Raw genomic sequence first — 72,089 nt, 5'->3', positions numbered from 1 at the left:
GAGTAACTTAAATATGAGACAAAAAATTGAAGGCAATAGTAATGAAGACAAGAGTGAAAGTAGCAGCCATAGGTGTGGTTGAACTCTGTGGTGGAAGAGCAGTAAACACCTGGTCCAGTGACTTTAACCTGAAGGAGCAATGACCTGATAACGTGCAACTAAAGAAAAAATTCCCAATGTGATCCAAGGTTATTTTGGTTGGTCCTTGATTAAAGGTTTGGATATTTTTGTCATTGACATTACACTCTTCATAGTTAGCTTTGTTAAGTATAACCACACTGTGGCTTCCAGATTCATAGTTGAATACTGCAAAAACATGGTACCAACATTACAAATAATTAAATAATTGTAACATTATTGAAATGTAAATGTGTGATTAATTACCTAGATTGTCATTTAATTTGAATGTGAAATTTGCAGCCCATTTTGAATAGAAAGAAGTACCACCAGGAGGAAAACTAGTCCAACCTATGACATCTCCTCCTACTGTGTAATCTTCAGCTTCTATGGTTTGTAGTGACATTGCAACCACAATGATTACAATGATAATTGTTACGTTTGTTATTTGAGGCATGTTTTTATTGGTCTTTGTGTATCAAATGCCCCTATGCGTATTAGAAGAGAAAGGCTATTTGGAAGTGCATTTAGTATCTTTTGTGTTGATTGTTGCATACATAAAAGGTGGTGTGTAACGTAGGAAAGGTTCATCTTTTCCTACTATGGAAAAGTTAGATTCAATAATTAGATTAAGTGAAGAACATATTCTCTCAATACTAGATTTTTCTTCACACTATCTTCCAACAATTTAAAAATTCTGAAAATTAATTTTCAGAAAGTAAAAAAATCGAAAAAAATTCAGATAATTTTTTTTTTTAAATTCTGTAATTCATTTATTGAATGTTAGAATTTTTTTTTTTGAAAAAAAAATTATTTCAATAAAATTAAAATTTTGGAAACTAAGATAAGTTTTTATTTTTCTAAAAAGAATATATTTTTTTAATTTCATAATAAAATAAGATATTCTGAAATTAAAGTTTTTTATTTTGCTAAGAAAATAAAATTCTGAACAATTTTTTTTTCTTCATTTTTTCCAAAAAAAAAATTCTAACATTCAATAAATGAATTACAGAATTTTAAAAAAAAAAATTATCTAATTTTTTTTATATTTTTTTAATTTCTGAAAATTAATTTTCAGAATTTTTAAATTGTTGGAAGATAGTGTGAAGAAAAATCTAGTGTTGAGAGAACATGTTAAAAATATATTCTTCACTTAATCTAATCATTAAATCCAACTTTTCCATAGTGATAAAGGATTAACCTTTCCCATATGAAATGCCACCGTAAAAGGTAGGCTAACCCACACTAAGCATTGTTAAGGCAGGCAAGCAACCTTTGAAAGTTGGGTAGTCGGTTATCAGTTCTAATCTCATCACTTGGTGATGGTTGACTGATAATATTTCTAGTGCCTGCAGCGAATGTCAACGAATGGAAATGGTCCCAATAATATAACATGTCTTTAAAATAAAATACACGGTTCGTTTGATACCTTGAAGTGTACTACTTTCAAAATATTAGATTCAATTATCATTGGTGTCAATTTTGGTGAGCTAGTCTGACTTGTGTAAAAAAATTACACTTGTGTCCACTGAATATATACTCATCCCATTTTTCTTTATTTTTTTTATTTTCCCCTAATTGCTCTGCTTGTAAATTATACTCCCTCCGTTTTAAAATGAGTGTCGTTTTAGCCAATTGCACACAGATTAAGGAATTGAATAAAATAGTCAAATGTCATAGCAATTTTACTAAAATAACCTTACTTTATAAGAAAAAGACAACCTTAAAGTTGCATTGAAAATTGTGCGAGTGAGAAAAGTTAGAGTATTTATTGAGGGTAAAGTTGGAAGAAAAAAAATTAAAGTTGTATTGAAAATGTAAAGTGACATTCATTTTAAAACAAATTTTTTTTTTTTGAAATTTTTTTGTTTTTGTTTGGCCTATTAAGGGGTAAATCAAAACAAAAATATTTTACAGGGGTGAATCAAAATAAAAATTTTACAAGGGGGAAAACAAAGAATGACCTATATTACAGGGGATAAAGACCTATAAACCCTAATTAATATTGCCTCTTAGTACATCTTACACTATAGGTCTATAGCAAACGGTGATATTCCTATCCTATAGTTTTTGAGTAAATTATGAATATAAAGACAAACATTTTTCATTATTAATAACATTAATGAGACGTTTATATACCAAAATTACATAGCAATTGAGATGTTAAGTTCTTTCAAATGAAGACGATACTTGTAAAATTTAGGTGCTATACTAATCCATTTCAATATTTTTGTGCATTAGAAAAATAAGATCAACAGAAGTCGGCTCTGGTTTTTTTAGTGAGAGAAACTTCAACTTCTCTTTAAGTTTTCCTTCTCTTTCGCTCATCGAGAAGGGGTGGTTTTAGGTCATTCTTTGACTTAAAATCACAACTCTGCATCTTTTTTCCCCTTTCGTTCGATCTAAATAAGTGATTTTCACAAATATCAAGCGTTTTCTTTTGTGTTTTTTTTTTTTTTGTGATTTCGTCGTCTAAGTAAGACCTTGTGTTGTTCGTCGTCTTGTGCGGCGTTGTTTGATTTGGCATATTGTTTTAGGTCACAAATATCAGTCAATCACAGATTCAATCAATGATTTGGACGTCAACGTTGCAGATCCAGAAGCAAGAGTATTCTGGTGATTTAGATTATATCATATTATTTGTAGGCATTTTGCCGTTGTATGCTATTAACTTGGGTGCTGTGAGTTTGTTCGCAGATTCATTCTTTACGTTTTTAGCGATCTTGATTCTGATGTATTCTATCGATTTGAATGAATGAATATAATTTTGTTTTTGTCAAAAAAATATTTTTGTGCATTATTATTTATTTTTTTTTTTTTGGTACATGCATTATTTTTTTTTCTATACCCTATAATTTTGTGTTTGTAAGTTATAACAAGCTCAAAGTCAAAATAGTTTAAATACTTTTTATTAACCCTCTTATTCTCAAGAGAAAACGGCTCTGGTAATTTAAAGTTTAGTCAAAAAATAAATAAAGTCTAGCAAAAAATTGTTTATCCAAAAATCAAACTTATATTTTCTTGAACAAAACTTATATTGTGCACTTCAACATGTTAGCATTATTGTGTGAAGGAAAACATGTTAGGATTATATTTCACATCACAACAATAACATGAATAAATATACTCATGTGATAGAAATATTTATTTGCAGCTTTGGTTCGATTGGTTAAGGTCATATCCCACACATGTTTGAGTTTAGGTCCAACTTTCGATATAATAACCTATTTAATGGATAATTTTTAAGTATTTTTTGCAGACAATCTTTAAACTTTGAGGTTTGTCCTGAACCTCTAAAATCAAATTTACCTAAACTTTTTTTAAAAAAAATATTTATCCATAGTTTATTTTTTTGAGCAAATGAGTATATTTTCCCATAGATTATAGTTGCATCAATTTAATTATGACACCACATGGAATCAGAAAGGATAATGATACTTAACTCTTGAGTTCAATCATGAAAGAATACACCTATTAATTTTGATTCGATTATTTTAAAGTGCTATCTTTGAAGAGAGACACTTTAGAATAGACAGTTTTTTTTTTGAAGGATAGAATAGACACTTTTTATAAAGTGCTTTCTATAATTCAATTATTATGGAAATCTCTCACAAAATTGGTTGAACAAAAAACCAAAACCAAAAGTACGTAGATTACCCTTTTCTATTTTTTTTTTTGCTGTAATTATGATCTTCAAGTACTATTAAAGCAAACATGAAGAAAAATGTGCTAATAAGCACAATAATTCTCCAGTATCAATAATAAGCCAGTTCTCATACAAGGGCAAAGCAAGCAGTGGGGAGTAAAACAAGAGATCAGTTTAATGCAATCTTTAACTTGGGTCTTCTATTGAGTGAAAAAAAATAAAAATGTATACTTGAGAGATTTTTTTACAAGATTTATATATACTAAAATGACCGAATGGTAGTATTAAATGGTATGATAAACCTTGGGTTCAAACCCCGACCACCAAACTATATTTTTGGCGCTTTCTTTCTTCTTAAAATTCAAGCATGTAAAGCTTATTCATTCTTCATAATTTAAAAACTCAGAGCTCTTGCTGTACTTTTGGAAGAATGCTGAATCTATATTGACAGATTCTATTGTTATTTTTTGGATAGGTGGTAGAAGATTACACATAAAAAAAAGACAAACTAGCAATAAGTTGCTTGCTAACCCTTTCTAGATGACAAGAGACTTATGCGGTGCTTTAGGTATGTATATATGAATAGGTTGTGCGTGTGTCTGAGTTTTAACCAAATTAAGGTGTCACCACTCACCGTGCATTGGGTTCAAACTTCAAAATGAAGAAGGAAATACGTAACCAAACGTAGCCCAAGTTCATTGACATTCATTTGCAAATTTATACAATATAGTTTATCTTGAGCACAATAGTAATAACAAGTAATATTTGATTGTAAGACCATGTTTTTTTTGTCTATAGCTAGACATATATGGTTGAGCCGGGAGACATATTCACTCAAAATCCATCAAAAACTGTTTTCAAGAAGGCCTAAAGAGCAACCTTCCTTTTGTTTAGGGAAGAAAAGGTTAGCTCAACAAATAGCTATGCTGACTCTCATAATTCAGATCTATGTACAGATTGACGTCAAGAAAATTTGTAATCATTGCTTATTTGGACGTTTTGAGTCCCTAGGATGAAATTTTATCTCCCAGTTATTATTGTTTTTTTTTTTTTTTTTTTTTTTAAAAAACAAAACTCAGTTTAAAAAAGGAAGCCATATCCAATCTGACATTTTTCCGGGTTAATTTTGTGCTTCTATTTGTAAGTGCTTTGATCAACATAAACTAAATGATAGAGTATAATTGACGAACTTAAATATTAAGAGTTGAAAATTTAGAATGTATTAAAACTAAAATGTTTTATATATCTCATCGAAGTAAAGAAGGGGAAATGCTTTATGAGAAGAAATAATTATAATTACGGATTTTCTAAATATGGGAAAAATACATCAAAATTTCCAGATTTTGCTTTTATGAAATATGGCAATCAATGGCATAATTTTGATCTAGACTCTGAGAGCAAGTAAAACCAAGGGAAAAAACCCCTTCATTGCCAAGGAAACTAACTCTAGAAAATCATCAGTATCAGAGTTGATAAACACAGTATGATGGTGATGGCGTAGGACCGCGACAGACCTTGAGTATTGATATCCTGCCAAGTGAAATCAAATAGTAACCAGTAAACACCAGATAGGAATACATAACATGGTTTCAAATTCTTATTTTAGCAATTAAATTGACAAGTATTAATGCAAGTGGCAACTTAGCAATTTGAGTTGAATTGGATATGAGATAAAGGGTTCATCCATAATATAAACAGCAACAATCAAAGATTTTCCTTTAGAAGCGATATACACCAATTAATAAACATCTTCACAAACTACCAAGATAATCTAGAAAGGTATCTGCGCGTCTTATTTATGATATCCATAAATTTTTAAGGTCTAAACTTGATATCTCTAGAATGATCTTTTCACATGATAACACAAATTTCCTGGAGGTGAAGAACATGGGAAAAAAGCTTGTACATTCATAACTCTCGGAACCATGGATACACAGGCTTTGGTTCTGCAGATAGTCTATAACTAGAAAGGTGGAAAAGTTGTATCAAGAAGTTTAACAATTTCCCTTTCTTCTTATGAGTAATGGAAAAAAATGAATAAATCTAGAACGTCGGCAAATAACTTATCCATGCATTGGACCAAATTGAATTTATAAACAAAAAGATCTACTGAGTTCTCCATAGGTTTATGCAAAGAGTAATATTCATATTGGGTGGAAAGTGGAAACCTTACATGGTTGTATAATGGGGGTGATGCATGATCAGGACATTAATCATAGCAATTAGATACATTCAGTGCAAGCTACAAAGTCATGACAGTAAAACATAGCATAAAGTAGGTTTACAGTTACACTCGATATCCTGATATGAAAGAACCAGCAAAACAAATACATGATAATTACTATTCAAAAAAAAAATATAGGTAAGTTACCTTTTGTTAAGGCCAACTTGTGTGTCAAATTTCTTAATGTTTTAGTTGTTTCTTTTGCTACCATTCACTTTCATTTTAGCCTTCTTTAAATGCACTTTTGAGAAACACAAACTTGATTGAATTCCCTTAAACCATATGGTCCTATTACTTAGGAACTAGGATACATAGTTTCCAATAAGGTAGTCTCTTATTTATAAGTATAGTAAACTTTGATACAACTTATGCTAGAAAACCTGTAAATGAGCTTAAAGTTAAACAACATAGCATCAAATGAAATATTTTATACCTTGAGAGACAAATGAGATGAATATCCAGCATTAAGTCCATGAAACCCAACATTGTACGATATACTCCCATCAGCCTTGAACAATCCATAATTCCTCTCAGAGGTAGGACCAGGCTTTGAGTCCTCGTTGAAAATTGCAAAAATGTATGCCTTTAAAACATCTTTAGGTCTATGTGGGGTTCCTTTCTTCTTTGCAAGCCTCTTACGCAAGTTATAATTATACGTCCTTGCATTAGTTACATTTGCTCCAACTTCATTTTGATCTCCCGCAGAGGCCCACCCTGTCTCAGTAACTATGACTTCCATTTTATGAAATCCAGCATCCTCCAAAGCAGTATAAGCTGCATCAATCTGAGCATCAAGCATGTTATCGTAATGCAGTTTATATACCGGATCATCAATTCCCTTTGTTGGTTGAAAAAGAGCATAATTTATATCAATATTCTCCGGATCACCAATATAGACTAGGAAAGGGTAAGCATTCACACAGAAAGGAGATCCGATTTGTTGGAAGAACTCTAGTAGCGGCTTCATATACTGTTTAATATTATCGTTAAATTTACAAGAGGAGGGAGGGTAGGAAGTTTGAAAAACGGCAAACGAGTGTGCGGTAGAAATCTGAATTAACTTATCCAAATGAAGTTTCTTGGTAGCATTATAAATATTTTTCGCAGCATCCAAAAGAACTCCCCACAAAGCATTGTTACTCCCACCCAAAACTTCGTTTCCCACAGCAATTCCACGAATGCGCGTCTCGGGAAGAAATGCCTGCACATTTTGTTTCACCCAATTCAAAGCATGATCTGCACTCGAACTCATGTCCTGCAGTTGTCCATTGGTAACTCCAATCACAATATCAAGACCAGTCCCACTAAAAGCTTTGAGAACACTGTGATCAGCATCGTATATTCTAATGTTCCTTATTTTTGCAGCTCTGAGAAGAGTAACAACTTCATCAGGTGATGGGATGTTATCCGCAATTCTCCCATAATTTATACCATAGGTTCCGGTGAATGCTTGCAGCGACGCTGAAAGCCAAACAAGGAACAGTAGAGCTCAGTTAACAGTACTTATCTGACATTAAAGAAAATACATGCTAGCAAGTTCTCAACTTTCAAGATTAACATTATATATGGCCAAACAAGGAACATTAGAGCTCAACTAACATCACTTAGTTGACGCAATAAAATACATGCTAGCAACTTCTCAACTCTAAAGCCAAACATTGTATTTGGTCATCACAATCACAGGTACATGGAAAGCACAAGGACAAAAGATAACCTATACAAACCTCAAATGGAAAATTCATCAACTGTTGTCAATCATGGATCTCAGGAAATAGCGGTATGCTCAAATTTAATCAACAATAATTTGCATTAAATTGCATATCACAGAACAATAAAATTTTGTTCAGATTCGACTACGCTAGGGCACTATAGCCGCTATTTGACAACACTGAATCCATCCGCAATCAGAACCACCATTTAAGTGTATGTTTGATTCCACTTTTAGCAGAGCCAAAATTGATTCTTGAGTTGTAGAATCCATTTTGACATGTTTTGTTCCTCTGGAGTTGAATTGATTTTACCTCGAGAATTGATTCTAAACTAAAAATTATAGCTTCTAATTTTAGAATTGATTATTACAGTCAAATTTATTTTCCAACTTACTTTTACATGTATGCATCCAAACCTAAATCAATTTACTTGCATCTCAATTTTAGCTAAATCAATTCATTCAAAATCAATTTTTCTCTCATCACAGAACTAAACATACAGTTAATAGAACTGAAATAATAATAATAATAATAATATAATGAATTGAAGAAACAGTGGTCCCAGTCCCAGCCTCCCAGGTGAAATCAAGAGAGCATACTCATCAATTTCAATGTTGTCATAATGATAGCATAAAAGGAACGCAATATATAAAAAAATAATTAAAATAAAAATGTCAACTTAAAAGCAAAGTAAGCAAGAACTTACTCTAAACTAAACTCAATTAAACACAGATTCATGATCAAGCAAACACATAATCATAAATAAAGTGAAATAGATAGATAAGAATATAAAGAAAGTAGTACGAACCAAATTGAGTGAAGAAAAGGAAGAAGAGAAGAAAGAAACGGCGAATCATGATGATCGTGAAAGTGTTGAAGTGGGTTTCTGTGGTCCAAAGCAAAAAGGGTATGAAAATGGGAAATTGTTCTTAATGGAACATGAACATGCCATAAGATGAAGAAGAAGAAACGGTTTTGTTTTTTGTTCTGTAGCGCGTTGAATTGAACAGCTTTAAGCGTTTCAAATTCAATTATTTGTTTTGTTTTGTTTGGTTTTTCTCACAAAACACTATCACTCTCACTATGTTTCTGCGTTTTGTTTTGATGATGCAAAAGTAAAGTAGAGAGTGAAAAAGAGGAATTAAGAATGAGATTTGAGGGGTTTTTATTGAGACAAAACAACGCAACGCGGAAGAAAGAAAGAAAGAACAGTGACAGGGCTTTAACTCAACTAGTGTAGCTTTTTCTCTATTGGGTCAATTCATTCAATACTACCTTCCCACTTCGTGCGTTTCTGTTTTTTTTTTTTTTTTTTTTTTTTTTACTTATATATTAAGTCAAAAACAAGTTTTACTTTTATGTATTAAGTTATTTCATGAAGCATAAAATTATCTAAAATTGTGTGTGGACTGTGGAATATATTTATTCAATAACAATATCTTATTTGATGGTTCAATTCATAAAAATTATTGTATAATGGTTTTTTTTTTGTTGACAAATATTGTATAATTAGTTATTAAGTATAGAGATGAGAATAAAAATCCTACCGATGAGTGTTTACAGATACAAGCATAGAGTTTAACGGAAATTTGTTGATAAAATAAACACATATTACAATTACAATGTATTTAATGCATATGAAGGTAGTATATTTGTTCTCATGTGAATTCATAGGGTGTACCTCGAATAGGACGTGTATTTTTAATGTGAGTGTTGTATCATCTACAACTCGTTGTATGCTCATTATTCAAAAGGGGGTGTACATGGAAAATGTATTTTGATGTCAAAGTTAGGTTGTGTGTTGTTAGATAGCGACTGAGTAGAAATGATCAAGATCATATTTGGGGAAGACACATTTTTATAATGTGGCTCTAAAATGATATTGAGTTCATTTTCAACATGCGCAATTTGTTATGAAAATTGAATTGGAGATATGTGGTGGTTCCTATCTAATTTGAATGTGTTCATTGATGTTAGGAACAATATGGTGCATGTATGGTACATTCCATAAAGATAGGAAGCGTGGAGAACGTCGATACTTCTGGAAGTGGAGATGAGGTAGTTTCTTAGGATGATGTCTGTGGTAGTTTCTGCACTGCATCATTCTTTGTGTCGAGGTGGTCACCTCATGTTTTGTAGTTAAACCTTATTATTAGGCTTTTTTTTGGGTGTTATTGACTTGGGTTTCTTTGTTGGACAATCCATAATATAACTAGGTTGGGACTTTCAGACTCATATTGTTACCAAAGAAATTTGATGTTCACACTTTGTAAATGGCTGAAAAACACTCGTATAAGACTGAAATACCCTGGCGACAGTTAATTGCCGAGGTTCCTTTGGCAGTTAACTTCCAATGATCTGTTATAAGAACAAAACAGGCATGAGAATTTCCAAAACTCCATTGTTGCGGTTTTGGGTTCCATAGGTGCGATTTTTTACAAGGTTAAGTCATTCCAAGCCAATTTCAAACACAAAAACAAACAAGTTGTTAACTGTCGATGGAATCCTCAACACTTAGCTGCCGCCGGTTCCATCGACACTTAGCTACCGTCAATTCTTTCATTCTTCAACGGTTAACTGCAGTGTGAGCTTTTCAGTCATTTACATGTGTTTTTTTAGCCATTAATGATGTGTCAACAACATTTTTCATTACCAAAGCCCTCTAGACCCTCAACTATTTTAATGGGTTATGGGTTTAAAGTATCAAAGTAGAAAGTTTTAAAAATATTCTGATGTGGAAAAGTTTCTGTGAAAAAAATGATGTGAAATTTCTTGAGATGTCACCTCACATCGATGTGGTGTGGTAACTTGTATAACTATTGGTTATTACATCTAATAATATCTCATTTTATGTGATCCTTGATTTGATGCAATGTCATATTTTCCTTAATTTAGATTAGTTTAGTTAGGCTTATAATTCAATTTTGGGTAAATATTATATGTGGTCCTTTAAATTACATGTTTATAATAAGTTAGTCCTTTAAATTATTATTATTATTTTTTTTATAAATTAGTACTTTAAGTCAGAAAATATATGCATTGTTATCCTCTTTTGATAAAACTCAGATAAAAAAGTTTGTGTGTCCGAATTCACAGCTCTCAAAACTAAGGTTCATATGTGTATTATTCAGTCTTATTTGACACAAAACTGATCGATTACTTGCTCTATAATATCGTTGATGAAATATTTATCTGTAAAATCAAGCTTGAATTCAAAAACAAGAAGAAGAAAATGTACACAAGCAATCACGTTTGATGTTATAAACATTTTTGAACCTACAACTTCAATGTTAAATAATTTATAAGTACTTTTTAACGAAGTTTTTGGTTACAATGTTAATATTCTATGACTTAAAACCAATTTATAATAATAAAAAAAAAAAAAACTTAAAAGACCGATTTGTAACAAAAAACTTAAATACTAACTTTGCTATAAACATCCAACTTAAAGGACTGTCGAATATATTTGACCTTCAATTTTAGAAGTTTAATGTGTTTTTGAGAAGAAATGATGTTAGGTTATGCTGTAAATGTGCAGGTAGCACTTTAGATAAAAAAATATATCGATTAACGTTGTAGTAATAGATTTGGATGTTGCAGAGCGCACCCATACTAAACACATAATAATGCAAAATTGCAAGCCCACATGAGGAAGATGATGATATTCCCGTCAAATATTGTGAAGACCTTTCCTTGTCACTGAAAGGACCGTGATTGATGTGTATACGGGTGAGATCACGAACCCTAGTTATGTCTGTGTCTGATAAAAATGGCACATTATAAAACTTATACATATCCCATATTAGAGCAACCATTGAACTTCAACGACAAGAATAATTCTTAATATTGAAAAAATAACGGGAATTAAGATATGGATATTTGTATTAAATATGTTTGTAATTATTATTGTTTTTACAATTTTATCCTTTAGGAAAGAGGGTTGGCTTATGTTTTCAACATTTTATTTATTGCTGATTGAAGAAAAAGATGTATAATAAATAGAGGCATGTATGTAAAGAAATAATTAATGTAGTTGGAAATAGAAAAAAAGTGTTATAAAAAGGGACAAAAAAAATTCTCAAAAAGGTCTTATAATTAAGAACGAATGTAATAGTGAACAAGACTTGTTGTTGATCAAAGAACTTAGTTGTCCTCCAATAGTCTGAACATATCACGTTACATACAAAAACAACTTGATTTTTTTACAAATATTTTAAGGATTATGCTAACTTATATCTTTAGAGCATAGCTTAATAATATAAAAATGGAGTTAAAAAGAAAAATGTTGTTTTGAAAAGATAAGTTCTCGGGCTTTTAAAATAATAAATGAGAGAGAGGGAGGGAGGGAGGTAGGGAGGTAGGGAGAGAGAGAATGAGATATCGACTCAAATGTCCACTCTCTTATGTATTACTAATCATCTCTATTTTTGGGATTAGGTCTAATTTTTATAAATTTGATGTAGATACTTTTTTTTAGGGAATTTGATGTAAATTATATTTTACTGTATTTTTAGTTTAATTATGTTCTTAATTTTTTTTCGATATGGAATCTCAAAATGAACTTTTAATTTTCAATTTTTTATTTCCTAAAAAAAGACATCAATTTTTTATCTAATGGATATGAATTAAATCATGTGTAGATTCTAATTTCTAGACAAAGGGTTTCACATATAATGTGTTGTCATATGTCATTGAATTGATTGGCTATTTTGCTTAGCATCAGAAGGCATCAACTAATATATAATGAATTTTCAGTTGTTTGGCAGATATGGAAGCATACAATGAGGGACAATTGAAGATATAACTGAAATAGGAGAATATCATTAGATAATTAGTTAACGAAGCTTAATCCTAGCAATACCATCTCTCTATTCTTGTTTCATTACTTACACATATGTATGTTTGCGGTGCGGTTTGAATTGATTTTGAGTCAAAATGTCATCCGATCTAAAATAAGAATCACATGCGGTTCGGTTCGGTTTGGATGACTATTCTAAAAAATCTGAATCGATCCGATCCAAAATATGTATTCTTTTATTTACTTTTTTTTTCTTCAAAGAATATAATTTTTTTTATTAATATTAATATTACACAAACACGGTAAATAATATGTTTGATACAAAATATATTAAAAATTTAAAATTACAGTATGAAAATTATCGATTATTTTTTAAACATATGAAGGAATAATAACATAGATTAAATTAGTGCAACATAGAAGATTAAAAACCAACAAGCAACATAACAATTTAATATAATAATACTAAGAAAAGAATAAATAAGTATTAATATTTACTTTTGCAGTTTGATTCGGTTTGGTTCGATTTTGAAAAAATTATCCAAAATCTTATCCGTTCCTAGCAGTTTATCCAAACACATAAAAAAAATATTTGGTTTTTTGCGATTTTCGATTTTTTAAGATCGATTTCTGATTTTATTTTGGATCGGTTGGAATTTGAACACACCTACTTACACACACAATATATATATATATATATCAAAATACATGTTTAGACAAACTCAATTTATGCACTCAAAATTATTTTAAGGGTTAAATATATTTTTGGTCCCTATAAAATAGGGACCTTTCAAGTTTAATCCTTACTTAATTTTAATATATTTTTTAGTCCCTACAAAAAAGAATTACTTCTAATTTTAGTCCTTATTGCAACAAAGTTTGTTTAATTATCCTTAAACTCTTAAATTTTTAAACGATTTTTTTGAGACAAGTTTAGAACACTGTGAAAGGTTCATTTACTAAAATTTAGAATTTTTTAACATGAAACGAATTAAATATGAATTTTTTAAAATGGCAAAAGTTAAAGATAAAATTAACAAAATCTTGACGTATAAATCAAATTTTGCTACAATTTTTTGCATAGGAACTTTTATTAATGTTCTTAACATGTCTGTAAATAATTGTTCAAAAACTCAAGAGTTTAAACATAAATTAAACAAATTTGAATTGAGGAGGGACTAATACTGAGTGCAGAAATTTTTTTTAGGGACTAAAAGAACCATTAAAATTAAGTAAGGACTAAACTTGAAAGACCCTTATTTTATAGGGACAAAATACATATTTAAAATTTATTTTAATGAGTAAATAGTCAATTACCCCCTGAAATTGTAAGTTTCGTCAATTATCCCCTAAAATTAACAAAATGTCAATTACCCCCCTGAAATTGCACAACGTTAATCAATTTACCCCATTCGTCAATTTTTTTTGTTAGTAAACATGATGTTTTGCAAATACTCTCCTGAAGTTTTACACTTATGTGCAAAATGCCCCCCGAACTTGAAAATTTATATATTTTTTTCTTATCCTTAACTCAGAGATATTAAAGACAAGCAATTAACAGTTAACTTTAATACTTTACATGGCTCTTTCATTCTTAAAGGGGTATGTTATTTTATTTTGTTTATGTTATGCCATTTGGTTGTACAATTCTCCATAAATTATGACTTATTTAGATAGAGACACACCAATTCACAACAAAGTAAGCTAGAGACACTCATTCCTCATGAATAATTAATTATAACAATTTCTTAAGATAAGTTTGAATAAAATTATTATATCTTAAAAATTGAACTAAACATGCATTTTGCTAAAGTAATATGAAGTTATTAATTATGTGTTATTTTTAGAGAATATATTCTTATTTTAAGCTTAATTATTAAAGTTAACTGTTAATTGTTTGTCTTTAATATCTTTTGAATCAAGATAAAAAAAAAACATATAAATTTTTAAGTTTGGGGGGCATTTTGCACATAAGTGCAAAACTTCAGGGGGGGGGGGTATTTGCAAAACTTCATGTTCACTGACAGAAGAATTTGACGGAGGGGGTAAATTGATTAACGTTGTGCAATTTCAGGGGGGTAACTGACGTTTTGTTAATTTCAAGGGGGTAATTGACGAAACTTACAATTTCAAGGGGATAATTGACTATTTACTCTTATTTTAATTGTTGAACAACTCTGTTATTGCACGAGTCCCTATGAATACGGTACTTTGAATACTCGTTTTTGATGCCGCAAAAACCAACACATCATCCATATAAATACTTTTTAAATAATATGATAATATTCTGGTGATATTTTATACAAATTAAACTATTACTCCTTTAATAACAAGACCAAAAACATACACCATCCGATCACTGTTATAAGTAAAAAACAACATTTTAGATTCATTCATTTAATTATTTATTTGGTCTTTATTATAAACCATATACATCATTAAATGAATGAATCCAAAATGTTGATTTTTGCTTATAATAGTGATCGAAGGGTGTATATATTTGATCCAAATACAAGATCAAAAACATTTGACTTGACTTCATTGATATAATATTTGCTTAAATTTTATTTGACTTGACTCTTTTTAAATACAGTATTAAATTAAATATTGTATTGACTTGAACTTTTTTAAATATAGTATTGAATTAAATATAGTATTGACTTGATTTTTTTTAAATATAATATTTAATTATGAAGTTCAAAGTAAATCATTTATATTAATTATTTTATTAAATAGATTCGTATATTTGTATAATTAAGTAATAGCACGGACTATGGAAAAACATGAAAATGAATAATTAAATTCTATAAATCGAGGGACGACGTACACAACGCCATCAAACTATAGGAATTTCTTCCCCTAAAAACACTTTGTCCTCTCATCATCATCATTATCATCATCCTCCTCCTCCTCTCCTCTTCCTCCTCCTCCTCCTCCTTCTCCAAAATCAACCACCATGAATTCTGATAGGTTGATGAAATGGATGTATGGCTACAACACAACCAAATCATCAGCTGATACAAATGGTTTTGGTAGTCATGCTCCAGGCATCATAAAAGCGATGCAAATGCTTGACACTCAGTTTGAGAATCTACATGCATCATCACCATCATCTGATAGGAATGATGTCATCAACAACAACAAGATGGTGTTGAATACTTCTTCCGCTTTTGCTCATCTTGATCTCCTTGGAGGCTCGTCTTCACATTCACAACAACCACCATCTGAGACAAACAATATTGTTGCTACTAATGGTGATGAAATCCGGGCTTTTAATAATACCAACATGAAGAGGAAAAAAGAAGAAATTGTTGATGATGGTAGAACCCACAGTCTATCACACAATAAAAATGGACCATATACGTGTCCAAAGTGTAACAAAGTACTAGCAACATCACAAAAATTTGCTAGTCATGCATCAATACACTACAAGTCAGAAAGTGAAGAAGAGAAAAAAAAGAGATACATGTCTAGGATCCGAAAGAGACCAGATCTCCGATTCCAAAAGCTCAATGATGGAACAACTACTTTTGTTCCCATTGCTTCTGTTGACCAGTCACATGCTGTTTCTGTAAGTTATAATAATCATAATATGAGTGCGCCTGCTCCTCCTCTAAGTGGGGTCAAAGTTAAATTGGAGCCTGCTGATAACTAATTTATATTATGCTTGCTCAATTTATAATGTTTATTTGAGAGCTTAGCTCCCTGTTTGCTTCCCTTTTCTTGATGTTTTCTTGTTATTGTTAGCCTTTGTAAACAAAAAATTATTGTAATGATGATTTCTTTCATTATCTAGGTTATTTCTCTGTATTTTTTTTTCAGTACTCAGTTTTTAGACCATTATAATTATGTCTTTTAATTTGGTGTTTAATTTTATATTTAAATAGTGTTGTCTAGTAACTATTTTGTGTAAGTGCGAATGTCAAGTACTAAACCAATTTTTAAAAAGATATTTGTACACTCTATTTTGAAATCATCGTGAATCTCTTTTAAAATTAATAAATATTATATTATATTTTCATCGGAGTTTAAGGTGTTGTGAAAAACATATATTTCAAAGTGACCACCATTTCGATTTTCAATGAAATTAAATGGTGTCTCTGTAAAACATTTGAGTGGACGAGTGAAACCATTTTTTTTTGGGAATCCAACCAAACAATTGAGTTTCAGGAACCCAAAAAAATGTATTGGAAAAGAAAATTGAATTTAAAATAACTCATCTTTATAATATAAAGTTACGGTAAAGAAAATAATATTTTTTTCTTTTTAAAATGAATGTCACTTTAACAAAAAAAAAAAAAAAATTCAAAATGAATGTCATTTTCAATTTTCAATGCAATTAAAAGACGTCTCTACAATTGAGTTTTAGGAACCAAAAATGCATATTGGAAATAAATGAGGATTGAAATTAAGAGAGCTCATTCTTATAAATATAGAGAGACAGAAGATAATTATATTCTATCCATTTTAAAATAAGTTTCACATTAACAAAAATATGTTTCAAAACAAACATCATTTTTAATTTACAATGCACTTAAAAGATTGCGTACAACACATTAAGTTGATCAATGAAACCATATTTTTCTTGGGAATATATCCAGACAATCGAGTTTTAGGAACACAAAAGGCATATTCTTCTTGAGAATATATCCAAACAATTGAGTTTTATGAACCCAAAAGGTGACAAAATATTAGAGTAGGGTACTAATTTAGTTGTGAACCTCTATTTTTGATGTCATTTTGCTCTTACCTCATATAAAAAAAACCCAAAAGGTGTATTGGAAATGAAGATTGAAATTAAAATAATACATCCTTAAATATATAAAGCTGGATGATAAAATAATAATTTATCTATTTTAAAATGAGTTTCATTTTAACAAAAAACTATTTCAAAATGAACGTGATTTCAATTTTCAATGAAATTAAAAGACTTGTCTACCAAATATTTAAGTGGATGTGTGAAATCATATTCTTATTGGAAATATATCCAAACAATTGAGTTTTAAGAACCCAAAACATGCATTGGAAAAAAAAATATTGATATTAAAATAACTCATTCTTATAAGTATAAAGTTTCTGAGAAGAAAATAATACTTATTTCGTTTCAAAATAAATGTTACTTTAACAAAAAGTTATTTTTAAAATGAATGTCATTTTAAAATTTCCAATGCAATTAAAACACGACTCTAAAACACATTTGAAGATTGAAATTACAACTCATCTTTATATAAATATAGAGAGATAGAGAAGAAAATAATATTCTATATGTTTCAAATAAGTGTCACTTTAACATAAAAAATTGTTTCAAAATGAAAGCGATTTTCAATTTCCAATGCAATTAAAAGACATCTCTACACCTAGGGGTGGGAATGAGGCCGAGCCGGACTTTGATTAAATAGGCTAGGCCTAGTTGAAAAAAACTAAAGCCTAAGCATTGACCTTTTACCTATCAAAGACTTTATTTTAAGCCTAACCTGACCTTTTTAAAAGTCTGACCTGGCCTATTAGCTTGTCTAAAAGCCTAGTTTATGTTACAAATTTTTAACAGAGTTTGTTCATTAATTTTTTTTCTTTCAATTTATGCAACGTACTTAATATAGAGATAAACATTAATTAGGTACAAATTAAACTAATAATTTATGTGTACCGTGTGTTATCTTTTAATTTTTGGTGGTTGGTAATTGGTGTGAGTAACACTTATCTCGTTAGATGAAGTTCATCTGATGTATGAGGGAAATACCAAGAGTTGTGTTGTATCCAAAATACAAAATAAAATAAAAAACTGAAATAATAATAATTGTGGTATGATAATTTGAATATTAATTCTTTTTTGATATATATATATATAAATATAAATAATAAATATGAAAAAAGTAATATACTCATGTACGGGCCGGCCTGATAGGCATGATAAGCTTTTTTGTAAGCCTAAGCCCGACCTAATTAAATTGATAGGATTTTTAAAAAGTTCAAGCTTGACTCATTTATTAAACGAGTTAGGCCGAGTCGGGCTTTTAGTAGCCCGAGCCATAGGCCCCTGACAGACGGCCTGACCTATTCTCACCCTTATCTCCAACATATTTTTCTTCAGAATATACTCGGACAACTGAGTTTTAGGAATGCAAAAGGCATATTTTTCTTGAGAATATCTCTAAAGAATTGAGTTTTAAGAACTCAAAAGTTTTATTGGTAATGAAGATTGAAATTAAAATAATCCATCCTTATAGATATAGGAAGATGGAGAAGAAAATAATATTTTCTCCATTTCAAAACGAATATCGCTTTAAAAAAAAGTTTTAAAATGAACAGTCATTTAGATGAGTGAAACCATATTCTTTTTAAGAATTTATTCAAACAATTGAGTTATAGGAACCCAAATAATATATTGGAAATGTCAATGACAAAAATATCTACACCCGTAAATAAAATCTACCACTGACATGAGACAGATACCTTAACGATTATCTATGAATAAAATAAATGGATATTTTTACTATCCGTTATTTAATGGATGCAGATGCAGATTTGATGATCCGCACCCACATATATTTGTATCTTCTATTAAACTAACTAAATTACATAAGTAACTTTACCATCCTTTCAAACTTCAATACAAAAAAAAAGCTACTATACACTACTATTAGGTGATACTTCAATTCTCCTATAAAACAAACCACTGATATTATCCTTTATTTATGTTGTTTTTTTAATCAACGAACTTTGTTTTTGGTAAATGCGATTACCTTTTGTTTTTTGTTAGTAATGAAATGTATGAGTTTTATTGGGTTTGAATATTTTTATTGTAATGTATGAATCTTATTATATTTTGTTATGAAGAAAATGAAAATGTTGAACTTCTGTTGTAAACTTTTTGGTGATTATATATTTTTTTTAAGAAAAATCATTTTTATTTTTTTAAAATGTTATTGAGGGATATCTGGATATACTTATGGATACTTTAAGATACGTGTATTACCTGTTTAACGGATATTCACACGAATATGGAGAGGGCACATATATCATATTATATGCATAGGTGTGTCGCGCGGCGGCTGTTTTTTTGTATATTCTGTACTCTTTGTTCGATTCTCTTATATATATATATATTTGCCGTTCAAAAAAAAAAAAATGCATCCATGAATATCCATTTACATCCCTAATTAAAAATGAAAATTGAAATTAAAATAACTTATCCTTATAATTATAGTGACAAAGAAGAAAATAATACTCCTTCTATTTTACGACGAGTGTCACTTTGACAAAATAAATTGTTTAAAATGAATGTAATTTTAAATTTCCAATGCCACTGAAAGACGTTTCTACAAAACATATTCTTGAGAACATACTCAAACAATTTTTAGAAACCCAAAAGGTGTATTTGGAATTAACATTGAAATTAAAATAACCCATCCTTAAAATATATAGTGATGGAGTGTATTACCGATGCACTAAAAGAGACAATAAAATTTAAGATCAGGGAAAAACAAGTGTGAAGGATCTTATCCTTTCACCAATACCCTATTTCTCTATATCATTCTTACCCCAAGGTCATCCTTGAAGGATTTCATTTGTCATTGTTACCGCCTTCTTGGGTAAGATTAAAACTTTTAGTTTTCTTGAATTTTTTGTTGAATTTTTTGTTATAATGTATAGTAAGAGTGCTGAAGGTTTGTTAGAAGCGAAGCTACTCACAGAAGAGAATATGGTGTTGTTGTGGGATATTTCGCTGCTTAAGCTAATCATACAGAAAGTTTATGTAGGATGAATAAGAATGTTTGAGCATGTTTGAGCATAGTTAATGGGGAACTTCTACGGTACATCCGTAAATTAAGTTTTACCGGTACTCCTACTTTAAAAATCTTTAAATTAACTATTATTTTTATGAAATAAAGAGTTATTTGTTGATATTTATATTTTAGAAAATGTCATTTCATAAGAAAAAAACGTCATTTTATTGTTTATAAAAATCATACTAATTTTTTTTACATTTTATTGTAAAAAATAATCAAATTTCTCTATTATGAGTACTAAAAACTCAGAAAAATTAAATTTTATTTCGTCGACGTTTTTGGTTAATAAGATTTAATTATTATAATTATAGGTGATGGAAAACAATTTTTCTCTTCAAAAAATAACACATTTAACTATTAATTTGTTGATTGGGTGTACCAATACACTCAAATTTTTGAGTGTACCATAAAATTTTCCTTTTCTTTCGGGAACTTCTACGGTACACCCGTAAATTACGGTGTACCGGTACTCTCGCTTATAATTTTTATAAATTAACTATCATTTTTTATGAAGAAAATAGGTGTTTGTTGACATATATATTTTAAAAAATATCATTTTATAAGAAAAAACATTGTTTCATTTTTTATAAAAATCATACTAATTTTTTTTACATTTTATTGTAAAAGATAATCAAAATTCTCTATTATGAGTAATAAGAATTCAGAAAAATTATAGGTGATAGAAAATAATTTTTTCCTACAAAAAGTAACTCATTTAACTATTATAATTTAAGGATTTGATGTACCAATACACTCAAATTGTTAGGTGCACCATAAAATTTGCCTTTTCTTTTACGCAATTTCAACCCTTTTTTCATTTTTATTTTGTTTAGTTGAAGTTGGATATATGAATAGAGTTATGGTGACTAAAGGGGTGTATCATCAGATTGAGATTTTAAAAGATTATTTTGGTAAGTAAAATATTAAAGATTTTGTGAGATTATAAGGTATGTAACAACAAACTTTTCTTTTACAAGAACTATTTTTTTTACGGGATCGTGGAAAACAACATCAACAAGCAACTTCCTTTGGAAAAAAAAAAACAAGGAGAAGCAACAAGTTAAAATGTATTGTGAACCAGGAATGATATCAAAGAGGGATTTATGAATAATAAGAAGAGGGTATGAGTGTGTACGTGTGTGTGGTATAAGACAAGAAATGTTATGAGTGTGCTAAAAAAATTATGAAAGTCTCGAGATTTTTTATGAGATTGTTGATTAAATATGTTATGTGTATTTTCAACTAAAAAGTTTCACAAAATTTATTCCAAAAAAAAATCTATTAAAATCTACATACTTTTGGATATCAAAGACATTTTATAAGTTAGGGAAAATCTCATTTGAATACCACCGAATTTCATTGCCTTGAATAAACAATCTTGATTGTCTTAATTGAATACCACAAAATTTATACTCTATAAAAATCTTAATTGAATACCACAAGACTATTTTATTTTTAAAAAGTCTTATAAAATTACATAAAATCTCAATTCAATACACCCTGACCCTCTAAATGTCAGGAAGGGTATGTGTTGTTGACAAGAAATTCAAATGCTTATCATTTAGCAATATTTGAGTGATTTAATTTTCTCAACATTTAGCGATACTTTTATTTTAAATTTTAGAAAATTTTCCCCGTGCTGTAAACACGTTATAAATGATAGTAAGATTTTGCGTCGTTGGTTGGTTATAATTGTATTCATGGTTTTTAGTCCATGTAAATATTCATAGTTTTGTTTTTAGTCCGTATAAAATAAAATCACATTTTTTTTGGTCCCTTTAACATTTTCCTTAAACATTTTAGGGATAAAAAATGTTGATGGAAATTTTTTCCAGGAACTAAAAATGTTGATGGAAAAATTTTATAGAGACTAAATATGCCGATGGAAATTTTTTTAAGAACTAAACAATATATTTTATTTTGTAGGGAATAAAATAAAATTCTAAATATTTATTGGAACTATTTATTTAATTAACCATTGTATTACTATAAATGTTATGCCATATATGCTATTGTGCATTCTAGAGAAGAATAACCAGTTTATAGATGTCATTGCATGCTTTCTAGATGTCATAACATACTTCATAAATGTTTATTATGCTTCTACTTGCTTACCATGCTAACAGTACAATTGTCAATTATATGTTGGTGCGAATATGACATCGTGCATCATCATACTCTAAACGATGTCGTGCTCTAAATTCCACATGTCAATTCATTCTAATATGTTCATGCATGATTGTATGATAAATGCACATAGTAGTTCTTCTTCTTACGTGTATGTTATTTTCCATGAGTTACGACTACACACCTTTTCGTTGTTTGTGTGTGCGCATTTGCAGAAAATGCAATGTTGCATGTTGTTGCTAGGTGATCCCATTTCTGATTAGGCCTGGTTGAGTGAGAATCTCTATATTATCTTGTGAGACTCTTTAGAGTCGGGCTTCCTTATAATTCAATTAGGAATTCAATGTTGCATCCAATACATCTGTTAATTTTACCATCTTTAATTGTCGAGACCATAGGTCCTTTGGCAACATCACTAATTTAGTAGTCTCCTAGAAGATTGTTTTACCAGAGCTGGACATTGTATGGTAATGTAAATTTATTTTCAAAGTCCGCGTAAAAGTTTAAAATGTGGCATGTCTATGCTTCACATTTGTAAATAAAGTTTATTTATCTTCATTTATTTTAGATTGAGTTGCGTATTTATATGCAGTGGCGAAGCCAGAAATTTTTTGGAGCCTGGACATAATAAAACAACGATAAGTTTTAGTGACAGCCACAACCGTTGGTAGAGGTCATGATGTTTTTAAAATGGTCTCTTTAGAATTACCTAGGATTTTTTCCGTAGGTAAAGGTGGAAAATATGTAGTGACAGTCATTTGGCAATAACAGACAGATTTAGCTACGAAAATTTGCCCTATAGTGATGGATTTTGCTCGTCATTAAAAGTCAAATTTCTTGTAGCAATACAAAGAAAGTATGGGTTGAGCTCGGACGCGTGCCCGGGCTAGCTGGGGGGTAAAATCGCCCCGGTTTATATGCCTCGTATAATCATTGCTAATTAAGAGAGAATAACTCAAAAGATATGCGGCCCAATGCGCTTAATAAATATCACTTTTTTTTATACACTCAATGTGATAATTATTAAGACAATGTTAAAAAAAGTCAACTTTCTATCGATTGCTCTCTTTATCTCTTAAGGTGTAGGATTTATGTTTAGGTGTTTATAGATCATTTTCTTTTTCTTTATTCAATTCACTTAAACTATATGATCATAACGAGAATTCTTTAATACTCTAAAGTTTTGTTGAATATTAATACCGCATAGACAATTTTTTTTTTGAAGGGAATACCGCATAGACAAATTAATTTAAAATTTAAATTCACTTCAAAATAATTAAATTTTAAAATCAAAATATTGAAAGTTGATACCTTTTCAATAAAACTCTAGAGCCTTAAAGTGCTCACTTTAATAATATTAATATAGGCTACAAAGATCAATCCGGAGCACAAAGTTAAAGCCGATGTATACTAGTCCCTCCGTTCCTAATTATAATACCTTTTTGAGAATTTTTTTTGTCCCTTTTTATAAGACCCCTTTGTTATTTCCAACTACATTAATTATTTCTTTACATACATGCCTCTATTTATTATACATCTTTTTCTTCAATCAACAATAAATAACATGTTGAAAACATAAACTAACATTCTTTCTTAAAGGATAAAATTGTAAAAACAATAGTGATTACAAACAACTTTAATACAAATATCCACTATCTTAATTCCCGTGATTTTGACAAAAGGGTCTTATATATAGGGACGAAGGGAGTATATATTAACAAATAATCAACAAAACATATTAAGACAAAAATTTGAGACTATTTAAGAAGGTGGAAGCACTTTAAAAGTCTAAAATAATGCACCCAATAATAGTTCAATCTAAAAGCTAAGTTCTAAAAAAGAAATATAGAATGAAAGAGCTTTAACATTATGATGGATGATACACGGTTATATGCCCATCTTTTCTTTCATTCCTAAACCCTTAATCAGTAAGGAGAGTGTCAAAGCAATGTGATCATAAAATAATCTCATCAAGAAATGATGAGTTCCTTTATAGATCTGGCTAGTGTTTGATTTAATAACACAAACATGTAAAGAAAGTAGCTTTAGAATCAACCACTGTTAACTTCCCACGTAAGGGAATCTGCTTTTTACGTATTGATTTCAAAAAGTGGTAACAAATTAAAATCAGCCAAGCTCACTTTTTATGTGTATATATGGACCAATGTTTCTGATAAAGGGCTTCAATGTCCGTGTGTAGATAAAAAATAATTAAAACTCTATGATCATGAATCATCATCATCATATAACACCCAGAAGTTACTTACTACTATAGCTTAAAGGTGGTGAGTAGGACAAATATAGAAGATAGAGCTACTTGGATTCCATAAACATAGATAAAGGGAATAAGGAAATTGTACAAGAAAAACAAAGGAACTATGACAAATAATCTCGCATTCACACAGAAACTACAAGTATGATTCTGTAGAAGTTAAAGGGAACTAATAAATTGCAAAAAAAAGAAAAAAAGAATTAGAAAGAATAATTTCCCTTTCACACCCGTCACAGATCTTTTTGGATCTTTTGTTTTTGTTTTTGTTTTTGTTTTTGTTTTTGTGATGACCAAATTTCATCTTTCTAAAGTGAGTAAATGTGAAACCCATGTTCAAACCATCACTCCGGAATTAATTCTACATGAAAATTAGGATTTGTAGTTTTTATTCTATAATTGATTTTTACATATAAATGTATAGTTCAACTCATTTATCCAAACATAAATCAGTTTACATTACATTCATTTTTAGTTATAATCAATTTTATAGAATGAACATACTTAAAATCAATTGTTACCACCAAAGAACCAAACCAACGTCTATTCTTAATAGGGTGGTCTAGTTTTGCAACAATTGGCTTATAAGATGATTAATGTCACCTTTTATCTTCCTTAAAAACATCAGACTTTATCTTTTTATTTATGTGCAAGAATCAACTTAGAGGAGTCATCCTATTTTGATCTAACGCTTTAAATTGCTTGATTGTGGCACCACATCAGTATTCAACTTAGAGGAGTCTCGGTCCAAGCACTTTTTTTGAGAGGTCGGTCAAGGTACTTTTACGGTTAATTTGTTATACCAGATTTTAGTAAAAAAAAATCAAGTTAAATGGTACAAATGATTATTGATTTGACCTAATTAGTAGAACGGTGTTTGGTGCGGTGAGCTGGTTGTTCTCGTAAGCTTAGAACTACGAGGGGTTTATACCTGTAGCTGACGTTTAAGTTAGTCTTTGAGCATAATAAGGGGTCAAGGATAAGAATAAATCGTACCTTAGGGACTCTGTAAAGTCCCCTTTTACATAGAGGTGCAGGTTGTCGTTGTTTTCAGCGTTCGTAGCCGTTGGTCGACGGCTACGGATGACAGAATCTGTAACCGTCAAGCGTTCCGGTTTGTCAATGATGGAGGCAGTTACAATTCAAATGGTTACATAGACTTTTGAGCCGCCTAGAACAAATATAATGGTTACATTTGACTAAGAAAATGTATTAAATTCATAATTGGACAAAAGTATTTACCACGGGGATGAATTCTCTTAATTGGAAGCCTCTCAATTTTTTTTTTCCTTATGTTGTTGTATCTTAACTATTGAATCTAATATCACATTTCTTCATAATTTTATTCCTCATTTTCTCTTTCATGTTTGATGGTTAAGATCTCGCGATTGAGAAATATTAAGAGAATTTCAATTGAGAAAATCTATTCCCCTTTACCACATTGGGGCTAGGAATAAAAAATTAAAATAGCATAAAATTTGCATCCTTTTTCTCAATTGTACTAATTTGGAAGACACTTTGCCACCATTATAGTAAATTTTTTATGATTAGAATACCCTTGAGGATCTAAAAAATCACTGGATCAATTCCAGAATCCAACAACAACCTCATCCTCCAAATGTTCCAAATTGCCAATAAAAAGGTCTCATAAAGTGCAAATACTGTTTTTTGTTCAATTGAATTTTTTTTCCTAGATATTGTATAGGTTTAGTTTTAATGCAATACTATCTATTACTGCAATAAATTTTAGTATCATCTCATTTTGTATTGGTGTCTCATCACTACACTTGCATGACAACAGCTCTGGATCCTAAGTTTAAAACTTTTTTATTATACTACCACTGCATTAAAAGTATATTCTTTGCTGTATTCACATATATTAATTGAACTGCATGTTTCAGTTAGATCATATCTCAAGCATATATTGAGGTAGCTGTTGAATAACAATTCAAATGAACAATAAATAATTCCATCAGTGATGCTAACCGAGTTTGTTTTGAATAAGGTATATCTTGTTTCATTGTGTATGTTTGAAATTTGGGTGAGTTTCACGGAATCATAGTTATTCCGTGATGGTGTGAAACTCACTGTCAATTCAAACATGAACTTAAATGCATACATTATGAACCCTTTTGTTATGAAATCTTTAATAACGATTTCATATCAAAAGTTAGACAAAAAAGAAAGATGTATGTTACTAATTTATTTGTAATAATATTGATAATAACATCAGTCCTGCAATCTCTTAATCAATAGCAATAATTTGCACTAAATTTTTACCTTGATATGTAAATGCTCATATAGCAGCATTAGATTCTGAATTTAAAAATTGGAATTATCATTTTTAAACGGAGAACGTCTTTCATTAGGCAGCAGATTGACATGGGATGCATGTATCATGTAGAGCTGTCAAAACGGGCGGCCCGACCCGTTTAGGCCCGGCCGGGCCAAGGGCTTTTAAGGGCCGGGCTAAAAAGCCCGGTTTGAATATGGGCTGCAAAAAATGAGCCCGAGCCCGGCCCTATACGGGCCCCCGGGCTAACGGGCCGGCCCTGGCCCGTATTTTTTTCTTCCCTTTTCCATTCTTTTAAGTACGGAACATACATAAATATGCCGGGCTAACGGGCCAGCCCGGGCCCGTATCAGTCTCTCACACACACAGACCACAAAAAAAAAAAAAAAAAAAAACAGTTGTATTTTTTGCGGGCTTCCGAGCAGCCCGGAGCCCGGACGGGCTAGCCCTAACGGGCCAAGGGCTTTTACGGGCCGGGCTAAAAAGCCCTCTTCAATTTCGGGCTCCAATTATTCGGTCCAAGCCCTACATTTTATTCGGGCTTTCGGGCCGGCCCTTACGGCCCGGCCCATTTTGACAGCTCTAGTATCATGTATCAAGTCTTCAAACAACTTGCTGACATTGTAAAACACACGGTCTGAAATGAATTTCAGCAAGTCAAGCAAGCCAAGGATTTGAAGGTTGTGCAAGCCAATATCAGGCAGTCGTTGTTAATCAATGACAACCGATTATTGCATCGGTAGGACCTCAACACGTTCATCCGATTCCTATATGATTGAACCAATTATTGCTCTGCTACCTTGAACATCCTTTATTTGTTTGTGATTAAATTTTGTGTCACTACAAAGCAGGAGAGTGTGTTCAGCCAAAAACTATGAATATGCAATTACATTGTCACTTTAGTTTATATATATCATGCACTTTCAACATCCATTTTCAAGTCCTAAAATGTATGGCCTGCATCAAGCGCCACATATTGAACATAGTTATATTTCTGCCACCAACGTTTTTGGAAGCGGAACACAAAGCAGTTGAAGATCATTCCGATCAATAGGATACCCTGCATTGTTAGTATGTAGGAGTTGCACGTGGCATTCCAGCAAAACTGTAAGATATAACTGGTATGTTTACCTGAGGAATCCATTTCCTAGTCAGGATAAATTTTGCCGAACACCTACTGGTAACACAGCTCCAATCAAGAATAGCCATACAAGGTTTCAATACAATCCACCGGGTCCAAATAGCCGCCTCAGCCCAATCGAACACCAAATAACAGATGCATCAAATGTCACTCTGTATTTGGGGCAAGTACAAGGGACTGTCGTGGCGAGCTTTATCAACCATGCAAATGTCACGAATGCCTTCCAACATCTACCAAGTCACTGACAGGTTCACCACTCTATTTGGGAATTTCAATTTGGTATATTGGCTATTATGCTCAATTAATAACAAAATGTCTTTTTTTATAGAATATTATAAGCTAGTAATTACTAGTCAATCACAAACTTGATTGGCTTTACCTTTTATCGATTTAATAACTCCATACAAGTTCTTTTTCTCCGTAACTTCTATTTCAAGTTACCATGGTGCTAATTGTGTAGTTTTTCCCCCTCCATTACGGTTTTGCTAATTGGCTAATGTGTCTTGGATAAATTCCATGTTTAGAATTGCGGTGAGTTTGAAAAAAATCATATGAAACTGTAATTTTGTTTTTTTCTTTAATTTTGTTGAAATTCGAAAATGTAGCTTTTACCAAAATCATGGTGGTTTCCCATTGTCACATCAAATTTACTCATTTTCAAACATGCACAAAATGTAAGCAAGTAGCAAAGGGATATTCAAGTAAAAAAATGGAACAAATTCCATCATTTAATAATGATTAGTGTATATATAAATATTTGGATTATACACCCAAAGAAAAACAATTGCCTGCAATTATAAACTAATTACAAGCTCTGCATCTTTAGTTTAATGAAAAGGACGAAAGAGAAATATTTCCTTGTCTAAAAGTCTTTGTCTAAATACAAATAAAAAAACCAACAAAAAAAAACTTCTATTAATTTATTTTTCTTGAAATTAAAAATAATAAAACAAAGAAATATCTGCTGCATAACTCCATAAATATAAATATAATATAAAATGCAGGAAAGGGAGAAAACAGATGCAAAAGTAAGAACCAATGTGCTTAAGATGGTGAATAGTGCAGGGAGAAAACTTAGGAAAATTGTTTATAATAAGCTATCATAATAGCAAAAAAATAAAACAATTTTTTTTTTATTCAAAGTTGAATTTCTACCTCCTAAGCTACTTGACAAAAATAAAATAAAATCTCGCATGGTTCCATCCATCCGCAATGGAACTCCATTAGAATGGGCAAAGTCCCTCCATCCAACGAGAGAATAGCCAATAGCCAATGGAGCTCCATTACAATGGGCCCAGACCCTCCCATCATAGAGAGGATAGCCAATATCCCTTACAACCTCAGGAAGATTCGGACTAGGGATTGAGCGCTCCACAAGAGTGACCTGTCTGTTTTGAGGTATATTGGCCTTCAATTTTGCTATAGCAATAGCGCGCGATAGTCCACCAATAGCATCAACCAAACCATGAGATACTGCGTCCTTACTGGTCCAAATCCTTCCCTGTGCAACCTCTTCCATCTTGTCTATGGTCATTGATCTGGAAAGAGCCGCATATATATACATATGACGTGCTCTCTCGGCAAATGCCTCTGTATCAGCGGTGTGGTACTTGTAAGTACCCCAACTTGTAAATTCTTCCCACTCAATCAATTTATACATATTCTCAAGACTAAAGATTCCCAGGTCCACTCCAATTGAACCAGTTAAGGTAAGATTTTCTGCAACAATAACTCCTGCGCCCATTGCCACGTAGTATCCTGCGCCCATTGCTCGATCAGCGAAGCAATAATTGGTATTTTTTCAGCAAGAGACCTGATTTAATTTCTGTCCACATTGAATCAGAGTACTCAATATTGCCCCCGAACTGTCAATTCGGATAATAACAGCCTTGCAATTTTTTGACTCACTGACTTCACGGATTTTGTTAATGAACTCTTGTGCAATGATTTTCCTATCGATGGTCCCTGAGACTCGGATGACGGCGATTACTTCTTCACCTCTTGATATTCCAACAGTCCATTTTCTAACTCGAGAGTATTTTCTGAAATCAACCATACACAATGATTTCACCCCAAGCCTCTCAATCAAACTAGTAATAACCTCGTCATCGCAAAGTAAGTTTGATATGAAACCCTCTTCTTTCAGTTTGTGTGTACTTGATAGACATCATCTCCATTTATGAAGTTTTCAATATCTTCTCTTCTCTTTCTTGTAGAAGAAGATACCTTATCCAGCCAATTTGAATAAATATTGTCCTGCAAAGCAGTCATCATTTCACTATGATCTTCGATTTGTTCACCTCTACTACCCTTTTATATTCACCAAGTGCTACAACTTCTGGAATTACAGAATTGAGACCACCTTTAAATAAGGAAACAGGATCAGCTTCAGGAGACGTATAAACTTCTTCACATGCACAAGCAATGTAATATTCTTTTCCTCCTATTGCAGGGACATAAGCAACAATAAGTTTTCCTGATTTTCTGAAATTCATGATTTCCTTTCGAATTTCATGAGTTTAGCCCAACCACAATTTAAACGATAAATATGAAGACACACTGCAGAAATACGATGATCATATGCGGCTTTCAACAAATTATCGCAAATTCGAGGCAGAGATGATACCTCACCATGGTGCTCAGATATCTGGCCGCTCAAATCAATTTGCAAGACGCTGCGGGATGGAATACGCTCAAAGGGGAGTGCTGTTAGCGTCTTGAGCTTGACAAGAATTTTTTTGAAACCAGTATGAGGGACAAAATCGAAGTCACCCGTTGGATAATCAGGGCTCGAGGGTAGGAAGAAGAACGGTGGAACTGGAAGGCTTTGTGGATGGGATGATGAGATGATGGTGGTGGTGATAAGGGTTTGGGAATGAGACGATGAGAGAGAAAGCCATCGGTAATAGAAGATGATAGTGGCAATGAAACTGTGCGGGAAATGTAACGGCGGTGAATTGCGGCGGTGCGGTTGATGATGGCCATTCTAGCGTGCAGTATCAGTCGATTAGGGCTTGGAAAGGAAAAGAATAGTGTATGAGCGTTAGCTTAGGGTTTCTTCTCACCTTACATATATTGTTTTTGTGTTGTGAAGGTGTGCATTGCTCTCTTGATTCTGACAACATATATGACTACTGTAGTTATTGGTAGAATGTATGTTGAGGTCATACATTAAAGTATATCCATGTCAATATTCATGTTGGTTTCGTTAGGATAAAGAGATGTATTTTTGGAAGTCATGGATGGAATAGAAGTCAAATTAAAATGAAATGATAGAGTATTGACTATGGGGAGTGTTTCATGGTGATTGGCGTCAATGTGACTTCAAGTTCTCTCCCTCCCTTAATTTTCGTAATTCAATATCACACTTAAACGAGAGAATACATGTATATGTATCGTGAGCATAACTCGAGGCATTGCAATATGACAGGGCCATAGTTCACATTCTAAATTTGAAACTTATTTAGCTTAAGAGATGAATATCTAACTATTAGACTATTTGACAAAAAAAGAAAGAATGAATACATGAACAATATATTAAATATGTCATAAGGTTCAAAAAAATTATTAACAACGACACTGATGATCCCGACGGTGCATCTGGTACATCCGAGAATCTTACAATCTTAAATTGATTAGGATTGTAGGTCCTTTGGTAACATATCTCGTTCACTAGAGCTGAACATTGTATTATATAATGTAAATTCATTTTCAAAGTTTGCGTAAAAATGTAAAATGTGACATGTCTAAGCTTCACTTTTGAAAATAAAATTTACGTGTTTCCATTCATCATAGATTCCGTTGTGTATTTATTATACTCTAAAACTGTAGTATTTCAAAATGAAATTTATGATTGTAACAACAATTGTTCAATGCTCGGTTGACTTACAAAATCTCCAATCATAAAAGGCTTCCTCAAATCTCCAATCATAAAAGGCTTCCTCCGAAGGAAGCCACAATTCTATCTTCTGTAACTCACCTAATCATTTCCCATCACGAGAGAATAATCCATGAGGATCATACGCCCAAATTATAGGCATCAGGTTTAATAATATGGATATTGCAAAAGTCCTAGAAAGATGAAACACTATAAAAGGATATTGGATAGAAAGAGACAGTAAACTTTAGACAATTCCCAAAGTATTAGGCTATCCCTCAAATTAGGGCAACCATTGACCTTTGATGGCAACAATGACTTATAATGATGTTTAGACTAGAATCTTGGTGGCCACCCAAACTTATGTTTGGTACATCATGTCAATTTACTCGACCTGTTAGCAAACCTTCACCTTTAGACTTGATGCTCGATGTTGTGTTCAATACCTAATATCAATTTACATTGCCAAATAGAGTATCTTAACCTTTTTGGCTTGATGCTCGCTCGGGCACTATATACCTGACCATGATAACTAGGCTAGAGGATGACCACGTCAAGCATTGGTTGGGTTCTAAAAAAACAAGAGGGTGTGACTTAAAGGAGTAAGACTATCCACAATCAGGATTTTCCCTGCAATTGTCCAGTGCTTGGTTGGTTCAAGGTAAACTTAAGATGTAAAAAAAATGTTTCCTCTGTATGAAGCGATCAAGCGAACCACGTTTATATTTTATAGGCTTAAATGCACTTTTAGTACCCTAGTTTTGAAAAAGGAAAATGCTAGATATCAAGAATGATTTTATAAGAAAAATTCAAGAATGACATGGTACAATAATCACCTTTAGATTTCAGTCTCATTTATTAGTCTTTCATAAAAAAAAGATACATAACACCCACCACCCCATGATTTCCGGCCAGGCTGAGATTTTATTGGTTAACATTAATTTCAGGACTATTTCTTGATAAAATCTAAGGGTGATTATTCTGCCATGTCATTCTTGAAATTTTCTTGAAAAAATCTTTCTTGATATATAGCATTGCTCTTTGGAAAAAAATGAAGTTTTTTTTTTTTGAAAAAATAAATAAGTAAAAATATAATGAAGTTTTGATCCCCCTGCTATTTTAAAAACCAACATTCTAGATATTGTATAAGTTTAGTTTTAATGCAATACTATCTATTACTGCAATAAATTTTAGTATCATCTCATTTTGTATTGGTGTCTCATTACTACACTTGCATGACAACAGCTCTGGATCCGAAGTTTAAAACTTTTTTATTATACTACCACTGCATTAAAAGTATATTCTTTGCTGTATTCAATTAAGTGATTCATTATGTGAAAAATTGGTAGAGTTCTTTATGTGAAAAATTGGTAGAGTTCTTTATATACAAGTTAACAATTAACATAAAAAAAAATAAAAATTGTTGGTACATCCATCTCTGATTAGGGTTGGTTGAGTGAGAATCTTTATACTATCTTGCGAGACTTTAGAGTCGAGATTCCTTATAATTCAATTAGGAATTCGATGGTACACCCAATACGACTGAGAATCTTACTATCTTAAAATGTCGAGGACCGCAAATCCCTTGGTAACACCACTAATTTAATAGTCTCTTAGGAGTTTGTTTTACTAGAGCTAGGCATATTGTAATGTAAACCTATTTTTAAAGTCAGTCTAAAAGTTTAAAATGTGGCATGTCTGAGTTTCACATTTGAAAATAAAGTTTATTTACCTTCATTTATTTTAGATTCAAATGCATATTTATATGTCTCGCATAATCATTGCTAATCAAGAGTGAATAACTCGAAAGATATGTGACCCAATGTGCTTAATAATCATCACATTTTTTTTATATAATCAATGTGATAACTATATATTAAGCACAATGTCAAAAAAGTCAACTTTCTATCTATCACTCTCTTTATATCTCAAGGTGTAGGATTTATGTTTGAGCCTCTATAAATCATCTTCCTTTTCTTTATCCACTTTACTAAAACTATATGATCACAACATTGAGAATTCTTTAGTACTCTAAAGTTTTGTTGAATATTAATATCGCATAGACAAATTAGTTTAAAATTTAAATTCACTTTAAAATAATTAAATTTAAAAATCAACATATCGAAAGTTGATATATACTCAATGAAACTCTAGAGCCTTAGAGTGCTCACTTCGATTATATCAATGTAGGCTACAACGATCAATCGAGACCATAGAGCAAGGAGAGCGTCAAAGCAAAGTGATCATAAAATAATCCATGCTCCTACGATATGTGGTCAAACAAATCCATTAGCAAGATGCTACCGGGTGGAATACGCTTATAGGGGAGCACTATTAGCGTCTTGAGCTTGACAAGCAATTCATTGAGACCTGTGTGGCCGTGTGGGGAACAAAATAGACGTCACCCGTGGGATAATCAGGACTGGAGGAAAAGGAAGAATAGCAGTTGAACTGGAAGGGTTGGTAGGTGGGATTATGAGATGATGGTGATCTGATGAGGGTTTGGGAACGGAACGATGAGAAAGAAAACAATCTGTAATATGAGATGATAGTGGCTGTGATACTGCACGGGGAATGTAATGGTAGTGAATTGCGGCGGTGCTGTTGATGATTTACATTCTAGCGGTGCAATGTCAGTCGATTAGGGCTTTGGAAAGGAAAAGAATAGTGCATGAGCGTGAGCTTAGGGCTTCTAACCTTATATTGTTTTTGTTGGTTTTGGAGGTGAGATCTTGAATGAATATAGAATATTAAGGTCTGTATGGTTCGAAATTTTTGGTCCGATAGAAAAAGCTAGTATATTTTTCTTCCACGATAATGTGAGCATATATTTTTCTATGAGATGTGTTATTTGAATAACCATTTGTGTGATAATTTTTGGAACAACCATAAATTTACAAAGAAAAGTAGGTATCGACACGGAAACCAAAACAATAGAGAGAAAAAGTAAAAATATAACGCGAGTATGAGAGAGAAAGTTGTCACAAAAATTGTTACAAAATGGTTGTACAAATATCATTTCTCTTTTTCTATATTTCTTTGTTTATACTATAATTATTTACATGAAGGAAAGAGAGACCGAAGACATGCTTGGATGAAAAACATTTTCAAAGTTGCCTTTTTATTTTTTTTGTTACTGATTCTTTTCCCATATTACTGAAAACTCTAAAGATCTACATTTTTTTTTCCTCTGGAAGGTTCTTTACTTGTTTCATGTAATAATTTTCAATGCACTGTTTTGGTAGAGAAACCTTTTGCCTCGTGACATTGGATAGAGGTACTTGTTACATAAATCTTGATTTCCTCTATTTTTTCCATCCTCCCCTTTCTTAGTTGCCTTAGATTAAAAAAAAAAATGATGTTTGCAACTGTTGTAGCCAACTCCTGCAATACTAAAAACCAACGATTAACAATCATACCTCTATGCATGGTCAGACAAACACTTTGCTTCAATTCCCTTTAAACAAAATCAAACTAAAAAAAAAACATAGCCATCAATCAAAGGGAGCACATGGCATGACTATGAATATGATTTCTATACACACAAAAATGGCACAACAAGATCTTCTTCCCATAATAGGTTGCTATAGCCATTCCTGCTTGTTTGCAGAAAGCGGGATTTGCTTTCAGTTGGTGTATTTTGTGTCCATTCACAATTGAGAACCCTTTTGATGATATTTTATTCAAATTAAAATATTTTATATAAATTAAACTTTTTTTTTTTTTAAGAAACTAAACTATTCCACCCAAAATGACATTGGGAAGAATCGAACCTTAAACTTTAACAAGAAACATACTCCAAGGTATCAATCCAATACCATCAGACCAACAAAACTGAGTTTTTATACAAATTAAACTATTACTCCATAAGTAACCAAATTTAAGGAAAAATACATTCATGAAGTCAAATGTATTTGGTTGAAATACAGGACCAAAAACATTTCACTTGACTTTATTATATAAATATTGAAACATTTGACTTGACTTTATTGATATAAATATTGCTTATATTTTTTGAATATATTTTGATTTGACTTGACTTTTTTTGAGAACTCTTCCTTTAATGTAAAGTTAGACCATATCTTTGAATATTTATTTTTAATGCCGCTAAAACAAACACATCATCCGATGTATTTGGTCCAAATACTGGTATCTTTGAATATTTACTTTTAATGCCGCTAAAAACAAACGCATCATCCGATGTATTTGGTCCAACTACAGGACCAAAAACATTTGCCTTGATTTTTTTGAAACCCTTCCTTAATGTAAAGTTAGACCATATCTTTGAATATTTGTTTTTGATGCCGCTAAAACAAACACATCATCCATATACAAATTAAACTTTTTGTTGCAGGGAATCGAACTTGCAACACAATGGTAAAATGCTTCCACCTATATCATTTCACTATATTGTTTAAGGTATCAATTATTTACTTTGTTAATAAATATAGTTGATTTGAATATTTTGCCACACCAATATCAAATGTCTGGATCCGCCCCTGAGCATACCGTAAGATATCAATTCAATACCACCAGACCAACCCAAATAATTTTTTTTATACAAATTAAACTGTTATTCCTTTAGTAACAAAATTTAAGGAAAAATATATTCAAGAATTCAAATGTATTTGGTCCAAGTACATGACCAAAAAAGGAGTCACTGATCAAAATTATATAAGCAATATTATATAATAAAGTTAAGTCAAATGTTGTAAATATAGTATAAAATTAAAAAATTCAAAGTATTGCTTATATAATTTTGATTTGACTTGATTTTTTGTAAATATAGTATAAAATTAAAAAAAATCAAAGTAAATCATTATATTAATTATTTTATTAAATATATTAGTATATTTTAATAATTAAGAATTTATGGAAAAAACATGAAAATGAATAATTAAATTCTATAAATTGAGGTTGATGAAATACCTCCTCCTCCTCCTCTCATCTTCCCCAAAAACATTGCATCCTCCCATCTTCCCTCTCCTCCTCCTCCCCCTAAATCAACCACCATGAATTTTGATAGGTTGATGAAATGGTTGTATGGCTACAACACAACCACATCATCACCTGATAGTAACAATTTTGGCAGTCATGCTCCAGGCATCATCAAATCAATACAAATGCTTGAAACACAGTTTGAAAATCTACATGCGTCATCACCATCATCTGATAATAATGTTAGGAATGATGTCATCAACAACAATGAGATGGTGTTGAATACTTCTTCTGCTTATGCTCATCCTAGTATCCTTGGAGGCTCGTCATCAAATTCACAACACCCTCCATCTGAGGCAAATAATATTGTTGCTACTAATGGTGTCCAGGCTTCAAATTGTACCAACATGAAGAGGAAAAAAGAGGATATTATTGATGATGGTAGAATCCACAGTCTACCTCACAATAAACATGGACCGTACACGTGTTCAGAGTGCAACAAAGTAATAGCAACATCACAGAAATTCGCTGCTCATGTATCAAGTCACTACAAGACTGAAAGTGAAGAAGAGAGAAAAAAGAGATACATGTCTAGGATCCGAAAGAGACCATATCTCCAGATTCAAAAGCTCGATGATGGAACAACTACTCTTGTTTCTGTCATTGCTTTTATTGATCAGTCGCATGCTCCTTCTTTCAGTTATGATACTCAAAATATAAGCGCCTGTGCTCCTCCTCTAAGTGGGGTAAAAGTTAAACATGAGTTTGTTGATAATTAATATATATTATGCATGCTCAATTTGTAATGTTTATTTGAGAGCTTAGCTTCATGTTGCTTCCCTTTTTCTTGTTGTTTTCTTGTTTTTGTTAGCCTTTGTAACAATTTTTTTTTTTGTAATGTTTATTTATAATCATGTCTTTTAGTTTGGAGTTTAATTTTATATATAAATAGTATTGTCTGGTAACTATTTTGTGTAAGTGCGGATGCCAAGTACTAAGCCTATTTTTAAAAAGAAATTTGTACACTCTATTTTTAAATAATCGTGAATCTCTTTACAAATTAATGAATTTTATATTATATTTTTATTGGGGTTTATGGTCTTGCAAAAAAAAATAAAAATGAACACCATTTCAATTTTCAATGAAATTAAATGACGTCTCTATAAAACATTTGAGTGGACGAGTGAAACCATATTCTTGGGAATATAACCAAACAATTGAGTTTCAAGAACCCAAAAAAAATATTTGAAAAGAAAATTGAATTTAAAATAACCCATCTTTATTAATATAAAGTGACAAAGAAGAAAATAATACTTTTTTCTTTTTAAAATGAATGTTATTAACAAAAAAATCATTTTAAAATGAATGTCATTTTCAATTTTCAAAATGTTTATTGGAATGATGATTGAAATTAAGAGATCTCATCCTTATAAATATATAGAGGGATAGAAGATAATAATATTCTATCTTTTTTAAAATAAGTTTTACTTTAACAAAAAAATGTTTTAAAATACGCATAATTTTTAATTTACAATGCACTTAAAAGACTATCTACAACACATTTAAGTTGATCAATGAAACCATATTTTGCTTGAGAATATATCTAAATAAACACAAAAGGCATATTCTTTTTCGAGAATATATCCAAAAATTAAGTCTTACGAACCAAAAAGGTGCATTGGGAATGAAGATTGAAATTAAAACAACTCATCCTTATAAATAAATATAGAGGTAGAAAAGATAATAATATTCTCTCCGTTGTATAATATGTGTCGATTTAATTAAAAGGAAAAAAGTTTTCAAACATAACATCATATGTAATTTACAATGCAATTAAAATACTCCTTAAAACACATTTAAGTTGATCAGTAAAATCATATTTTTCTTGAAAATATATCCAAACAGCTGAGTTTCACGAACAAAAAAGGCATATTCTTTTTGAGAATATATCTAAACAATTGAGTTTTATGAACCCAAATGGTGTATTGGGGATGAAGATTGAAATTGAAATAATCCATCCTTAAAAATATAGGGGTGGATGATAAAATAATAATTTCTCTATTTTAAAATGAGTGTCACTTTAACATAGCACTATTTTGAAATGAACGCCATTTCAATTATCAATGAAATTAAAAGACATGCCTGCAAAATATTTAAATGCATGGGTGAAACCATATTCTTACTGAGAATATATATCCAAAAGATTGAGTTTTAGGAACCCAAAATATGTATAGAAAAAGAGTATTGAAATTACAATAACTCATCCTTATAAATATAAAGCTATTGAGAAGAAAATAGTGTTCCTTCCGTTTTAAAATAAGAGTCATTTTAAAAAAAAATTATTCTAAAATGAATGTTAAAAGACGTCTCCTCAACACATTTGAGCATATTAGTGAAAATAGATTCTTGAGAATATACTCAAGAAATCGAGGTGTAGGAACCCAAAAATTGTATTGAAAATGAAGATTGAAATTAAAATAACTCATCCTTATATAAATATGGGTTAATAGTGCTTTTCACCCCTGTAATATATGTCATTTTCGATTTTCTCCCCTATTAAATTTTCAGTTTGATTTGCACCCTCGTAAATTTTTTTTCTTCCGGAAAACACTCCTGATTGGCCATTTTCAGAATTTTTTTTTCAAAAAATTTTGGTTTTTGAATGGCCTATTAAGGGCGTTTTCCGGAATTTTTTTTTACGAGTGTGCAAATCAAACCGAAAATTTTATTGGGCGAAAACCGAAAATGACATATATTACCGAGGTGAAAAACATTATTAACCCTAAAAAAAAATTGTTCTAAAATGAACGTGATTTTCAATTTCCAATGGAATTAAAAGATGTCTCTACAACATATTTGAGTGGACAAGTGAGACCATATTTTTCTTTTGAATATATCCAAACAACTGAGTTCTAAAAAAGAAAAGGGCATATTCTTCTTTAGAATATATCCAAACAATGTAGTTTTAGGAACTCAAACGGTTTATTGGTAATGAAGATTGAAATTAAAATATTCCATCCTTATAGATACAAGGAGATGAAGAAGAAAATAACACATTTCTCCATTTCAAAACGAGTGTCACTTTATATAAAAAATTATTTCGAAATGAACATAATTTCAATTTTCAATTAGATGAGTGAAACCATATTTTTCTTTTAGAATAAACAGTTGAGTTTTAGGAACCCAAATAATGTATTAGAAATATGAATGACAAAAAAAAAATCCATAAACGGGGATAATGTCCACACGGACATGAGACAAATACCGTAATGATTATCTCTCTAACTGAGAAGTGGCTCGAGTGCAATGAGTGGAGGAATGTGGTTTCAGGATAAGTGATATTTCTTAGAACTGAACTTCCAAATATATTTGGGTGTGCATAAAAAATGGACACAAGTTAATTTTGAGGGAAGTTTCCATCTTATGTGTAGTCATCATATAGGTAGCGTGTGAAGAGCCTAGTTATGAAAAACATAAATACGAAACAAAGAGGTTTATCGGTTGAAAATCTATATGCGAGATTATGGGAGCATGACAAAGGGGAAATTTCTAAGTGACGTTGAGGGTGCAACTTGACCGTCAGGAGCTACCATGCAAGTCTTTTGTATTTTTTCATGTCACCTAAATGGACATTAGTGTAAGTCGAACCAATCTATGCGGGTATGAGATTATGCGTCTTCACAAGAGCATAAATCATGTTCCTTACAGTGTTAGGCGTAGAGCTACCAATGAGTCGGAGTTGTTTCATATGTTGATTACATCAAGTGTTGTAATGTGAGAAATGAAATCAATGTGTATATATGGGGAAATTACAAGGGGAAATGTATATGTGAATGTCTCATCCAAAGAATACCATGCAACATATTGCATGTGATATCATAACATACTTCAACAAGATATGTTTTCCATAAGAAAAATGCTATTTCTCTAGAAAAATAGCATCAAGATTTGTTTTCAGTTGGTGTATTCTAGGATCATTCGCAACCGAGAACCTTTCCTTAATGTCTTCCCACAAACCTCCTCAGTTGGTTAAAATGTCCTCGCCCCTTTGGTTTCCTATTTGATCAAAACAATAAACAAAACTTGCTAAGAAGCATAATCCGTTTTTTAGTTTTCTTGCCCTTTATTCATGCAATTTGTTATGATTCAGATGGACTTTACGCATGCCCTTTTAAATTAATACCTCATCAGATGATGCTTTTGTAGCAGGAGATACTCGAAAGTTCTTGGCAGACAACTATAACAATGATCTTGCTTCTTTCTTATGGAGGCTCAAACAATTGCAAGTTCAGTTTTACCAAAAATAGATGCTATTGAGTTTCATCAAAATATATTGGGTAAAACTTTTGGTTTGTTGGTTGGTTTTGCTTATTTGAAAATCACACATAAAAAGAAAGAGAGAAACAACAAGTATCATGAAACAATGAAAGGAGATAAGAGCAATGTTATATGTCTAGAAAAATAACATCAAGAATTCTTCAAGAATAAAGAACGACAAATCACAATGCACTATTTGCCACATTAATTTCAAGGAGGTGTGGTTGAAAAATAGGAAGTGAACAAATAAATCATGCAATTAAAACTTAGAATTTTTTTTTTTCCTGACTCTTTTATAAAATTTTTTTTCAAGTCTGACCCCCTTTGAATTTTTTTTACCGAAATGACCCACTTTTTTTTTTTTTTTTTGTCTTTTTCCTCGTTCCCGCCATCTGAAACGGCGGGACTGAGCCGCCGGTACACGTGGCGCATCCTGACTGGCCACTTTTTTTTTTTTTTTGCCATTACCGCCATTTGAAATGGACCAGGCACGCGTGAGACATTGCCAAGCTGCATTGCCACCAAGCCAGTGAAGATTTGATGTTAATGTTTGCATCCAATAATATATATACCATTTTTAAAACCAGATTCACACACCATGAGGCATGAACCATCCAATTTTTCATTTTTGTTTTTTTATTGGATAATTTAGGATCTCCGACGAAATATATTTTGATAAAATATCCGACGAATATATATATATATATATATATATATTATTATTATTATCCGACAAAATATATATTTTTCACCGATAAATTATCCGACGAATATATATATGTTATTATCCGACAAAATATATATTTTTCACCGATAAATTATCCGACGAAATGATTTATATATTATTTCAAGATAAAATCTAGAATCCAATTAAAATTATAAAATCTCCTATATTTATTTTTTTTATTGGATAATTGAGGTGCCCGTGGCCGGGGTGAATTTTTTATTTATTTATAAAATCGTCTAGTGGCTAGAAAAATTCACCTTAAAGATGAATAAGTGAGGCGAATTCACCTTAAAACAATAAAAAAAATTAATGCGAATTCACCTAAAAAATAAATATAGGAGATTTTATAATTTTAATTGGATTCTAGATTTTATCTTGAAATAATATATAAATCATTTCGTCGGATAATTTATCGGTGAAAAATATATATTTTGTCGGATAATAATATATATATATTCGTCGGATATTTTATCAAAATATATTTCGTCGGAGATCCTAAATTATCCAATAAAAAAACAAAAAGGAAAAATTGGATGGTTCATGCCTCATGGTGTGTGAATCTGGTTTTAAAAATGGTATATATATTATTGGATGCAAACATTAGCAACAAATCTTCACTGGCTTGGTGGCAACGCAGCCTGGTTCGATGACTTTGACACGTGTCAAAATCTGCCGGTCCCGCCATTTCAAATGGCGGTAATGGCAAAAAAAAAAAGTGGCCAGTCAGGATGTGCCATGTGTACCGGCGGCTCAGTCCCGCCGTATGGCGGGAACGAGGAAAAAGACAAAAAAAAAAAAAAAAAGTGGGTGATTTCGGTAAAAAAAATTCAAAAGGGGTCAGACTTGAAATTTTTTTTTATAAAAAGGTCAGGAAAAAAAAAATTCTTAAAACTTACCATCTGTGTCTTGAAAATTCTTGATGCTATTTTTCTAGAGAAATATCATTTTCCTTATTCTTTTTCTCCCGCTAACACTCTTCATTATTGCATTTTATTAATCTAATTATTTCATTGAATATAATTAATAAAAGTGTTTTAATAAACGATTAAAAAAAATGGTGTTTTAATAAATGAAACAATTTACCGTTAAAATCAATATTACTAATCTTTTTTTTAATAGTTGTGTAAAACTTAAAATAAACATCTAATTTAAGACGGATGTATGATATAACAAAATATATTTAAATTATCACACTAAGCAATTTGACTCAAATGATTAATGAATTTTATAAAAGTATAAATTATTTGGAAGAATTCAATTTTCAATTCATGGAACAATTTCACAACCATCTCATAATTAATTGGACCTCATTCCTTTGTGAATTGGAGGGTTACAAACAAAAATAAATAAATTACGAAGGGTTAAAAAAATTTAAATGAGGATTACTGTATTTTCATAGACCAATGTTATGGTGCATAAATAAAACATGTTTTGCATAAAAAACAAGCTAATTTTAAATATTAAATAAATAAATTTTACTGCATAATTAAATGGGATACGATCTGATTTATTAATTCAAGGGTGAAAACATCCCCAATGTAATATATATTACATACACATAGAGATAATTAGTTGGTTATACTAGATTTTTTTTAAACAAACAAGTTAAATTACGAACACATGTTAACTAGTGTTCTAGGAGTTAGATTTACTTTTTATAATATTCTGGAGTTAGATTTTTGTTTAGATATTTTTTGAAGGTAGGTTTTTGTCTAGGTGAAAATTTTTAAAAATTAATTTTTATAATTTTTTGTAATCGATAAATGTTAACGAGTGTTCCAGGACATTCTTTAAGGATCATAAATGATAAATTTTTATAGAAAAATTTATTTTCAATGTATTAAAAATTAAAGTATTTTACTTTTTTAATGACTAATTTCTTAATCTAGAATCTTTAAATAGTGGTATGAGGATTTTTATTTCAAGACTCTTAAAAATACTCCATTCGTTCTTATTTATGAAAGAAAGTTGGGTCAATAAAAGTTAATATATATGGTTTAAAATTCAATATAGATACATCAATTTTTGTTAACCCAACTTTCTTTTATAAATACGTGAAACTATCAACTAAATTATTCATTTTGGAAGGGAGTGAGTGAATATTAGATTAATACTGATGAACAAAAGTCTTTTACTAGATGGCCCAGGGATAAAAATGCAACATCCGATTCCCATGGCCAATTTGCAGCCTTTAACTGAATTGGAATCTGGAAGAAACTGTGCCACCATTTTGGTCAATTTCCAATGACTAAAATACCCTTTCGGATCTAAAAATTGACTGGATGAGATAACAGAATCCAACAACAACCTTATCCTCCAAATGTTCCAAATTTCCATGTCTTCTAAATTTTCATGCGCCAAAAAAAATAAACAAAACAAAACATGGCATCAAATTTTCTCTCAACAGCAAATCCCTTCCATCTAGCATCTTCATCACAATCTTCATTAGTAACACCAACATATGCTTACAACCCTATCAAATGCAATTTGAAAAGACAATTAACTCCTTGCAAAGTAGTTAATCAACCATCACTAAGTGTGACTAAAAGAGACATATCTATAGGTTTTATGACCAGTTTGGTCCTTTCATTGAGTGGTAAGGGTTTGTTTGATGCTAATGCTGCAATACTTGAAGCAGATGATGATGTTGAACTTTTGGAAAAAGTAAAGAAAGATAGAAAGAAGAGACTTGAGAAACAAGGTGTCATTAGTTCATCCACCAAAGAAACAGGTAATGTGCATTATTTGATATGAAATTCATTTTTCATGTTAATTCCTTAAATTGAATGATTTTGTTCACCATAATACATATAAATTTGTGGGTCTAATTGAGCTTAATTCATGAGGGTTTCTAATGAAATTAAAAAGGTCTCATAAAGTGCAAATATTGGTTTGTTCAATTGAATTTTTCCTAGATATTGTACAAGTTTAGTATCATCTCATTTACTATTAATTATATTATATTATATGACATGTTTGCTACACTTTGATGACAACAACTCTGGATGCTAAGTTTAAAACTTTCTTGAACAATAATCCCATCCATGATGCGGTCCAACCCCCTTCACGCCTGACACTCTTTGGACTTGATGTGTGGATAGGTAGGTGGCCCTTGAATCAACAAGCTCTGATACAATGTTAGAAACTGGTTGGGCCTAACACAACTCCAAAAAGTCTGCTTGTGAGATGAGGGGTGTCTCCTATTTATAAACTCTTATCAAAAATCTTATCTATTTGATGTGGTACTTGGGTTTTTCCCGATAATTTTGATTGCAAGGTGACTAATTTTTATTTACCATAAGGAATTGAATACATCCTTATATATCAAAATAAAGTTGTTTACTCGCTGCATCTTAAAGGCACTAGTAGTTTGCTCAAGTTCCTTCATGAAAAAACTCAAAACACCAGTTTTTTTGCTGAGTTCTCAAGTTCAGCAGGGACAATTTTTTTCTTCCCTTTTTTGTACTAACGAATGAAAAATAATTGCAGGGTATCTTCAAGACTTGGTGTACAAATTGAGTGAAGTTGGTCAAGCAATTGAACAAAATGATCTAACTTCAGCTGGTTCTGTATTAGGGAAAGGCAAGGATGCTGATTGGGTGCAAAAAGCTAATATAGCTTTGAATAAGGTATATCTCGTTTCATTGTGTATGTTTGGAATCACAGTGACACCACGGTTCTATGAAACTCGTGTCAATTCAAACATGCACTTAAATGCATTCACTGTGAACCCCTTTGTTATGAAATCTTTAGTAACAATTTCACATCGAAAGTTAGACAAGAAAGAAAGTTGCCTGTTATTAATTTCTTAGCAATAATATGGATAATAACATCAGTATGTAATCTCTTAGTCAATAGCAATAATTGGCACTAAATTTTGACCTTGATACATAAATGCTCTTATAGTAGCATTAGAGTCTGAATTTCAAAATTGAGGAAACTGGTGCCTTTAGTATAATTTTCAAGTGGAAAATTCAAATCCAAAACTCATGCCCGAGATACTATCGTCGTTGAAACTTGAAACACACTCTTTAATCTCTATTTGGTCTGCTTCTTAACAGCTGAGTTCAAGTCCTGAAGAGAAGTCTGAGGTGGACACATTCAATTCTTCACTTGCTTCATTGGTTTCATCAGGTGTGTTTCATTCAATCAGGAATTAAACTTCATACAATGCAGAAAATATGTTCATCTTCAGACATCTTGTTCAATGTTTAGGCCTTCTCTTGATTTAGATGGTTCACACCTGGAAAATTAAGTGTGTTTGGATTTCAAATTTAGGCTTTCTCTTGTTTATATAAAATATGCAAAAATAATAATTTCATTTGAAACTCAATTTCAACCAAATCAATTATACATATCAACTACCAAGTTTATTTAAAATCACACGTGTCAAAATGCTCAACAGAAGATGTTGAATTGACTCAAACGTATTTTTAAACCATTTTATAATGAATGCCAAACACACTAAAAAATAGTCTATATGTAACCATGCAAATATATTATCCTCATAAACTTTCTTAAGTGTGTGTGTGCGCGCACAAGTAATGTCTTCCTCAAAATATAGCTCTGAGATTTCTTCAAGCACACACACTAACTCTTAATACTGATGCTTTTGGCAGTTGCTCAGAATGATGTGGAGTCGTCCAAAATTGCCTTTGTGTCTTCAGCATCTGCAATTGAGAAGTGGACCTCGTTGACAGGGCTGGTTGGTAAACTTAAAGGAATTTGAACCTTGAGTGAAGAAGCTACAAGAAATTTTATTTCATCTTAGATATAGAGAATTCCATTAATTTTCTCTGCTGGCTCACCAAATTTTGGTGTCTTGGGGGCAGTCCCATCACAGCTTTATTTAGGAAAGAGAAAGACCAACAAGCTCATTTTTCACGGATCATGAATGAAGTTTGAGCTTGGATGTAAATTGTCTGGCACAAAATTGTAATTTTAATTGTAATGTCATTGAAAATTTGACTACATGCAATATTGTTGTTCCCTCAAACTACTGAAGGATAATTAACTGCAACCATGTCACCACCCAAACTTTAGCCATTAAAAAATGTCACGGCTAAGGCCACAACCATATTCAAGGCTAATGGTTAAAATTATTATCATCATTGGCTAATTAAATATGAAAATGAAATAAAACATGCAAATAGGCTCCAAATAAATGAGACTTGGGGCATGACGTAGGATAACACTGCAAAGGACATGGCTTCAGAAAGAAAAAGAAAGAAAAAAAGCGCTGCAAAGGACTTCACCTTTAACTCACTGCAAGTCGTCACTTTGAATTTTTTATTTACCAAACACATACTTGAATTGGAGTAAACACATATTTAGGATCAAGGTCTCACATGATTATAGGTTCATATCACATTACAGGAATCTTACAACACAATGTTACATGGGAACTAGAAGCTATATGTCTCTTCACAACATACATGATGGTACATTATACGGCTACTCTATGATTGTATATAGTCATTTCAATGAACAATCAGATAAATGACATTAACAACAAAAACTACAGTTTCTTTAAAAAAAAAAAAAAAAAAAAAAAAAAAAAAAAAAAAAAACTACAGTTATCCTCAGATAGATCTACAGGCGTCAGAGTGACAGAAGCCAAGAGTTTATTGTATTCATTCATGAGCTTTGGCCTCAACAATTCAGCTTCCATTCACAGTCACCTCTGATTCAGCCTTGTTCATATCGTGAACCTTGTAGTTTGCTTCATCGTGCACTCTTGTCGCGTCTTTCTCCTTGGTTTCTCCTCCAGCCTCGCGGGTGATCCTGTTATCGTCCTCTTTATTTTCGCCTTCCACTTCAGCCGTTTTCTCAGCAGTAGGGGCAGCTTCAGATTTCTCTGCTTCCCCAGATCCACCATCTTGCTTCGTCTCCTCCACTGGCTGTTCGATCTTTTCTTCTTGTTTCGTCTCCTCCACTGGCTGTTCAATCTTTTCTTCCTGCTTTGTCTCCTCCGCTGGCTGTCCAATCTTTTCTTCTTGCTTTGTCTCCTCTGCTGGCTGTCCAGTCTTTTCTTCATCCTTATTCTGAACAACTCCAGACCCCTCAGCTCCTTTGTCATCAATATTCTCTTTTGATGCTTGCAAATCTCCATCAGCAGTGTTGGATTTCCCCTCATCCGTAGTTTCTCCAGGTTGAATGGACTCTTTAACATCAGCATCCTCTGCTCCCTTCTTATCTTCATTTTCGTTAACAACTTCCTTTTCCAGCTCTACATCCTTGTCATCCTTAGTTTCACCAGCTTCTTGCATTTCCACATCATTTGTCTCCTCTGCTTCGTCCTCAGAAGCTGCTTTCTTTGAAGCTGATGACTTTCTGCTACGTTTCTTAGGTGGGTCACTTTTTGGCTCTGCTGGAGGAGCTGCCTTGACCTTCTCAACAATTCTCGATGATCTTCTTGGAGTCTCCCCAGTGCCCCAATCAAATTCTGATATGTTTGGGCCACCGTTAGTTTTCAAATACTTCTCCAGATGCCTTTTGGTACGGATCTCCTCTCCTGTTGGTGAAGTGAACACAATCTCATTTTTCTTGGGTGTTCCTGACTTTTTTGGAAAGAACTGCAAAGGAAATATAATTTATTAATACTCATGCAATAGCAAGCAACAAATCAACAACTGTTACACATACAAGATCTTGTTCCAAGTTTTAACTTTTATAAGACTTTGGTGCTCATGATGTTAAAAGATAAAACAAGAATTATGTCTTATGATTAGAACAGTGTATTAAACCCTTGAGAATACTCAATTAAAAATGTTTCTTCCTCTTCTCTTAATCAAAAAATTATTTTGTTGTTACGATTTTAAGCATTTTAGTGCCTAGTCAAACATCATAGGCAGTTATAAGCTAGCACTTTTACTGTTAAACTTCAGTAAGAGAGTAGCAACTAGCATAGCACCAAATTAACCTTGTTCAGTCTGAAGGCTTTTCTATCCCTCTTTAATCCTTCCAATCAGGCTATACCTGGGAGAGGTGTGAGCACTGAAGACAAGTATCCATGGCTCATAAAGACCAAGAAACACAAAAACGGACACATAGGGACTGTATACAAAACCATTCCCAATCTAAAACTGCAGTAATGGAGAATACACGGACAACATCATTCAGTATGACAATCAACTGTTTGTCTCAACAAAACAAGTAAACAATACTTCTCATTAAAAGCCAATATAGATGCCCCTCTAGTTATGTATTATACAATAACCCAGAGGACGTATGTACCTAGAAAAAATAGTTTGTATGGAAATTGGGAACTGAAGATCACATCAGGTTGGTTAGGGGTTATGTTTTTCATGGAAAATGAATAAAGAAAAAAAAAATCATTGGCGATTGCATGGGTTTGTAAAACTCAGGGCAAATCATTGCAATTTACTTCAAGTATTAAAAAAAACGGCTGTTAAATAGTGGGTTTATCCAGTGCACAATATCAGAAAATATTATAATAAATGGTTACAAATATGACTGAAAATCTTATGATAGTTATTACACAATTTATACAACAATTTGAATTATGCAAATCCTCTACACAGTGCTAGAATTGCAATCATAAACCTCACAAAAAAAATTAGAAATACAAAAATAGGGACACAGTAAGAATCTTGTAAACCCTAGCAGGTAATTCAAAACCCAGAAAGTACACAATTCCCCAAATTCAGAGAACAAAATAGCTAAATCTTTGACATGAATCTTGAAACACACACATTCAACAGTTAAAAATTCAAGAAAACAACAAAATGCTTGAAAATTCAAAACCAAATCCCTAATTATGGAAACCAAAATCAAAGCATCATACAGACACAAATCACAAAATTAAACAATACCAACACGAAAATCAAAGAATTAACAAGAAATTACAACAACACGAAATTCAAATTAACCTAAAATTGAAAATTCAAACAGAAATTAGAATAACCTTTTTGGTCCAACCAGATGGAGCAGGTAGCTCAAACGAAACAGGCTCTTCTGGTGCACCTGCAGCTGCACCGACAGCACCAGAACCTTCCTTCTCAACTGAACTCGCCATTTTCAACTACAAAAAAAATTCCCAAAAAAAAAATATCACAATACTGTTGAAGAAAGAAAATGAAAAAGTAATTAATAATAATAAACTTTAGAATTTTGTATAATAGAGCAAAAATTGATAAATAATTGAAGAAAAAGGATAAAGAGAGAAAATTACTTAGGTTTTTTTTTTGTTTGATTTTTGATTTTTGCGTTTGTTGAAGTGAAAGTGAAATTGTTGTTGTGTGTGTGTTTTTAAGTGTAAGGTGGAGAAAGAAGAATAGAGAAGAAAAATATTTAATGTATTATTAATTAATTAATGTTTTTTTCATTTATTTTGAAATTAAAATTGAAATTGAAGTGACACGTGTGGAATCTCACAAAAATATGCTTCTTTCTTCTCTCTCATAAAATGAAAGGTTCTAAAATCTAAACTTGATTTCTGTGTTGGGTCACAGTCATGCTCTGCTACTGCCACGTGTCTCTTTTTTGCTATCTTTTTTTTCTTACACGTTTTATAAAGGTAAAGAAACAAAGAATTTGAAATTGAAAAATTTGAAATTGGAGCTTTTTTTGTCGTCTTTTTGGACAAATAAGATATTCAAATTATCCATTTGAAAAAGCTGTGGATTTTTATTTTTTATTTCCTCCACTTTCACGGGGAAGGGAACGTTGAATAAAAGTTTATCTAAAAAAAAATATATTTTTTGTCTTATATTAGATGTTCTAATTAACTTCGACACATATACATATATATATATATATGTTTTTTCTTTGATATTTTTAATTCTCTATTAAAAAAATTATGAAAATTTAATATTTTAAAAATTTTAATCGAAATGAATCCAACATTATCTTACATAATATTATTTATCTTTGTGAATTGCTAGAAAAATATGATCAAAGTATATTAAGTCAATAATGCATATTGTTAAATAAGTCATCTCTTAAAGGACGGAGGGAGTAAAGAGAATGCTAATGAGTGCTTATGGAGCATCGGTTATAGCACTAAAAAAAGTAACTTTAAAATAAAATTTGTGTACTCATTGCTAAAATAAAAGTAAAACAAAAAAGAATTTTTACTAATATATTCCTTATAAGCGTGGAACTTATGGATTCCTTATATTCCATTTTAATTTCTTAAAAAAAAAAAAAAACTAATAAATTTCTTAATCATTATTCTTAGAGTTAGCAAAACCCAAATAATAATAATGTAAGTTAGGTCTTGTTTTAGAAATGATTAGCTAGATCTAGTTATAATTTGCTCCTTGAATAAGATATCTTTGTTTTAGTTTTTTTTATAGATCTAAATAAATATGGTGATACCTTTAGATAAATTGTTATAGACTCTTTCCGTTCCATAATAAATGGGTCATTTACAAAAAAAAATATCTTTTCAAAAAAATTAACTCATTTCATTTTTTCAATATATTATTAATTATATTTTTCAAATTATAACTATAATTAATACTACTTTAATCACTCTCAATTCAATATATTTTACTTTACATTTATGATAAAGAAAAATGTACAAATACCTGACAAGGGCATTGAAAAATATTTTTATCTATCTTTTACTTATACATTTTTTCTTAATATGTGTGAAATGAGCAAAAGGCTCACTTATATAATGGGACGGAGGGAGTAGTTTGAATAAACTCTCCAAATCAAATCTATGTTATTTAAGACACTTAATATTAAAAATATATTAATTATAAATATTATTTATCATTATCCACAAATTTGTTGTTTTTTAATCTACCTTATTGACTGTGTTGTTTGTACTAGATTATGTTTAATTGTTTATACATGATCCCTTCGAGAATAATTGTTTGCAGTTTATACCACGATAAGCACTTTGACTACACTCCAACTTTTTTGGCCAAGTCCAAAACCATTTATTTGCAACTTACTTACCACAAATAATTAGTATATGTATTGTTGTTGTTAGTCAAGCAAATTTGGTGTTTAGACAACTAATTGTTCCTATATGTGATTAGTTGTTTGTTTGTTTGTCATTTGCTAAACTCAAAAGACTTTTTTATTAATCAAGCTCAGCTCATAAGATATGTTGGCTAATTTGCATTTTTAATAATGATTTTATTTTTATCAGATGGCTGCATTGAGAAAGAAATTAAGTTTCTCATTTGTGGATTCATAAACTATTCTCAAGAGTAGATAGAATAGAATAGTGTATGAGATTGAACTACTGTGTCTCTGATGACATGAAAAATAGAAAATAAAAAAATAAAAATGATAAAGGAAATCAATAAAGATAGTTAATGACTTGTTTGTTTGGGTTTCTTGACAATAATCTTTACAAGTATTTATAAGCTTAACCAAAGTCTTTGAGTTCTATTTTGAATTTGAACATGAAACAATGTTAAAATTTTAGAGATGATTTGACGTACATTAGATCTCTCAAGATTTGAGGGGTTAGTCTTCGTAGTTGCACATAGTTGATATTAAACTTATCCTTAAAAAAAATGTAAACTAACTATATATTACGTCATATATAATGATTTTTTCTTTGAAACTAACAATGTTAGTATTGTTAATAATTATTAGTTATATGTTTGAAGTGGAGATCGAACTATCAACCTCTATAATATGTGATATCTCATGACTTCTCTTTAAAATTGAACTCGCAGTCTCTTATCATTTCACTATTTAACTCCCTACACCTCAACTATCAAGACAACCTTATATCTTCCATCATATACAATGACTAAGAACGTAAATACTATAGGATACTGCCCAGTTCAATGAGTTATAGCCCAAACTTGTTTTATTGGCCAAAGTTTTAAATCCCCATATCACTTAACCACGTTTAATGTAACACTATTTTGAAGATAATTAGTCTTTGTGCAAGTTCTGAACGATGTTGGCTCATATCTTGTCCAAACAGTTGAGTTGTTAACCTTTTTTGTGCAATATTTAGAAAGTGATTATATAATATTTTCACTTAGTGAGCTGGATGTTATAGTTTTTTAAGCTCTCATTCAACATTATCAAAAGTCAAATAAGGCTTAAATGAATCTTCAAGCTCATCTACCTATACTTGATAGTTACTGTTAGTTGTCTCATTTGTTAATCGATTTCGCACCAAATGATTCAACTTCAGTCAAATATACTTATACTTGAGTTGAGAGACCAATACATAATCCGGCCAACTTTTATTATTATTATTAATTTTTACCGATGGTTACTTGGGAGCTAGTTTCTAACAGGTTGTTTGTGCTAATTCATGAGCGATATGTCTAATGATTATCATTTATTCATTACTATCAAAAAATATTATTTACAAAAAAAGCTAAAAAATAAAAATAAAATAAAACGTCTCTTATTTCATCATTGAGTGTTAAAGATGGAAACATGACTATTCATTTTTTTGTCCCAGGACTTTAATAAATAATTTCCATCTTACGTTCCCAGAACTTTAATTTGTAGCAGTGAAACAAACACCCCTGAAAAAAAAAGTAATATTAAGTTGCAACATTCCAACACGAAAGAGATCACTTACAATCTTTAAGTGAAAAGATTAAGTTGAAGTCTTTTTAATGGTTGACATTGAGATATGTTACTTTCGATTTTAATTATTATTTTCACTTATGCGGGAAGAACTTATTAATTTTGATTAATATATTTCATATTCACCTCTTAACAAAAAAAAATTAATTTTAGACCTTTGAAAATAAGGTAGGGCAGACTCATGTCTGAGGTCCAAGGAAAAGGAATCGTTGGAGCTTGAAATTTCGTATCATTTGAGGCTCTACGGAATATTTTAGGAGCATGTGCTTAGTTAAATCTAGGATTAGTTGATTCATGTGATATTAGTCTGTTATCCACTTTGTAAAGAGTAAAGACAAATATTGTCCTAATTAAAAAGGCTACTAGAATGCTAATTTAGTTTAGTACCTATCTTATGTTCTCAACATGCTCTCTAGCTAATATTAGTTACTATTAAATAATCATGGATATTTCGTACCTATAACATAGCTATCATTTCTGTATTTATAATAGTTGTTAGTGTTGTGAATTCGTTGTGAAAACACATCAATAACAAACTTGATGTGTGGAGTAAGGGATAATCAAGCAATCAAAATGAAGTGTATAGAATAATTATAAACACAAGCCAAAAGTAGAAAACAGCGAGAGAAATCAAGAGAAGAACACAAAAGAATTTGTTGACCCGGTTCGGTCCAAATTGACCTAGTCTGGGGAGAGAGCAGCCCTCCGTTTCACTATATGATGAGTAACTTTACAAAAGAGATATCAATGGGTTACAAGAATAAGTCTCCCGCCTAATTCTACCCAAAGTCCCAGCTTCTTCCCGTAACCAAGAGACTCAATCCTAATAGTGTTTCCCAAGATGAATCAACCCTCAAACCCTAGTGTTAGTTCCAAAGAGACAAACTTATACAAACCCTAGTTTTGTTGTTGCCTTTCTAAACCCTTGTTTCAGCCCCCTCTATCTCAAAGTTTAGTCTGATACAAGGTCTATATTTATAGTAAAAGTATTGCTTAAAATTTGAAACAAATCTGCACCCAAAAATACGTTTATGTTATTCGCTGCCATCGCACCATCGTGCCACGTTGCAATTCCATCATGGTACTATTTTTCCAATGACTTGCTTCACGAAAATCTTCAACCATCATAGCACGTTGTTTCTCCATCGTGGCACGATTTCTACATATCCTAATTTTAAGTTAACTCTCACGGTTAGTTTTCCTCTATTGTTATTGGTAGTGTTATTTCTAGTTGTTGCTTGCCTCTCTCCTGGTCTTTAACATTATTTGTAATGAGTTTGACCATCCATTAAACATTGATGTATATTAATAATGCTTTGCCATTAAAAATAGTAAGTTTAGTACGTACCTTGATGTTTAGCACATGGTCGTGCTGTCACAATTAACACATTTCGCGCAGGTTCCCAGCACTAATACATCTTCGCACCGCAAATATGATATTGATCCAATCATATGATAGACAACTTACATCATTAATTTTTGGCTAAAATATAGTTTTAGTTCCTGCAAATATGTCTCGTTTTGGTTTTAGTAAAATTAAATTTGCTTCTTTTTACCCAAAAACTTTTTACCGTGGGTAAAAATAATCTTCTTAGGGGTATAAAAAGAACCAGATTTTAGCTTTTGGAAAAAGTAAAGAAAGATAGAAAAAAGAGACTTGAGAAACAAGGTGTCATTAGTTCCTCCACCAAAGAAACAGGTAGTGTGCATTATTTGATATGAAATTTATTTTTCATGTTAATTCCTTAAATTGAATGATTTTGTTCACCATAATACATATAAATTTGAGGGTCTAATTTAGCACAATTCATGAGGGTTTCTAATGAAAATAAAAAGCTCTCATAAAGTGCAAATATTGGTTTGTTTAATTTTAATGCAATACTATTACTGCAATAAATTTTAGTATCATATGATGAAGTTCTATTTCGTAGTTCATGTTATTGTTTGCTCAAGTTCCTTCATGAAAAACTCAAAACACCAGTTTTTAATATAGCTATGAATAAGATATATCTCTATGAAACTCGTGTCAATTCAAACATGCACTTAAATGCATTCACTGTGAACCCCTTTGTTATGAAATGTTTAATAACAATTTCATATCAAAAGTTAGACAAAAAAGAAAGTTGCCTGTTATTAATTTCTTAGCAATAATATGGATAATAACATCAGTATGTAATCTCTTAGTCAATAGCAATAATTGGCACTAAATTTTGACCTTGATACATAAATGCTCTTATAGTAGCATTAGAGTCTGAATTTCAAAATTGAGGAAACTGGTGCCTTTAGTATAATTTTCAAGTGGAAAATTCAAATCCAAAACTCATGCCCGAGATACTATCGTCGTTGAAACTTGAAACACACTCTTTAATCTCTATTTGGTCTGCTTCTTAACAGCTGAGTTCAAGTCCTGAAGAGAAGTCTGAGGTGGACACATTCAAATTTAGGCTTTCTCTTGTTTATATAAAATATGCAAAAATAATAATTTCATTTGAAACTCAATTTCAACCAAATCAATTATACATATCAACTACAAAGTTTATTTTGGAGCAAAAACTACAAAGTTTATTTAAAATCACATTTGTCAAAATGATCAACAGAAGATGTTAAATTGACTCAAATGTATTTTTAAACCAATTTAAAATGAAATCCAAACACAATAAAAAATTGTATATATGTAACCTTGCAAATATATTATCCTCATATAAACTTTCTTAAGTGTGTGCACGCGCGCACATATTTGTGCATACTAGCATTTTCCAACAAAATTCTAGGCTAGGAATATAGATATGTCATATGTGATATCTTCCTCAAAATGTAGGCTCTAAGATTTCTTCAAGCACACACACTAACTCTTAATTGCCTTTGTGTCTTCAGCCTCTGCAATTGAGAAGTGGACCTCTTTGACAGGGCTGGTTGGTAAACTTAAAGGGATTTGAACATTGAGTGAAGCTACAGGAAATTTTATTTCATCTTACATATAGAGAATTCCATTATTTTCCTTTCTATCAAATTTTGGTGTCTTGAGGCAGTCCCATCACAGCTTTATCTAGGAAAGACCAGCAAGCTCATTTTTCACGGATCATGAAGTTTGAGCTTTGGATGTAAATTGTCTGGCAAAAAATTGTAAATTTTAATTGTAATGTCATTGAAAATTTGACTACATGCAATATTGTTGTTCACTCAAACTACTGAAGGATAATTAACTGCAACCATGTCACCACCCAAACTTTAGTTAGCCATTAAAAAGTGTCACAGCAAAGGCCATGGCCATATTAAAGGCTAATGGTTAAGAATATTATTATCAGGCTAATGGTTAAGAATTATATATGAAATGAAATAAAACATATGCAAATAGGTTACAAATAAATATGAGACTTGGGGCATGACGTTGGATAACACAAGGACATGGCTTCAGTAAGAGAAAGAAAAAGAAAACAATGCAAAAGACATGCAAGTCGTCACTTTGAATTTTTTATTTACCAAACACATACTTGAATTGGAGTAAACACATATTTAGGATCAAGGTCTCACATGATTATAGGTTCATATCACATTACAGGAATCTTACAACACAATGTTACATGGGAACTAGAAGCTATATGTCTCTTCATAACATACATGATGGTACATTACACGGCTACTCTATGATTGTATATGGTCATTTCAATGAACAATCAGATAAATGACATTAACAACAAAAACTACAGTTTCTTTAAAAAAAAAAAAACAAAAACTACAGTTATCCTCAGATAGATCTACAGGCGTCAGAGTGACAGAAGCCAAGAGTTTATTGTATTCATTCATGAGCTTCCATTCACAGTCACCTCTGATTCAGCCTTGTTAATATCATGAACCTTGTAGTTTGCTTCATCGTGCATTCTTATCGCGTCTTTCTCCTTGGTTTCTCCTCCAGACTCACGGGTGATCCTGTTATCTTCCTCATTATTTTCGCCTTCCACTTGAGCCATTTTCTCAGAAGTAGGGGCAGCTTCAGATTTCTCTGCGTCCCCAGATCCACCATCTTGCTTCGTCTCCTCCACTGGCTGTCCGATCTTTTCTTCTTGTTTCGTCTCCTCCACTGGCTGTTCAATCCTTTCTTCCTGCTTTGTCTCCTCCGCTGGCTGTTCAATCTTTTCTTCTCGCTTTGTCTCCTCCGCTGGCTGTTCAATCTTTTCTTCTTGCTTTGTCTCCTCTGCTGGCTGTCCAGTCTTTTCTTCATCCTTATTCTGAACAACTCCAGACCCCTCAGCTCCTTTGTCATCAATATTCTCTTTTGATGCTTGCAAATCACCATCAGCAGTGTTGGATTTCCCCTCATCCGTAGTTTCTCCAGGTTGAATGGACTCTTTAACATCAGCATCCTCTGCCCCCTTCTTATCTTCATTTTCGTTAACAACTTTCTTTTCCAGCTCTACATCCTTATCATCCTTAGTTTCACCAGCTTCTTGCATTTCCACATCTTTTGTCTCCTCTGCTTCGTCCTCAGAAGCTTCTTTCTTTGAAGCTGATGACTTTCTGCTACGTTTCTTAGGGGGGTCAGTTTTTGGCTCTGCTGGAGGAGCTGCCTTGACCTTCTCAACAATTCTCGATGATCTTCTTGGAGTCTCCCCAGTGCCCCAATCAAACTCGGATATGTTTGGGCCACCGTTAGTTTTCAAATACTTCTCTAGTTGCCTCTTGGTACGGATTTCCTCTCCTGTTGGTGAAGTGAACACAATCTCATTTTTCTTGGGTGTTCCTGACTTTTTTGGAAAGAACTGTAAAGGAAATATAATTTATTAGTACTCATATGCAATAGCATGCAACAAATCAACAACTGTTACACACACAAGATCTTGTTCCAAGTTATTAACTTTTATAAGTCTTAGGTCTTATGATTAGAACAGTGTATTAAGCCCTTGATAATACTTAATTAAAAATGTTTTTTCCTCTTCTCTTACTCAAAAAATTATTTTGTTGTTACGTTATTAAGCATTTTAGTAACTAGTTAAACACCATAGGCTGTTATAAGCTAGCAGTTTTACTGATAAACTTCAGTAAGAGAGTAGCAACTAGCAGGGCACCAAATTAACCTTGTTCAGTCCGAAGGCTTTTCTATCCCTCGTTAATCCTTCCATTCAGGCTATACCTGGGAGAGGTGAGAGCACTGAAGACAAGTATCCATAGCTGATAATGACCAAGAAACACAAAAATGGACTCATATGGACTGTATACAAAACCATTTCCAATCTAAAACTGCAGTAATAGAGAATACATAGACAACATCATTTAGTATGACAACCAACTGTTTGTCTCAAGAAAATAAGTAAACGATACTTATGCAAAGCCAATATAGATGCCCCTCTAGCTACGTATTATACAATAACCCAGAGGGCGTATGTACCTAGAAAAAATAGTGAGTTTGTATGGAAACTAGTGTGCTGCCCGTGCGACGCATGGGTGGAAAACGTTCAACATTTGACTACACGCCGTCCACACATTACATGATACATGATCGCAAATTAATGTTACATGCATTACAGGGGACGACATGCCACATACTGAACGACATGCATACCACACGGACACGAAGTGCATGACATCAATTTTTAAAAAAGTTTCGATCACATATTCTTACATTATTTCTCTTACTTCAATTGTATAATCCACAATAATTCTTCTCTCATAACATGTTCATTCATGTGGGTTAAACACATGTTTGGTTCCAAAAAATACAATCAATTTCACTTTTAGTATTCATTGTAAAATAAATTAACGTGATCCCTAAAATCTTTCTTTCAACACGCAAATATAATCCTTACTAAAGTAACTTTGCTCAACTGCACATAAACTTCCAACCCTTGTAATGATTTATTGCATATCACTTTTAACTTATTATAAAACATTCATCCACAATCCACAATAAGATAGTCTAAAATTTTATTTGCAAGTACATTGTTTTATGGAATTAAACCCGACTATATTGACCATAGTTTTGATTGTGCTGCCCGTACGATGCACGGGTGGAATTACAGTCGGTCACAGACGGGTGGATGGATTTACAGTTGCACACAGACGGGTGAGTGGATTTACAATCAACCACGTACTACACAACGGCGTATAGGGGGTATTACATACGGCCACGGACAACACGACACCACCACAACACATGGACTAAAAACTGAAACTACAAAAGCCGTGGTTGTCTTCGATAAATTAATTAATTAGTTTTTTTGCATCAACGATTACATTCTCTCGAAACCATATACGAAAACTACAAACTCCTTCAATATTTTCTAATCCTTATTATATATTAATATAAATTTTATCTAGATCACGTAAGTTCTAGGTTTGGATTTTTTTATCAAGCACCTAGAATGGAAGTTTGAACAGTTTTTCTATTGACACAACCGTATACAAAACCATAGGGACTGTATACAAAACCATTTCCAATCTAAAACTGCAGTAACAGAGAATACATAGACAACATCATTTAGTATGACAACCAACTGTTTGTCTCAAGAAAATAAGTAACCGATACTTATGCAAAGCCAATATAGATGCCCCTCTAGTTACGTATTATACAATAACCCAGAGGGCGTATGTACCTAGAAAAAATAGTGAGTTTGTATGGAAATTGGGAACGGAAGATCACATCAGGTTAGTTACGTGTTATGTTTTTCACGGAAAATCATTGGCGATTGCAAGGGTTTGTAAAACTCAGGGCAAATCATTGCAATTTACTTCAAGTATTAAAAAAAAAAGGCTGTTAGATAGTGGGTTTATCCAGTGCACAATATCAGAAAATATTATAATAAATGGTTACAAATATGACAGAAAATCTTATGATAGTTATTACACATTTACATGGTAAGAAACGTGGTATATTTCCTCCCTACTGGCTTATATGTGGGTATAAATTACATGACTGATTGACTGGGTTCAATATACCATGTGGCTCATGCTCTAGTCGGTGTTGGATTTGCTAACCAACACTAAGCCTGGTGTTTGAAAGAAAATATACTTGAGCCAGTAGGGATGGTATGTTGAATGATTTCACAATCTAATGTCTTGAGACTGGTTCTAAACAAAAATGTAATAGTTGGACTTGGATCACTGTCTTAGAGAAATATGAACACCATAGAAACTAAACAGAAAAAAAAGAAAAGAAAATAGAGAACAACTAAACAGCAAACAGTATCGGATCTCAAACAAGAAAATATTAATGTTTATAATTTCGGCAACTGTTCATTTTACAGTTTTTTGGGGAAAGAGGTGTTTGTTATTCATGTTTTCCTATCGTTTAGAAAACAAACACTATACCCCCATAAGCCCTATCTATCATTGTAAAAAAAGGAGGTTATTTGACAATTTCTTCACATATTAGAATTATAACTATCCCTAGAACTAACAAATAAACACAACAAAACAACAACACTAAGAAAATATTACCATCCCGTACTAAATCCCAGACCTATGAAATGCACAAAAGTCATACTTAAAACAAGTTTCCATGCTTAACAGTCCAAGTGAAAAAAAGATCAATGATACAAACAACTAGCTCAGGAACAATCAATCTCAATTGCAATGTACCCAATTTGCTAAATTTTTAAAATTACAAAACCAAAGTAAGAAATTCCCAAAGAGTAAGCCACAATGTACACTTTAAGCAAAATTTCCATACACAATTTATACAACAATTTGAATTATGCAAATCCTCTACACAGTGCTAGAATTGCAATCATAAACCTCACAAAAAAAATTAGAAATACAAAAATAGGGACACAGTAAGAATCTTGTAAACCCTAGCAGGTAATTCAAAACCCAGAAAGTACACAATTCCCCAAATTCAGAGAACAAAATAGCTAAATCTTTGACATGAATCTTGAAACACACACATTCAACAGTTAAAAATTCAAGAAAACAACAAAATGCTTGAAAATTCAAAACCAAATCCCTAATTATGGAAACCAAAATCAAAGCATCATACAGACACAAATCACAAAATTAAACAATACCAACACGAAAATCAAAGAATTAACAAGAAATTACAACAACACGAAATTCAAATTAACCTAAAATTGAAAATTCAAACAGAAATTAGAATAACCTTTTTGGTCCAACCAGATGGAGCAGGTAGCTCAAACGAAACAGGCTCTTCTGGTGCACCTGCAGCTGCACCGACAGCACCAGAACCTTCCTTCTCAACTGAACTCGCCATTTTCAACTACAAAAAAAATTCCCAAAAAAAAAATATCACAATACTGTTGAAGAAAGAAAATGAAAAAGTAATTAATAATAATAAACTTTAGAATTTTGTATAATAGAGCAAAAATTGATAAATAATTGAAGAAAAAGGATAAAGAGAGAAAATTACTTAGGTTTTTTTTTTGTTTGATTTTTGATTTTTGCGTTTGTTGAAGTGAAAGTGAAATTGTTGTTGTGTGTGTGTTTTTAAGTGTAAGGTGGAGAAAGAAGAATAGAGAAGAAAAATATTTAATGTATTATTAATTAATTAATGTTTTTTTCATTTATTTTGAAATTAAAATTGAAATTGAAGTGACACGTGTGGAATCTCACAAAAATATGCTTCTTTCTTCTCTCTCATAAAATGAAAGGTTCTAAAATCTAAACTTGATTTCTGTGTTGGGTCACAGTCATGCTCTGCTACTGCCACGTGTCTCTTTTTTGCTATCTTTTTTTTCTTACACGTTTTATAAAGGTAAAGAAACAAAGAATTTGAAATTGAAAAATTTGAAATTGGAGCTTTTTTTGTCGTCTTTTTGGACAAATAAGATATTCAAATTATCCATTTGAAAAAGCTGTGGATTTTTATTTTTTATTTCCTCCACTTTCACGGGGAAGGTTTTTTTTTTTTTTTTAAGAAATGATTAGTTAGATCTAATAAGACGAAATTGTTATATACTTTGAAATTTGGTTTGTTACCAATATTTTGTGGATAGATTTATTCAAAATTTGATTGATTGTTAAATAAATTAATATTAATATAAGAATATGACATGTTATTAAATAATTGTATCATAATTATATATCCAACAAAACTTCAATGATATTATTGTGTTCACTATACATTTATTATTAGGTGAGTGAGACAAAGAATATAGGTGAGTGAAACTATCAAATCAAATTATTAACTATCATGTACTATTTACTTTCTTTGTACATGTTCTCCACAAGAATTAATCTTGTTAGTATCACTCTCAAACACTAAATATAACTTTTTTTTTTGAAGAGAAACACTAAATATAACTATATATAAGTATATCTTTCAACCCAAATTTGAGTATTAATTCACTATAGTGTAGGACACAAACTCTACTTGGTATATGTTTGGGAGATTCGGAGGGGAGGTGAAAGTTTTGAAGAAAATGAAGGATGAAATAGAAAGTTTTTTTTTTTTTTTTATGATACAAATCCTTTTAATATGGAAAAACTCAAAATTGATTGAAGAAGAATTTTAGAGGATTTTGGGAGTTTTTTTTTTTTTTGTGGTGGTCGGGGTTTGAATCCTAGACCTTACATATATTATACATTGTCTATACCAACTGATCTAAACTCACGATGACGGATTTTGGGAGGTTGAATAAACTCTCCAAATCAAATCTATGTTGTTTAAGACTCTTAGTATTAAGAATATATTAATTATAAATATTTATTTATCATTATCCACAAAAACATTCTCAAATTTTCAAAAATATTTCACTAATTTTTTCACTATTCTCATGTCTCAACCTTCAAAACCCTATTCTCCCTTACCCTTGGAACCCCAAGCATAGCCTTCATATTTACTTTAATTGACTTTTCTCTTAAAGTAGACAGAGTATAGTATATGAAATGTAACTTCAGCAAAAGGAGAAGTAGGTCTACCTTGGAGGTGAAAGTTGGAGGTCATATCATACCCCAAGTTACATAGTTTAAATATCTTGGATCCATAGTATAAAATGACGGAGAAATAGAAGCAAATGTAAGCCATCGTTTCAAGCTGGGTGATTGAAATGAAGAAGAGCCTTAGGTGTTTTGTGCGATAAGAAAGTAGTACCACTTAAGTTGAAATGAAAGTTCTATCTGACAACAGTCAGACCAGCGATGTTGTATGGTACAAAGTATTGGACGGTTAAGAGTCAACACGAGAATCAAGTAGGTGTAGCAAAGATGAGGATGTTGCGCTGGATGAGTGGTAAGACTAGACATGATAAGATTATGAATGACACCATTATAGAGAGAGTGGGGGTAACACCTATAGTAGAAAAGGTAGTAGAAAATAGGTTTAGATGATTTGGGCATGTAGAGAGAAGACACGTAGTCCGTAGATGCCGTCGTAAGAAGAGTAGACTAAATGGAGGAGATTCTAGTTAAAAGAGGTAGAGGAAGACCTAGGAAAACTATTAGAGAAACCATTAGAAAGAATTTAGAGGTCAATGAGTTGGATCCAAATTTGATCTATGATAGAACACTATAGTGTAATTTGATCCATGTAGCCGACCTCACTTAGTGGGATAAGGCTTGGTTATTGTTGTTGACTTTTCCCTTTAAGTTTTAGCTCTAACCATTTCATTACATGTAATATAACCTTTTTCTTAAAATAATTAGATCATTATTCAATATTTGTTTTTTTAATCTACCTTCTTGACTGTGTTGTTTGTACTAGATTATGTTTTTGTTTATACATGATCCCTTCAAGAATAACTGTTTGCAGTTTATACCACCACGTTAAACACTTGGACTATACTCCAACTTTTTTGGCCAAGTCCAAAACCATTTTTGCAACTTATTTACCACAAATAATTAGTATATGTATTGTTGTTGTCATGCAAATTTGGTGTTTAGCCAACTAATTGTTTTTGTTTGTTTGTTTGTCACTCGTTAAACTCAAAGACTTTTTATTAATCAAGATCAGCTCATAAGATAATATGTTGGCTAATTTGCATTTCTAATAATGATTTTATTTTTATGAGATGGCTGCATTGAGAAAGAAATTAAGCTTCTCATTTGTGGATTCATAAACTATTCTTGAAGAGTAGATAGAATAGTGTATGAAATTGAACTACGGTCTATGATGACATGAAAAATAGAAAATAAAAATATAAAGGAAATCGATAAAGATAGCTAAAGACTTGTTTGTTTGGACTTCTTGACAATAATCTTTACAAGGATTTATAGACTTAACCAAAATCTCAAGTTCCATCTTGAGTTTGAATAAGCAACAACGTTAAAATTTTTAGAGATAATTTGTCGTACATCGGATCTCTCAAAATTTAAGGGGTTAGTTTTCGTAGTTGCACACGGTTGATATTAAATTTACCCAAAAAAAAATGCAAACTAACTAATAAACCTACGGTAATCTTGTTTGTCACGTTGATATATTTACACATATATTACGTCATATATGATGATTTTTTCTTTGAAACTAACAATGTTAGTATTGCTAATAATTATTAGTTTTATGTTTGAAGGGGAGATCAAACTATCAACCTCTATAATATGTGATATCTCATGACTTTTCTTTGAAATTGGACTCGTGACCCCTTATCATTTCACTATTTAACTTCCTACGCCTCAGCCGTCAAGGCAAGTAGGCAACCTTATATCTACCATCTATGAAGCACAGACGCTCTTCGGATTAGGCGTGTCCTGGTGTCAGACATGTGTCGTATCTGACACCAACATGACATCGACATTTGTAATTACACAGAATTATGTGATTTTTACAAATTATTAGCTATGTCGACGTGTCAATATTTGTGTCGTGTTCAATGTCCGTATCTGTGCTTCATAGTCTACCATCATATACAATGACTAAGAACGTAAATATAGGATACTACCCAGATCGATAAGTTATAGCCCGACTTGTTTTATTGGCTAAGGGCCTAAGTTTTTTTTTTTTTTTTGAAGGGGCTAAGGGCCTAAGTTTTAAGTCCTTATATCAAACCACATTTGATGTAACACTATTTTGAAGAAAAAGTATTCTTTGTGCAAGTTCTGAACTCTGTCGGCTCATATCTTGTCCAAACAGTTAAGTTGCTAACCTTTTATCGACTAATCATGATCTCCATATTCCCATTTGTAAGAGAGTGAGTGATGAGTGATATTCATCTATGTTTTTTACTTTCTCAGTTTCTATCTTAATATTCTTAGCCAACTTCAACTTCATCCAAAACAATATTTAGAATGTGGTTATATAATATTCTTAAGCCATCATTCAACATTACCACAAGTCAAATAAGGCTCAAATGAATCTTCAAGCTCATCCATACTTGATTAGTTTATGTTAGTTGTCTCATCTGTTAATCGATTCCGCATCATGATTCATGATTCAATTTCAGTCAAATATACTTATACTTGATCCGGTCAGTTTTATTTTATGTTGACATGTATATTTATAATTGTGACAGTTTTTCTAAACCTTTTGCCTATTTTTTATAATCATGTTATAGGTACAAAATGGTCTGTTGTTTAATAATATAACTAATATCCATAAAAAACTTATTTGATACACAAAGTGGTTTTCTTATTTTAATTGAATTTTCTTCATACGTAAGTGTGAGAAATCAAACTCATAATCACTTTTTTTTTTGGGAATTGTTGGAGCTTGAAATTTCGCATCATTTGAGGCTCTGTGGAGTAGTTTAGGAGCATGTGCTTACTTAAATATAGGATTAGTTGATTAATATGACATTGGTCTATTATCCACTTTGTAAAGAGTAAAGACAAATATTGTTCTAATGAACAAGGCTACTAGAATGCTAATTTTGTTTAGTACTTATCTTATGTTCTCAACATGCTCTCTAACTAATATTAGTTACTACTAAATAACCATAGATATTTCATACCTATAACATGGCTATCAAAACTAAGCAAATTGTTAGAGTTTTTTCTGAAAAATTGTTTCAATTTTAAATATACATGTTAACATCAAAAAATTGTTGGGTCGTGTATTGGTCACACGACTAATGTTTAAATATACATGCTAATGGATAAATACATTAATACTGCTTTGCCATTAAAAAGAGTAGGTTTAGTATGTACCTTGATGTTTGGCACATGGTCGTGCTGTCACAATGAACACATTTCGCCCAGTTCCCAGCACTAATACATCCTTCGAACCGCAAATATGATAACGATCCAATCATATGATCGACAACTTACATCACTAGTTTTTTCACAAAAATAAAAACTTAAATCACTAATCTTTAAGGGGGAACACCTCGTGAAAACTACCATAGGCTTTCATAATTGGTCACTAGTATACAATTCACGGTGACAACATTGAAATTTAGGGTTCATCAATAAAATCATCTCTAAATTTAGGGTTGTCACTTTGGGCCATATATTATTGATCCGTATGAGTTGGCATTTTACAGTAAAATACATTTTGGGCCATAATAAGGTTTTGACTATTTAGTTGCTAGAATTTATTTTCTCTCCCTTCATCCTATTCACGCACCCTCCATTATTTCAATTTTCTTTCGTTTAGTTTTTTTAAATTTGAAGTGTATTTTACATTTTTAGGATTATAAAATCTGAAATGTATTATTTTCCCTTTGGAATCCCTCCTCTAACAAATTTTTCTTTGCAAAAATACTCACACTGGATCATAGTCTACGAGATTTGACACAATTTAGATTATAGATTTGAATTGGGTAATTATCTACCCCCTATATTGTATACTAGCATGTTACTTCCTATGGTGATCGGGGTTATTGGATTTCCTAATCCGAATCATGTTAGAACTTTTTGGATTATAGAATCTGAAACGCCTTAATAATAAAACAATATGCAAATATAACTCAATTCGACAAATATAACACAAATTGACATAAATTAAAAAAATAATTTAAATTTGACGTTACAATTTAACAAGAGACGTATCACTTTCTCTTAGACTATTTCAAGAAATTTCATCTACATCAACATCATCATCGCATAAAGATACAAACAGACATCAAAGTAATCATCTAATATCAATACTAAGGAGAACTGTTATAAACGAACGAGCATAACCCCCCCCCCCCCCCCACCACCCACCCACCCATATTTGAAACGATTTGTAGCAGAAGATGATGGAGGACAATCCGTAAACAATCAAATACAAGTTTTTATGTGGTTCACATTGCACCGACAGTTTCAGTGATCCCAATATCTATAACATTCTATAAATTAGTGTATTTGGTTCGTTTGTAATCCACATCATAGAACCATGAACACTTATCTATTATAAATGAATAATAATATAGTTACAGTGTATTAGAAAGGGTAAAACCTAGTTCGTTTAGGTTCTGCATTGATATTACACTGTATGGCTTGAAAGATCAATTGAATCAAACTAATCGTCATCTCAACCACGGTGACAAATGAAGGGTGGACAATGTTGAGTATTGACTTTCGTCGATCGACTCAAATGGACGCATTCAGTTTACCCAAATGATGCTCCAAAACGACAATCATGTGAGAACCATGTTCTTTATATTTGATCAGTATAGTTCAAATGGACCGATCAAGTTAGACGCTTCCTCTGTGAGATTTGTTCATGGTATTTGGGAAAATTTAATTTGGCCCAAATTCACCCTGATCGTCTCAGCACACTGACTATCATACAGACCCTCTACGGCATGGCGGATGAGGGGTTGCATGATGATGACTCAATGGAATACTTTCAAGATATCTTTAGGAGGATGTAGAATGAGATGCGCCCGACCACCACGTGTCAGATATCCCGAAGGAATAGGCAACAATTGAGGAGGCATTATTCTTCTATCTACTTGTTTTTAGTATTTTGGTTATAAATAATCAAAGTTTTATTTTTTTATAGTGAAATTATCTTATGTAAATTAATGACATTATCGTTTAATTGAATCAATAGTTTTTTGTTAAAGAATGAATCATTACTTTTAGAATGTATTTAGAATGATTCAAAGCATTTTAGTGATTAAAAAAACTACAATTTTGTCAAGAATGTTGTTTTGCCTTTGTTACCGGAGCGCAGTGGCAGTGGTTGTGAACGACAATTAACTGCCATTAAAGGACTATGGTATTTTTGGGGTGGTAAAGAACAATTTTTGAAGTGAGATGAAAAAAAAAAACTTCATTAAAATAAAATAACCAACTCATGTAACAAGCTATCTATGCATTTATTTATTTTTAGAGGAAGGTATAGATGCATTTTAATCAAAATAAACTGCATGTAATTAAACTATAAATTTAATATGATTTATTTTACTTGCGTAAAAAAAAGATACTCTTGTATAAATTCCATAAAAAAAAAGGGGGGGTTTTGAAGTTTAGGGTTTATGTGACAATTCTAGTTGTGGGCAACGATAACCAATTTGAGATTGTGAAGAATAAAACATGGAGGTTGAAAGATTTACTAGGTAATAAAAAATCTACAGGTAGGGAATAAGTGTTCAAGACAAAGTACAAATTTAGTGGTTGAGATTATTGGCTTTAAAGTGAGGTTGGTTGTTAAAATGTACAAGAAAAATCCAATATTGATTACTTTGGGGAATTTTCTTCTACTACACGGTTGGATGCAATTCACATTATTATTTCTCTCTAAGCTCAAAATAATTGCAAAATATACCAAATGGACGTTAAGTCTACATTTCTTAATGGTACTTTACAAATATTTGTGTATGTTGAGCAGCCTGCTAGATATATAATCGAAGGAATAGAAGAAAATTTTTATATATTAAATAAAGTATGATAAGGCTTGAAGCATACACCAAGAGTATGGTTGAGAAGAATTTTACTATCACATAGATGTATTTTGATAACAAGTCGGCTGTTGTACTATACAAGAATCTTGTTTTTAGTGGGAGATCCTAGCATATTGATATTCCATTTCAAAATATATGAGGATTGGTGGTTGATAATGAAGTGGTGAGATTAAATAGAGTTATGGTATTTGAACAACCTAAGAAGGTTGTTGTAATAAAAAAAATGTTATAAGCTCACCATATTGAGGTGAAGGAAAAAAAAAATATGGTGCGGTCTAGACTATTTTTGAAAAATTGTGGGTAGTTTATCCATTAACCAATCAAAATCAGTAAATATGTTAGTGGTATTTACAAACTAACTTCCACATTACTTGCAAATTTGCTCATGTGGCTAATTTTAATTTGTCACCCACAATTCTCTTTACGAGAAAAAACTAAAATTTATCGAAGAAAAGAAAGTAGATGGATGGTGTAAACATTTATCTTGACAACTTTAGGTTGTTAAAATAATATTTTTGGATCAAATATTGTCCCAGTGAATATCACGTTACTGATATTTTAACAATGTTTTTAAAAGATTGAGTTGTTTTACAAAAATGTTTTTAACAATGTGTAGCCCAAACCAACTCAATCCGTATTAAAAGATGCTCTTCTTTCATACCACCTTAAACTGCCTAAAATAACTTTAATGTGAGTTCATGTTCGTTACAATCAACGTGACTTAACTTACGTTGAGCCCACATGAGTTAACTCACGTTGAACCCACATGAGTTAACTTGTATTGTAAGTCAACTTGAGTTAACTTGTGTCAATTTTGTATGGGAGAAGAGCAATTTCCATCTGTATTTCATTTGAACGCATTAAAGTTTATATCCAATTCCAAATCACCAACAACTCAAATTTGAAGTGGTTTATAGTTTATGTAATGAGTTATGATTTCAAACTTGTGAACCCACAAACTCAACCCGTTAAAAAAATATATATAATTTTGAGTGATATAGTTGAAGACTTTATGTCCCCACAAAAAAAAATTTGTATATAGATGTGTTTCAATTTAATTCAAATTTTAAAATTGTTGAATTTAGTCAGAGGGTTAAAAAAAGTATATGTCTCATATGGACTCGATGATCTAATCCAAAACAACTCGCTCATCACCGGGATGAGCTGATTTAGGTTTTATAGAAATTATGAGTTTCAATTCAACCCAAATTAATGAAATTTGGTTTTGATCAAGTAACATGTTTGCAAAAAAAAAAATCAACTGATCAAAGTATATGTAAATAACTATAAATGTAATACATTTTATTTTATCATATTTTGTAAATTTTATCTTGATTATAGAACGTTCTAACTAGAGATTTGAATTCGAGTGCAAATATAGGAATGCAACAACGTTAAAATTAAATAAAGAGGTTTTTTATTCGGTTAATGTAGTTTTACACAACTCAAGAAATTAATCTTTATAGTTGCCTTCTTTTTGCATCAATTTTACTTTGTCCTAGTCATTTAAAACACGTCATTCTCAAAAAGGTGCATGTATTGCTACTTCAAGGTCATCATCATTCAAAACATGAACTCATGTATTTTGAGATATTTTAGTTCTACCCAAGCATGATACATCAACTCATAGCATCCAATCCACAGACAAAAATCTCCATTTATGCGCCCATGTCTCTCCCTTTATAGGCTAAATTATTCACAAACAAAAAAACCATGTAAATTTCATGCACCATTGGAATCAAATTCAAATCAACTCTATAGGTATCTATATGAGATGAAAATGCATAATGTATGTCCAAAACCGTGCAAAATACATTAGAGAAGGCCTCTCACAGTTTACATGTTGAGAGTGAGACAGATATGCATTATATGGTTAGCGGTTATATAGTTCCATTTTGCATGTTTAATTCAAAGGTTGAAAAAGAATCTGTATTTGATGTGATTTTTCTGAATCTATGTTTTGTTTTTGTTGCAACGTGTGATTTTTTATTTATTTATGTTAAGCTCTTACACAAGTTTGATGAATCATTCGTGTTTATCGTGCTGTTGAAGTAATTCCAAATGTTCTCTCTTTAAACATATCAAGAGGCAACTCAACTAGTCCACAATTTTTCAGGCATTTGCATTAAAAGAAATCACTTTTGGAAAAGGTAATCATAATAATTTCAGGAATGCTATTCTTTCTAGCTTGGATTCCTTCAAAATATAATTTAACTTAGAGATTCCAAAATAAGATATATGAAAATGTGGCCTAGCTTTGTTTGCCATATTGGTACCTATTTTTTGATACACAATAAACCTTTCCATCCAATAGGGGTACACAACTACAAGGTGAATGGTGGTAAATAGATATGAATATAGAATAGTTGCGTAATCATAGGTAAATTTATCCAATAACTGATTGTACTGTGTTACACAATAAACCTTTCCATCCAATAGGACTCCAACTGTTTTTACTGATTCATAGAAGTGTAGAAAGTTTCAAATTCCCAATAACTATTGTTTTTTTTTTTTTTTAAATAACTTCACAATAATTTTTTTATCATTGGAAAATAGATGAAAGAATAAAGCATTTAAACAATGTTTAGGTTTAGCATAACTAAAAATAGTTTCGTCTATGGTTTAAGAATGAACCTGTTTATTACCGACTAAAAAAATATATTTATATTCAATAATTTAGAGATAAATTTTTAAAACAAATAGAAGTTATTTAGCGTAATGATTTTTTTAATTTTAAAAAATAAGTTAAACAAAAATAATTTTGTAGATGAACTACTCTAAAATGGGGCTGGCAGATTGGTGTACTAATATGTTAAAGTGTGTTTGGACGAGAAACAATTAGAAATTTTAGGGAAT

General features: G+C 31.4%; 6 protein-coding genes across 7 annotated transcripts in view; 2 read left to right on the top strand and 4 right to left on the bottom strand.

The window, feature by feature from the left end:
- The window catches only part of LOC11443272 (mavicyanin), an 806-nt gene extending 150 nt beyond the window's left edge, over window positions 1–656 (bottom strand). The window contains exons 1-2 of the mRNA XM_003609313.4: window positions 385–656; window positions 1–306 (exon numbers count right to left, since the gene is read on the bottom strand). The exon at window positions 1–306 is cut by the window's left edge and continues 150 nt beyond it. Coding sequence (XP_003609361.1) covers window positions 8–306; window positions 385–574 — 489 coding nt within the window. The 5' untranslated portion in view covers window positions 575–656 and the 3' untranslated portion in view covers window positions 1–7. The remainder of the gene's footprint in view (window positions 307–384) is intronic.
- A 4,327-nt stretch (window positions 657–4,983) lies between these two features.
- On the bottom strand, window positions 4,984–8,934 carry LOC11443684 (glucan endo-1,3-beta-glucosidase 14). Its single transcript, XM_003609315.4, has 3 exons — window positions 8,505–8,934; window positions 6,421–7,448; window positions 4,984–5,293 (listed from the first exon to the last, which is right to left on the bottom strand). Exons 1-3 carry the CDS (start codon window positions 8,551–8,553, stop codon window positions 5,210–5,212), a joined length of 1,161 nt encoding a protein of 386 aa, XP_003609363.1. The 5' UTR covers window positions 8,554–8,934; the 3' UTR covers window positions 4,984–5,209.
- Window positions 8,935–15,353: 6,419 nt separating this feature from the next.
- LOC112421048 (uncharacterized) lies at window positions 15,354–16,298 on the top strand. Its single transcript, XM_024781034.2, has one exon. The coding sequence runs from the start codon at window positions 15,451–15,453 to the stop codon at window positions 16,147–16,149; it is 699 nt and encodes a 232-aa protein (XP_024636802.1). The 5' UTR covers window positions 15,354–15,450; the 3' UTR covers window positions 16,150–16,298.
- A 27,971-nt stretch (window positions 16,299–44,269) lies between these two features.
- Window positions 44,270–46,969, top strand: LOC25480916 (thylakoid lumenal 16.5 kDa protein, chloroplastic). The gene is made up of 4 exons (XM_013586603.3): window positions 44,270–44,704; window positions 45,463–45,602; window positions 46,035–46,107; window positions 46,593–46,969. The coding sequence occupies exons 1-4, from the start codon at window positions 44,356–44,358 to the stop codon at window positions 46,700–46,702; spliced, it is 672 nt and encodes a 223-aa protein (XP_013442057.2). The 5' UTR covers window positions 44,270–44,355; the 3' UTR covers window positions 46,703–46,969.
- Window positions 46,970–47,317: 348 nt separating this feature from the next.
- On the bottom strand, window positions 47,318–62,026 carry LOC11439232 (methyl-CpG-binding domain-containing protein 11). 2 transcript variants are annotated; one of them, XM_039833179.1, is made up of 4 exons: window positions 61,877–62,026; window positions 61,610–61,726; window positions 57,345–58,277; window positions 47,318–47,654 (listed from the first exon to the last, which is right to left on the bottom strand). In XM_039833179.1, exons 2-4 carry the CDS (start codon window positions 61,718–61,720, stop codon window positions 47,634–47,636), a joined length of 1,065 nt encoding a protein of 354 aa, XP_039689113.1. In that variant the 5' UTR covers window positions 61,721–61,726; window positions 61,877–62,026; the 3' UTR covers window positions 47,318–47,633. The 2 variants fall into 2 exon arrangements, with proteins under 2 accessions (XP_039689113.1, XP_039689112.1); XM_039833178.1 differs by lacking the exon at window positions 47,318–47,654 and having other exon boundaries at window positions 57,009–58,277; window positions 61,610–61,724; window positions 61,875–61,949.
- LOC25493961 (methyl-CpG-binding domain-containing protein 11) lies at window positions 47,531–50,015 on the bottom strand. The gene is made up of 2 exons (XM_013602640.3): window positions 49,901–50,015; window positions 47,531–48,548 (listed from the first exon to the last, which is right to left on the bottom strand). Exons 1-2 carry the CDS (start codon window positions 50,009–50,011, stop codon window positions 47,634–47,636), a joined length of 1,026 nt encoding a protein of 341 aa, XP_013458094.3. The 5' UTR covers window positions 50,012–50,015; the 3' UTR covers window positions 47,531–47,633.
- Window positions 62,027–72,089: the final 10,063 nt, after the last annotated feature.

Source organism: Medicago truncatula, chromosome 4 (assembly GCF_003473485.1).
Source record: "Medicago truncatula cultivar Jemalong A17 chromosome 4, MtrunA17r5.0-ANR, whole genome shotgun sequence".
Classification (NCBI taxonomy): Eukaryota; Viridiplantae; Streptophyta; class Magnoliopsida; order Fabales; family Fabaceae; genus Medicago; species Medicago truncatula.
Note: the sequence above shows the minus strand (reverse complement) of the source record. Positions and strands in the feature narration are given on the sequence as shown.

Bases quoted from the DNA above. Each gene is read 5' to 3' on its own strand.
- LOC11443684 (XM_003609315.4), bottom strand. From the start codon at position 8,553: ATGATTCGCCGTTTCTTTCTTCTCTTCTTCCTTTTCTTCACTCAATTT. The intron at 7,449-8,504 runs GTTCGTACTACT...TTTGGCTTTCAG, and splicing joins CCTTTTCTTCACTCAATTTG to CGTCGCTGCAAGCATTCACC. The intron at 5,294-6,420 runs GTATAAAATATT...TTCACTTGGCAG, and splicing joins CATCTCATTTGTCTCTCAAG to GATATCAATACTCAAGGTCT.
- LOC112421048 (XM_024781034.2), top strand. From the start codon at position 15,451: ATGAATTCTGATAGGTTGATGAAATGGATGTATGGCTACAACACAACC.
- LOC25480916 (XM_013586603.3), top strand. From the start codon at position 44,356: ATGGCATCAAATTTTCTCTCAACAGCAAATCCCTTCCATCTAGCATCT. The intron at 45,603-46,034 runs GTATATCTCGTT...GCTTCTTAACAG, and splicing joins CTAATATAGCTTTGAATAAG to CTGAGTTCAAGTCCTGAAGA. The intron at 46,108-46,592 runs GTGTGTTTCATT...TGCTTTTGGCAG, and splicing joins TGCTTCATTGGTTTCATCAG to TTGCTCAGAATGATGTGGAG.
- LOC25493961 (XM_013602640.3), bottom strand. From the start codon at position 50,011: ATGGCGAGTTCAGTTGAGAAGGAAGGTTCTGGTGCTGTCGGTGCAGCT. The intron at 48,549-49,900 runs GTTATTCTAATT...TTTCCTTTGCAG, and splicing joins CATCTGGTTGGACCAAAAAG to TTCTTTCCAAAAAAGTCAGG.
- LOC11439232 (XM_039833178.1), bottom strand. From the start codon at position 61,720: ATGGCGAGTTCAGTTGAGAAGGAAGGTTCTGGTGCTGTCGGTGCAGCT. The intron at 58,278-61,609 runs GTTATTCTAATT...TTTCCTTTACAG, and splicing joins CATCTGGTTGGACCAAAAAG to TTCTTTCCAAAAAAGTCAGG.